The 72089-nt window shown below is 32.8% G+C and overlaps 1 pseudogene; it reads left to right on the plus strand.

The window, feature by feature from the left end:
- The first annotated feature begins 36501 nt into the window (after nt 1–36501).
- LOC101327765 (ferritin heavy chain pseudogene) lies at nt 36502–37107 on the plus strand (annotated as a pseudogene).
- The last annotated feature ends 34982 nt before the right edge of the window (nt 37108–72089 follow it).

The following is a 72089-nucleotide window of genomic DNA, read 5'->3' on the forward strand; positions in this document are numbered from 1 at the left end:
TAGAAAAATGGTACAGATGAACTGGTTTGCAGGGCAGAAACTGAGACACAGATGTAGAGAACAAACGTATGGACACCAAGGGGGGAAAGCATCAGGGGGTGGGGAGGGTGGTATGATGAATTGGGAGACTGGGTTTGAAATGTATACACTGATTTGTATAAAATGGATGACTAATAAGAACCTGCTGTATAAAAAAATAAAATTAAATTTAAAAAATGTTATGATTACATAGTAAGGATATCTCCTAAATTCAAAACAAAATACATTCTAAGAACTTTGATATTGAGCTTAACATTGAAAATTCCTATAAATGCAAATTAAATAGTTATCACAATGTATTAAATCTTAGACTAAAAAAATTCTGAGTTTTTTAACCATAGGGATAGGAAACATGAACACAGATCATTAGAATTTGCCCCTGAGACCCTCATACTCTTCTAACTGAGATCACAGTTTTGCCAATTTGCTGCCCCAGCTGTAGCTGCCTAAGCCCCAAAATGCCTTTGTAGAAAGTTTAGATCTCCAGGCTCAAAGAGCAGAGTGAAGGAACAAAATTAGGCTAAAATTTCTTCAGTACCTACCATATTTCAGAAAGAACATCTAGAATTCTGGAAGGATTTTAAATGACTAAGTTCATTAAAAGATAATGAAATGGAGAGTCCTTTGAAATATATTTTATCAATTTATCCTTACTTAATTTTTCTACCCCTCTAACAATGGAAGCTGTGATTATCTGTCACAGTTTTTATTAATTTGATAAAGAAAATTCTTCTGTAACTTGAAAGTCAAAAAAAATGAAAGAGGATACCAAGGAACATTGCACTTTAAAAAATAAATAAATGATGAATGAAAGCCATTCTTTTTGTTGAGATTGCAAAGTTAATTCTATTGTCTATTAAGTTTTGAATTATATATATTACATCAATTATTTCAAATTATATATATATATATATATATAACACATATTTTCATGTAAATAAATTCCTATCAATTTTTAGTATCAGGGAATAAATATCTCTTATATAAACTTGATTTTATTTAAATAAAATAAATATGTACTTCCCTCTTTGTTTACTAATCAATAAAACCAAAATTAAATATAGTACTTAAGGTAGAAACTTAAGGTAGTTCACAAGTATCTTGTTCTTATATTGACACACCCACAACATATGAAAATATTTTTTAAGTGTATTATTATATAATATGTTCAGTCCTTATGGTAATGATTAAATTTAAAACAAAAGTTGTACATATACAACTAACTTTTTCAAGATTTATTTTCTTTTTATTGTTCTCATTTTTTGAATATTTCTATGTGTTTCAAGACTGAGATGATTTTTGTGTATTGAAAGTAGCTGAGCTTCAAGGTGAACCCTCAGTGTTAATGTGAGTCCTATCATCCTTCATCCTTAAATATTGTACTATTCCAGTTCTCTCTCTTTCTCATTATATCTCACTCATAAAGTTTTTGTAACAGTGTTTTTGTACAAGAGTCTATTCTAGTAGTCATAGTATTTTAGATCTTATACTTATTTTTTATATGAGAATACAAACTCAGAGAAATCATATGATTTGTAAAGTGTCAGGACTTTCACATGTGTTTATCATGCCAGAGTTCTGGGTTTCTTTTCTGATATATGAGTGACGGTGGGTTTCATAGAAAAATAGTTCCAAATAGTTGAAGTTTATGAGCCAAAATTTTACCTCTCATAAATACTGTACAAAGTTGTGAGAAGCAGGTCAGAATGTTAGCAATGCTGTATAAAAAAGATTGTGACTACATCCAAACTAAGGACCACAACACAATATTTTGGGGGCTTTTAGAAACATTCTAAAATAATATCACTGTGTCAATATTTCAGTATGTTTTACCAAAGAGGAATATTTTTAATAATTATAGCTCTTATAACCAAATCAGTTTCTCAGTAACTCACTGAGTAGTTTTGCTTCCAGCCAAAATGCAGTAAGTGGTACAGGATTCACCATCCTATTGGAAACAGCCAAAAATTTAAGACAAAAAAGGAGAATGATCATTGAGAGGTGAAAAGGAAATGAGGTGAGTACTATGATCTCTCCAACCAACTGCTCTGAGAGAATTTCCAGATATAGAAACAGGAAACTCATATGAACCTGGGAAGAATCTCTGAGATGAAACATGGAGTGGAGATTCTAGTGAAAGCAAAGAGTTTGCAGAACAAAGTAGAGGAGAATAAAGTTCTGTGCAGATAGAGAAATCTAGATAAATATAAAGGACTTCTCTCAACTATTTGACAGAGTACTGATTGTTGAATATATGAGAGAAAAGTACCCAAGGACAGGTAATTAAATGTTTGAGAGTATTAAAGGTAAGAGTGTCCAGTGCTTAACAGGACTGAGAATATGGCCTGTTCCCATTAGAAAGACTAGAAAGCCTCATAATTCATGGCACGGTGAACGAAGTACACAAAAGGAGCTTGTGCCAAAATGCTAGGTTAAACGCTACTTTGGTACTGTCCCCCAAAGCAAGAATCAAAAACATTAAAAAGTTTTCAGGAAATTTAACTACATCTCAGAACAGAACAAAACCCATGAAAATCTATAGAGAAAAAAAAATCCAGGAAAGAAAAAGGTAAATTCACAAAGTACAACATCTGATAAAAGATTGCCAGGGAAGCAAAGAATTAAAAAAAAATTTGACCGTTATTGAGAAGGAAAATCAACCAAGTAAAACTCACCCAGAATTTAACCAGATGTTCAACAGATAAGGACATTAAAATAGTTATTGAAATTCATTCTATATATTCAAAAACTTTGTATAAAGACATGGAAAAATGTTTTAAAAGGTCTAAGTTAAACATCCAAAGATTAAAATTATAATGTCTTTGATGAAAAATATACTAGATGCGATTAACAGTAGATTAGACATTCTAGAAGAAAAACTTATTGAACGTAAAGATAGGGCACTACAAATTTTACAAATGAAGACAGAAAAGGAGTAAAATTAAAAATCATTAATGGGCCATGGAAAAACATTAAATGACTTAGGGGTCTAATATATTTGTAACTGGAGAACCTAAAGGAGAGAAAGAGGGTCACAGAAAAAAAAAATTGAAAAAAAATATGGCCAAAATTATTACCAATTGATGGAAACTATAAACCTATAGATCAAAGAAATGCAGCAAAATTAGAGTGCAAGCAACATGATGAAAACTACACCAGTGTGCATTATAACCAAATCACCTAAAACATGACAAACATAACATTACAAGAGCATCCAAAGAAAAAAAGCATAGTATATTCAAGAAAACCAAAGATAAGGATGCCACAGAATCCTTACACTGGAAACTATGTAAGCCAGAAGACTGCAGTGCAACATCATTAAAGAACAGAAAAAAAGAAAAACAATGTCAATCATGAACCCTATGCCCAATGAAATCTTCCAAAAATGAAGACAAAAATAAAACCTTTTTCAGACATACAAAAGTTGAAAAATTCATTACCATCAAATTCATACTTCAAGAAGTGTTGAACAAAATCTTTCAGGCAGAAAGAAAAATGACAGCAGATAGAAATATGGATCAACTCAGAAGAATGAAGAGTACCAGAAATAGTAAATACGTGAGTAAATAAATGTTTTATTTAATTGGCTTTTAAAAATAACTTCCTTTAAAAAGGTAATAATTTACTGTGGAGTTTATAACATATGAGTAAGTAAAATACATGAAAACATTATTACAATGGTTGGAAGAGAGAAATGGAATCACCAATATAATACTGTAAGATGCCTATACTAAAGGTGAAACAGGATAATATGACTTGAAAACAACTTGTGAATAGTTAAAAATATATATTGTAAATCCTAAAGTAGAACTAACATAACAAAACAATTATAGCTAATAAATCAACAAAGGAGCCAAAACTGAATCATAAAAACACAAAAGATGGCAGGAATAAAAGAGAACCGGTGGGATATATGTTTTCAAAAAGAGCAAGATGATAAACCTAAACCTGATCATATCAATGATCACATTAATTTAAATGAACTAAAAATATCAATTAAGAGTCAAATATTGTCAGTTTGGATTAGAAAACAAGACCTAATCATATGTTTCTCATGAAAAACATACTTCAATATAAAGAAACAAATAGGTTAAAAGTAAAATGTTGAGAAAAGATATTTGTTGTTAACAATAGTCAAAGGAAGCTGGAAAGCTGGAGTGGTTATATTATAAATTAGGTAAAGTTGATTTCAGAGCAAAGATTATTTCCAGGGATACAAAAGTTTATTTTATAATGACAAAAAAGGTCAATTCTTCAAGAGGATATATAAACCCTAAAACTCATGAACCTCATAACAGATTCAAAATCAAAAACTGATAGAACTCGAAGAAAAATAGATAAATACACAATTTTGTTGATGATGTCAATACCCCTCTATCGATTGGTAAGACAGATAGAAAATCAGCAAGGATAAAAGAGCTGAAAAACACTATGAAGCAAAATGATATAGTTGACATCTTAGAATACACCACTAAACTACTATAGAAGATATTCTAAGTGCACACAAAACATTTTCCAAGGTAGAAAATACTACAGGCATAAAAATACTCAATAGTTTCAAAATGATTTAAAATACTCAAAGATTTTCTGTAACTTCAGTGTAATTCAAGTAGTAATCAATAACAGAGAGCTATATAAAAATCACCAAGCATCTAAAAACTATACAACACACTTTAAAATAAACCATGGTTCAAAAAAGATAAAGGATATTACAAAGTTTTTTTTTAACTGAATGAAAATAAAAGATATCAAAATTTACAGGATGCCACTAAAGCAACACTTAAGAGGATATTTATCACGTTAAAAATCCATTCTAGTAAAGAAGAAAGGTCTCCGATTAACAACCTTTGCTTCAATCTTAGAAACTAGAAAAGGAAGGGCAAATTAAGCCCAAAATAAGTGGAAGGAAATAAAAATGATAGCACAAGTCATTAAAATAGACATGGAAAAGAGAAAATAAGTAAAGTCAATATCAGGTTCTTTAAGAAGATCAATAAAATGATACACTTGTAGCAAGACTGATGAGGAAAAAATAGATAAGAGAAACTGTTAATTACATGAATAGAAAAGATGATATCAAAGTACTAAGAAGGTAATATTAAAACAGCGTTCTACCACTAAATTTGATGATTTATAAGGAAACGACTAATTCCTTGAAAGACATGAATTACCAAAGACTGTTCATGAAGAAATAATACACTGAAGAGTTGATTTTTACTAAGGGAAATGCTTTTTATAAACTTTCCTTCAAAGAGAACTTTAAGCCCATATTGCTACACTGGTGAATTATACCAAACATATATGGAGAACTATTACATCCTAAAATTTATCCAGAAATTGAAGAGGAGGAAAATATTACTCCCCAACAATTCTTTAGAGACATCAGCTGCCTCATACTAAGCCAAACAAATATGAAACAAAACATTTAAAAGATAAAATATGGAGTTTATTCCAGGAATAAAGGTGGGCTAAACATTAGAAAATATCAATTAAATCCATCATATGAACACACAAAAGAATAAAAACCATATGATGATCTCAATAGACAGAAAAAGAGCAAGTGACAAAATCGAACATCTAAGAAAATGGACAAACAAAACTCTCAGCAAACTAGAAATAGAAGGAAAATTCCTCAACCTAAATAAGTCCATCTACAAAAACGCTACAACTAACATACTATTCAAGAGAAAGATTGAATGTTTTAGCCCTAAAGTTCAAGAACAACACTACCAAAAGCAAATGGCTATTAACTCTTAATACTTCTATTAAACACTGTATGGGAGGTTCCAGCCAGTGCAATATGGTCAAAAATAAATTAAAGGCATCAAATTGCACAGAAAGTAAAACTGCCTTTATTCACAGATGACATCATCATCTATGTAGAAAATCTAATGGAATCTACACAAAAGCTACTACCAATAAGTATGCTTACCAAAGTTGTGAGATAGCAGCCATACAAGTATCAACTATATTCCTATGAACTAGGAATAAGCAATTGGAAATTTAAATTAAAAATATAATTTATAACAATCAAATATGTGAAACCATTAGGAGGAAATTTGATAAAAGATTTATGTAAGACCTATACAGTAAAAACCACACAACTCTGCTGAGATAAATTAGAAGTGATAGAAATAAATGGAGCCATTTGTCTTGTTAAGAAGCTGGAAGACTTAATAATTTTAAATTGTTAATTTTCCCCCAATTGGTCTATGAATTCAATGCAAATACAACAAAAAAACAGCCAACTGTTTATAGTAATTGTCAAGCTGATTCTAAAACTAGTATGAAAATGAAAAGGAAATACAAGACTCACAACAACCTAAAACAAGAAAAAAGTTGGAAGGCTAACACCTGAATTAAAAAACAATGTGTGTGTGTGTGTGTGTGTGTGTGTGTGTGTATACACACACACACACACACACACACACACACGAAAGTGCATTACTCAAGTCAGTGTGTTATGGGCATCAAAACAGACAAAGAGATCAATAGAGTAGAACAGAGTCCAGAAATAGACACACACATATGTGGACAACTAATTTTTGACAAAAATGAAAAGCACTTCAATGGAAAAAAGGATAGTCTTTTTAAATAAATCTGTACTGAAACAACTGGATATTCATATGGAAAATAACAGACTTTGATCCATATTTCATATACTATACGTATACACCTCAAAAAATGTCATAGATCTAAACCTAAACTATAAAACTTCAAGAAGAAAAGATAGGAGATATATTTGGGAACTTAGGTTAGGGAAAGACTTAGATACAACACCAAAAGCACAATCCTTTTAAAAAAAGTATTAGACATAATAAAGATTAAAACATTCGGCTGTTTGAAACACACTATTAGAGAATGAAAAGAAAAGTCATACAGTGGGATAAAATATGTACAATGCATATATCTCATTAAAGAAGTTGTTATCTAGAATGTATAAAGAACTCAAAATTCCAAATAAGAAAACAACCTAATTAAAGTGAGCAAGTATTTGAACCAACACTTCACCAAAATAGATATACAGATAGCATAAACTCATAGGAAATAACACTCAACTTCATTAGTTATTAGGGGTATGCAAATTAAAAGCAAAATAAGACACTACTACACAATGATAAAAATAGCCAAAATTTAAAATCTGAATGTATCACTGCTACTGGAAATGCAAAATGGTACAATTTGAAGAAGATTGGCAATTTCTCTAAAAAGTTAAATATACACCTACCATATGATCAGCCACTTGACTTTTATGTATTTTCCAAAAGAACAGAAAGAATACATCCATGGAAAGACATACACACAACATGTGTGCATAACAGCTTTATTAATAATGATTCCAAACTGGAAACAATCCAAATGTTCATCAATAGGTGAACATATAGGTAGCAAATTCTGGTATATCCATGCAGTGGCAAACTACTGGGCAATACTAATATACACAGTATGGATTAACCTCAAAATCATTCTGTTGAGTTAAAGAAGCCAGACAAAAGAATATACACTGTATTATTCCATTTATATAAAACACTAGAAAATACAAACAATCTTAAAGTACAGAAAGTGGATCAGCAGATGCCTGTGAATGTGGAGAGTTGGGGTATAAAGTAGCAGGGAGGGAGGGATTACAAAAAGCATGAGGAAGCTTGGAGAAATTATGGATATGTTCATTATCTTGATTGTGGTGATGGTTTCACAGTTGTAAACATATACTAAAACCTATCAACTTCTATACTTTAAATATTTGCAATGTATTGTATGTAAAGTATACTTCAATAGAACTGCTAAAAATAATACATTGAAAAAATTACTTGCCATCTTCATGGGAAGCAAAGAGCTGGATAATCCCAAAGAAAACCAGTTGCGTGAGACTGTTTCATAACCTGTAAATCTGATTTGATTTTCTAAGCAACTACCTCCAAGTAGCTACTGAAAAACTAGACCTTGCTCAATGCACCTGTAGAGAACCTCCTCTAGTGAGCTAATTTAACTTTATGAACACAAACCTATAATAACATGTTCACTGAAGGACTATTCTAATCCTAGCACTGGAATTCCAGCTGAGTGTACCCTATAAGGTTAAACTTTAAATAAAGGTGGTAGACCAAATTATTCACATAGTAGAATTAGAAAGCACTAAGGCATTTTGCACTTAAAATACAGCATTGTCAGATGAGAGGTAACAACAGGTAAATTTACTGATGAAACTTTCTAATCAAGTAAAGAAAGGGACAATTAATATTTTTAATGATACACCTGAATTTATTTAAAGAAACATCAGCATGTGGAAGCTAGTAGAATGTATTTCAAGCTAGTAGAATGTGATTAAACAACTTTGAAGTCAACATAAAAGTACTCAGCCAAATTCATGACTTTGAGCAAGTTAATTAACCTCTGTGAAACTTGGCTCTGTCTACAAAATGACATAAATATGATAAATATGTTATGAGGAGCAAGTGATATATATCTATAAAATTTTTAATAAATAGCCTTCCACTTAGTTAACATTTAATAAAAGGTTGGTATAAATTATCATTACTCTTTTCCTGATAACATTTATTTTAAAGATTGGGAGACTTTGCAAAGTTCCACTTATATATAGAGTTGTCAAAAAGAAATATGAAAGAATCTGAAAAGAGTATATACATATATATAAATATATAAAACTGAATCACTTTGGTATACACCTGAAACTAACACAATATTTTAAATCAACTATAGTTAAATTTAAAAAAGAAATATGATTGTGCTATTTTTTATTTTTATACAAAGATGATAAAACATAAATCCAATTTATATAATTTAAAAATAATATTAAAAAAATCTTCTTTTATTGTTATTCCTATAGAATAGGAATAGAATAGATTTTCCTATAGAAACTCAGGAATTCAGTTCATTGTGTGTTAACAGGCTTCTGAACTACATAGGTCATTTTATAAATTACATCCATCCTCTTCATCTAATATCATTATTCATTTACATATTTATTATCTATTAAGCTTGAGGCTAAAATTTTTAGGACAACAGCTCAGTGTATAATAAAAGCAAAAATAAAAAAAAAGGAAACTTGCTATGAATAGAACAGTTTGCAAGTTGGGTATTTTCTTTTTAATCCTCAAATGTCCACACTTATCTCCTGAAGGTAAAAATCACCTTTATTTATTTAAAAACAGAACTCCCTGTAGTTATTTTGTAGACTTAGAAATATTTCTTATTTTAAATTCATTTAAAATATTGTATCAATTTTTTGAGAGTTTAACTTTTGTCTGTGCTTTAAAATTTTACATCTCTTTCGGGGATTATAAAATATAATATGGACCATTGTTAATAAGTGTATTTTAAGCATGCATTTTATTTTTTATACAAGTTAAAACATGCATGGAAAATAGAACCAATAATTTTTAATACAGTTAAGAGTCAAGTCATTCTTTATATCAATTTTTCTTTACCAGAAATACTTTGTTATCCACTGATTTTGAAGCATTATTTTTACCATATGCCTCTCAGACACATTAATTTACAACATTTCTGAGAGGAATCTCTGATTGTGATGAAATCCCCTCTTAGATATTTACCTATTCATGGTGATGGAAAAATTATCTTTTGATAAATACTCAAGTAAATATTAAGAAAGTAAGGAATAAAACTGACCTGATTATAATCAAGAATATGTGGTGTGAAAAGAATTCCTAAATTTATATTTAGTTAGCAAATGACACCCTAGTTTTTAATTTAAAAAATTTTGGTAAATGTGTTTATTACTTATACAGGGGAGTTCAAAGCAATTGTTAATAGCATAAACAAGCTGCATGGTGTGTCAGTTACTACTAATATTACCTTCATTTTGCATTCTAAAAACCGTAAAAGACTAACAGAAAGATAATTCTATATACACTGCCTTTCATCTTCATTATTCATTTCATAAAATAGCATTAGGGTAATTATACAACAGTCGACTATACTATTAGAGACAGCAAACAACCTTTAGAAAGAAAGTGAACAACTTCATATATGTGCAAAGCTACACTGGTTTATTTCAATTGTTGCTTCTCCAAACATAAAAGTTTGAACTTAAAAGTCATTCATGTCTCATCCTAATTCGTTGTCCAATGACATTAAAATATATTATATGCTCCTCCAGGAAAAGAAGGTAATGGTAGTAAGCGTAATTTGAAAAAGAAGTCATTCTCGACAGTAAAAGTAGAAATACACTTAAATATAAATGCTCAATTCAATAAATTGTGTCAACAGTATAAATATGTGGCAATAATAAACTTCATTACTAATATCAGTATTGTACTTTTCCCCCATGTTATCCAGAAAAGGAAAAGGGATTATCTCCACTCCATTTCATTCTCAATAATGTGTCATTTGCTCAATTATATAGGAGATTCAGCACCCTAGAATCTAAGGTCTGTAAAAGGGTTATGCACAGTGAAATTTTCTCACAACATAAACTCCTCTGGAATGTCACTTACTGAATAAGTCTTCCTGGCTCAACTCCAGAAAAATTTATGTTCTTTTTCCCCTTATTTAGACATGAATTTTATATTATCTGGTTATTTTCACTCAAAACTATCATATGCCAAGTTTATTAAATACATTTTCATTGATTGGTATTTGGGACAATATAACTATTTAGTTAAAATTGTTCAATATAACTAATTAATAGTGGAAAATTCCTTATTTCTTCATTTTATTTTGCTGTCATAAGTATACAGGTATTTCCTATTGTGAACTGATCAGCTCTTAGTAGTGCTTATCAAAATCTGATTTCCCAGGAAACCAGCATCACAATCAATTAAGACTAAAAATGTTATTTCTCAGATTCTCACATCAAAGTAAATTAATAAGAATCTCTAGTATTAGAATATAAAAATGTATATTTTTAACAGAATCTGTACTAAAGCTTAATATCTATTTTAGAGGAAAATTGTTTTTATTCATATCTAAATATTACAATATGCTATTACACATATTACCTTTATCTGGACAATTTTAGCCACGGACCTAGTCATGGAAAAGCATATTATTATATATGGGCAAGATTAGGGAATTTGTATTTCTTGAGTACATATTGTTTTTAAGAAGTTTATGTTAGTTAGTCTTAACAATTCTAATGTTATCATCTCTATTTAGCAGAAGAGGTAACTTAGTTTTAGCGAGTAGTTAAACTTGGCAAGGCCAAGGAGCTTGTTACTTGAGCAACCAGAATTCAAATTCGGGGCTCTCAGATTCCAAATTCCATGCTCTTTCCATACTTATATCTACCTTTTTCTTATAAAAATGTTAACCACCTTTGGAATTTCCATTGAGAATCTGGGACAATACATGGACACTTTTGTGTATCTTGAAATGCTGATTAAATGGATCTTTTCCAGTATTTCCTGAAGGATGGGACAAAGGACATTTTCTTTTTTAGCCAGAATTTATTTCATGAATTACTTTTACTTTACTCTATAAAAGTAATAAAGAGTATACTTCTCAATAGAATAAATCATCAACTGACTGAGGACTATCAAATTACACTATTTCATTAATAAAATTTTCTAACCTCTCTTTTTATAAGCGAAAAGTAAGTGACAAATTCACACACACAAATAATTAAGGACTTAATTTAAAATGGAACTCCATGATATACATTTAAACCAATTCTCTACATCACCTATATATACACAAAGGTTTCTCGCACTGGTAATGGTATTACTCAACACTCTAGATACCAAAACTACTAAGAGAAAACTCCAATAATTTGAAATTCTTTGTTTCTATCCAAGGCAGAATAGTAAACTAGTGCATTCTGGAAAGATTTTCAACTGCAAGGATTTAAAAAATTAGGTTAAATATGTATTGTAAGAACATTGAGGCTATATTATAAATTGGGGACTGAATAGTTTACAGTTCACAATTTACTGGGCTAATAGTATAGCTAATATATAGTTATATATATTTCACATAAACCATTAGAATTTTGAACTGTTGGAATAAGAAAAATTACCACAGTTCACATAAAGATGGGGTTATTCTCATTGTTTTTAAAAAATGCCATGAGAGTTTTATCTGGATATTCTCCAAGGACCATAGAGTAAGAAACCTTGGTTTTACTTTCCTTTCAAAATGTGAACACCTTCCATGGAAAGTCATTTCTCTTAGCTGCTGTGTCAGCATTTGACAACTCCTAATTTGGGACTTGAATTTGTAAACTGAAACACCAAAGAAAATTGTGCAACCATATAGATAAGTTTATATACTTTTAGGGTACTTAGAAAGAAAATATGAGCTTACTTGTTTGGGTTAGTAAGATAAGATAACTCATGTTTTCTAAGTATTGATAGCAAAACCGAACATGTTTTTTCTTGCAGTAAATAGTTGATCCCTGGGGAATGCAAGAATTACAATAAATCTTAAAATGTTGCTCTTTCATATCTTATAAAAACATACTCTTAAAGAAGCTGAAGTATTAATAACCAAAGCCTAAGAAAAATTCAAAGTAAATTTTACATATTTTACTATACATTTATTATTTTATAATATACAAAAGCATACATATAATCTAATATATAATAAATGCATATATCAAGTTTGCAAGCTATGAACTTAGAAAAAGAAACTATATGATTTTCATACTAAACTTTAGATTGTTTAGTAATGATAGAATGACTGGAAATATAAAGTTACTCTCCATAATAAGGAGATTCCTTACAGTAAAAAAATGTCTTGCTGTGATTTAGGATATAGATGCTTAATCACGACAAGGTAATATGGGAAAGTGTGCACTAGATCTGCTGCTTCACAGAAGGCTGAAAGAGAAGAGGGAACACATCTCTTTTCAAGTATATGTTCATTATCTCATAGGCTTTCTATAAACATTTTAATATATTTTTAATGGATACGCAATGACTTAATATCATGATTATATATGATATTTTATAATGTCCTCTTCTAATGTCTGTTGCAATTTATTTAAATAATATTTTTTAAAAGAGTCCAGTATTTAGATGCTGTTAACTAGTAGTTACTTGCAACTGTTACATTATTATAATAAATTCATTTCATTATTGAATATAAATGGAAAACAATACTGTATATTGATCACATGTAGTAATTCCAAGTTAAATGTCAAAATATTATAAAGTTGGAATGGTCCTTGTGCCATCATTTCTAAACAAACTTTTGACCACTGAGGGACTGTAGTTTTTTTCAAATTGCTAATGCAAACTTTTGCCATTATTTGCATTTTTTTCTTCAGCTACAAAGAAATGGAAAACTATCACATTTGAAATTCTTGCCTTACCAACCGAAGTAAATTTTATGTCTACTGTATATGACAAATAATGCTTTCTCTGGTTATTCATCCAAAACATATTGAAGACTTAATGCATGTCATATGCTTAAAAAACAACAACAACAACAAAAAACGTATTCTACTCCACTCAATTGCCCATATAGAGTGAGAGTAGTGGAAGAACAGCAGTAATAACAAAGGTGATGATTAGCTGAGTCTTGGAGGCTCACTTATTAAGGTGTCTCCCTACAGTAAGACATTTGGCAATACAGGTGAAGGTATAACAAGGAATAAAATTTGATAGGCAGGCAGAAGTTTAAAGCCACACTCTACCAGTCTGCTACCCAAGACATATGTGATTGCATAAGGGATGAGACTGATGAAAAAAAGAAATGCAGCAGTGAATGCAGCAATCAGATTATCCAGGGAATCTGGAAGCGAAACATCAAAATCGTAGTCAGTTTATGGAGATTTCATTGGTCATTCATGGTAGACTGGGAGCCAGGAGAGTCATATTTGACTCATATGCCTGTTGATCAGAGAAATCAAGTCTTCATAATTAGGAATAAAGATGCCAGAGAAAGTAAGCAATAAAATGAGAGGGGGAGAGCAAGATTATATTATATATATTTATATATTAAGTATAAAAAACAGCATTGAGAACCAGAGAAATGGCAACATAGATAGATTTCAGCTTTGTTGTTGTCTTTGAAGAAGGAAAAATGAGGCTATGAGCCAAAGAGTGAAGCACCAAGCACAGGAGCTTGGACGAATTGGTGAATAGGAAAAGTGGTCAAGATGATGGAGAAGGAAGACTCTGAGCTCACCTCCTCTCATGGGCACACCAAAATTACAACTATTTATAGAGCAACTATTGATGAGAAAGACTTGAAGACAAGCAGAAAAGCTAGGGCAAACTAAAAAGCTTTGGTACAGCTAAGGAAACAATCAACAGAACAAAAATGCCATCTTGTGAATGGGAGAAGATATTTGCAAACGATATGTCCAACAAGGGGTTAATATCCAAAATATACAAAGAACTCATACAACTCAACATAAAAACAAACAACTCAATTAAAAAATGGGCAGATGACCCAACTAGATATTTTTCCAAAAGAAGACATACTGATAGCCAACAGGCACATGAAAAGATGCCCAACATCACTCATCATCAGGGAAATACAACTCAAAACCACAATGAGATATCACCTTACACATGTCAGAATGTCTACTGTCAGAAATACAACAAGTAACAAGTGTTGGCAAGGATGTGGAGAAAAGAGAACCCTCATGCACTGTTGGTGGGAATGTAAATTGGTGCAGCCACTAAGGAAAACAGTATGGTGATGGCTCAAAAAATTAAAAATACAACTACCATGCAATCCAGCAATTCCACTCCTGGGTATTTATTCAGAGAAAATATAAACATTAATTCAAAAAGATATATGCATCCCTATGTTAATTGCAGCATTATTTACAAGAGCCCAGATATGGAAGCAGCCTACATGCCTATTGATAGATGAATGGATAAAAATGTGGTATGTATAACATGTACAATGAAATATTTGTCATAAAAAGGATGAAATTTAGCCATTTGCAATAACAAGGTGGATCTAGATGGTATTACGTTAAGTGAAATAAGTCAGATAGAGAAAGACAACCACTGTGTCATTTCACTTATACATGGAATATAAAAACAAAACAAATGAAACATGCATAACTAAATAAAAACAGACATAGACACAGAGAACAAACAGGCAGCTGCCATAGGGAATGGATTGGTAGAGGAGAGGAATATGTGAGGGAAGGATAAACTTTCAGTTACAAAATAAATGAGTCACAGGTATAAAGGTACAGTGAGGGGGATATAGTTAATAATTATGTAATATCTTCATATGGTGATAGATAACAACTAGACCTATCATGGTTTAGGAATTAACATAGTGTTATAGGTCAATTATATTTCAAAAACAAACCCAGAAACAAACTCATAGAAAAAGAGGTCAGAGGAGGGTAAGTTAGATGAAGACAGTCCAAAGGTACAAAGTTTCAGTTATAAGATGAATAGGAAAAAAATAACAGTATTTCTTATTTAAGATTGAATATTACAGAGGAGTAGAAAGAAGAATAGAAAGAGAGATAAAAATAGACAAAAAATAAATGTAGAGTACAACAAGAAATAAAGAGGAAAGGAGAACAGTGCATATATAGATAACCATGCATTTGAGTTTTATAAGCAAGTATATCATGAGAAAAAGAGAATTGCTATCTGATCCTAAAAACAATCATTGAAGCAAACAATAAAAATTTAAAATAAACTATAGAAAAAGTAATATAATTAATGGATCATTAAACATATTTAAATTCAGTTTAAAACTTTAATTTTTTTAATATTTAAAAAACTTTTACTAGCAAACTGACTTTGGTAATTAGAATAATCCAAGGAACATCTATGAGTTAGTGTTTGTAATTAACACAGCTCACTTTCCTCAAACATCTTCTTCATTCCTTAATAAAGCAGATTAACAAAATGTCAGGGTACATATACTGAATTTACGCATAACTATCGATATTTATTTAGGTGTGTTTTAAAATCAGCCTGAGTCTCCATTGTTTCATTTGTGAAACAGTGATATAAATACTAAACTCTAAGTGTTACTGTAAGAATCAAATAGATAATATGTAATTGTCTAATATATTTTAGGAACCCAATTAACATCATTTCCCTTTTCTCCTTCATGTTTGCCCTCTGATAATATTGTTTTAAGATAATTTCTAAGTAAATATGATCATTAATTTTTATATAAGTGAAACTTTTTTCAAAATATTTCCTGGGATTGATTTTTAGATATTCTAGGGAAATTTATAGGACTCATTTGAGACTGAAAGAAGACAGGTCTCTTGGAGATTCTCCGTAGAAGTACAATTTATTTCTCACATTTATTTGCATAGTAACAATCTATGTCCAGTTTCACTACACAATGATTCACTGAAACCATAGATAGAGGGTTTATCTCCATTTACTTCACTGTAATTATGCAAATACTGCCTAGGACTTTTATGTGATAAAATTAATATTTGATACATCTTCACCTGGGAGTCTGATACTATAATGGAACATTATTATTATTATTAAATGTTGCTTACCTATGCACTCACCTAATGCAAATGAAATCACATAGAATAGTTAAGGCCACATACATTTTAAAATAATACACTTCTGTATTTTGGACCATCTAATTCTTATGTTGAAGTATATATGTCCCAGTATCGTTGAAAAACCTTAAAAATAAAATCCTGTACTCACTGTGTAGCTGGGATTTTCTAATCACTGTTTAGAGAAACTGAGGATCTGATACAAATAATTATCCAAAACAGGCATTTGTGTAAACAGAGTGTCTGCTATCAAGGGGTTTCTTCTTTTATCTAGCATATTAGGAGTTAAAAATAAGGATTCAAGGGAAAAAATTCCCTGATTCATATAAAAATACTTTCCAGTAGGGGGGGGAAAGTAAAATTTAAAAGACAGTAATTAATGAAAAGTCAAGCTTTGTGCTTATTTTTGAAAGCAAACGTTAAAAATTAACATTTTTCTCAAGAAGAAAAATATTTTTAAAATTAACAACATAAGACTTGGTTAACATTTCTATGTCACTTAAAAATTAAGACATAATAGGACTTCCGTGGTGGCGCAGTGGTTGAGAGTCCGCCTGCCGATGCAGAGCACTCGGGTTCATGCCCAGGTCCGGGAAGATCCCACATGCCGCGGAGCGGCTGGGCCCGTGAGCCATGGCCGCTGAGCCTGCGCGTCCGGAGCCTGTGCTCCGCAACGGGAAAGGCCGCAACAGTGAGAGACCCGCGTACCGCAAAACAAAGAAACAAACAAACAAACAAAAACAGCAACCTGAGGAGATCAAGATGGCAGAGTAGCAGGATGTAGGGGAACTCACCTCCCACCACGAACACATCAAAATACATCTATCTGTGGAATAATTTTCACTGAAAAATAACTGGAAACTGGCAGAAAGACTACAACCAAGGTTATAAGAAATATCCACAGGAAATTGGGTAAGAAGGGAAGTCAAGCCATCAGGTCTGGACTTGTGACCCTATGAGAGGGCTCAGAGGAAAAGGGAGATTCCCCGGGCAGAGATCCTCTCTGAGGGCTGAGCAGTTTGAACTACATATTGGCTATGCCAGCCCTAAGGTCTGACACAGGGAAGATGAGCCCCCTTGGCTGGCTGGAGGGCTGGTGCAACTAACAGGAGTGCTGTGGGAAGCCGGTACTCTGTACATGAGGATTACGTGTATGCTTGCCTCCTGCAGAAACAGGTCAGAAAGGGTGGATTGAAAAGTGCTGGAGTGGCTGTGTGGTCTCCCACTCCCCAGCCTGAGACAAGCAAATGCTCCATTTCTGCTTGCTTTTCGACACAGCTCCACACTGGAGTGAAGGCTTGGCTGAAAGACACTGAGGTGGCTAGGACCTGAAGAGGCATTTGAGAAGTGGGGAGGCAGCCATTACTGGAGCTTACACAGGCAGCTCATCACAAGCATCTCTGACCTCTATCTATGGCTAGACCAGCAAGGCCTGTGCCATGATACATGCCAAAAGCCTACACAAGCTCTACATGCCCTGCTGTGAAGCCCCACACCAGGGTAGGGTAGCAGAGGCTCAAGGGGAGAGCTCAGTTCTGAGGGACAAAAGAGGCTCAGAACCAAAGTGGTGTCTGAGCAGGGCAGGGGCAGTCATTACTAGCACTTACACAGGCAGCATGTCAGAAGCAGTCTAGGCCTTTGACCCAGGCTGGACCACCACAGCCTTTGCACTGACCCATGCTGAGTGCCCATGTCAACCCCTATTGCTGCAGCATTGCTCCCCTCTGAGGTGAGGGTGCCAGTGCTGGGAGGGGTGAGAGCACACATTAAAGTTAATGGAAGCAGCTCAGTCTTGACTCTCAGGACTTCTGCTCCACTAACCTGGGACATACCGTACCCCCCTGATAGGGCAGTGACAGCCACTGGGCAGAGGGGAAGCCTTGCCTCACCCCTGACTCCAGACCTAGCCCTTCCATTTCCAGCCCCACCTTCTACTAAGGTGATAGCTGCCAGCATACCCGGAGCAAAGACATGACTTGGGTTCAGGTCAAATCTAGCTTTCCCACCAAAGCCATTGGGCACACACAGACTGCATAGGGACGCTTCCACAAAAGAACATCCTTTTCAAGGTCACCACAGGTAACTCTTTCACCTAATTTCATAGAGACAGAGAAAGTTCAGCAAAATGAAAGGATAGAGGAATTCGTCTCACAAGAGAAAACTTCTGAAAAAAAATGAAACAGAAATAAACAATTTACCAAATAAAGAATTCAAAGCATTAGTAATAAAGAATGCTAACTGAATTAGGGAAAAGAATAGATGAAAAGAGTGATAATTTTAACAAGGAACTATAATATATAAAAATAAACAGTCAGACCTGAAGAATACAAAAACTGAAATGAAAAAAACAAAAAACAGTGAAACGAAAGAACAGCAGACCAGGTGATAGAGAATAACACATAAGCAATCTGGAAGATAGGATAATGGAAATCATACAATTAAAACAGCCAAAGAAAAACAAATTTAAAAAAATGAGAACAGTATAGGGTACCTCTGGGACAACATCAAGTGTACCAACATTTGCATTATAGGGGCCCCAGAAAAAGAAAAGAGAAAGAAGGGGTTCAAAAATGTATTTGATGAAATTATGGCTGACAATTTCCCAAACCCAGAGAAGGAAACAGATATCCAGGTACAGGAAGCACAGAAGGTCCCAAACAAGATGAACCCAAACAGACCCACAAGACATATCATAATTAAATTGCAAAATTTAGAGGTGAAGAGAGGATTCTAAATGTAGCAAGAGAAAAACAAAGAATCATACATAATGGGATTCCCATAAGGCAATCAGCTGATTTTTCTGCAGAAGCTTTGCAGGCCAGAAGGGAGTGGCATGCTGTATTCAAAGTGCTCAAAGGAAAAACCTGTAATGTAGGATACTCTACCCAGCAAGATTATAGTCTAGAATTTAAGGAGAGATAAAGAATTTCTTCGACAAGCAAAAACTAAGAGTTCATCAATACTAAACATATCTTACTCAGTACTTTGTAATAACCTATAAGAGTAAAAAGAATCTGAAAAAGATTATATATATATATAATCGGAATCACTGTTCTGTACACCTGAAACTAACATAACATTGTAAATCAGTTATGCTTCAATTAAAAAAAAATACCAAACATACCCTAAAAGAAATGTTAAAGGGTCTTCTCTAAGTGAAAAATAAAAGGCCATAAGAAGAAGTAAAAGTCTGTAGGAAAGGAAAAATTCCAGTATAGTAAAGGCAAATATGTAACAAAAGCTGAGGATCAACCACTTAAATAAACTATTACAAAGATTAAAAAACAAAATATTATAAAATCAATAGGACTACAATAACCAGTAAAAGACTAAACATGAAGATGTAAAATATGACATAAAAAATTATATATGACAAGAATGAATTCATATTCTGCAAAAGAATGTTTTCATCCCATTAAAAAGAAAACCATTAGAGAGTTGGGATAGTATTGCTTATTCCATATTTTATGCTATTAATATTGTATAGAATTCAATACTGCTGCTTCATCTGTACCATTTTTCTAGATTCCACATATATGTGTTAATATATGATATTTGTTTTTCTCTTTCTGACTTACTTCACTTTGTATGACAGTCTCTAGGTCCATTCACATCTCTACAAATGACTCAATTTCATTCCTTTTTATGGCTGAATAATGGGGTGGGATGAATTGGGAGATTGGGATGGACATATATACACTAATATGTATAAAATAGATAACTAATGAGAACCTGTTATACAGCACAGGGAACTCCACTTCACTGTACAGTAGAAAGTAACACAACATTGTAAAACACTATACCCCAATTTAAAAAAAAAGAATTCAATAATGCCATTTGATTAACTAATTTTGTTATAATATTTAAATTGCTGTTTTAACAACTATACTTCCATTCCAATAAAGAATTCTCAGCCATTTAAACTTTGATCTATTTTGCTTATTGGGTGATAATGCAAGTGAAATGATAAACTGAAAATTTAACAAATAACTTATTTATAGACATAAAATGTTAAACAAAATGAACCATTCATGATAGTAAAGAAGAAATCACCCAGTCATTATATCTCATATACAATGTTTAAGAAGTTGTTAAATAAGCAAAACATGTTTTGACCAACATAATCCTTCGTTTAAAAATTTCAAAAATATATGAGCAGAATTGTTTTACTTACTATATTCTTTTGGAATACCATCAGACTATCTGAGAACCACTGTATGAAACATCAGCGGTGGTCCATAAAAATATGTTGGTGTTCCCTTTACTATGTAAGGCCAGATGAATTTATTCCTTTGTCAAAGCATATAATACTTTGGGGTATGCTTTCAGTTAACCTCTCTTTTGTTGGTTTTCTCTACTACCATAGAAATCCAAGCCTCAGTGTTTAGGAAAATGTCATGAATGCTCATTAATAACCACATATCTTGTGTTCAATGGAACAGCTGGAAGCTGTTTGATAGATGGAAGGAAGGTAGAAACCAAGAAAAGGATCTCCAATATGGTAGACACTCCATTCAATCCAAACTAGTTCTCAGTAGTTTATTAGACCAGTGCTTCTCAAATTTTAATGAACATAAGATAACCTCCCAAAATGTAAATTCTGTGCAATAGGTCTGGGATGGGGCCTGAGATTCATATTTCTAACTAACATTTACACACTGGAAATATCAGTACAAACTGATAAAATTGTATTTATGTGTACATTTTTCTGTGTTGTTCATTGGTATGATAGGCATTTTTTCCCTCTCATTCCCCAGATCTTTCCCTGATATGCTCACTAGCTATTCTTTATCACAGGTTTCCCGAAGTATAAGATTCTTAAATTTTTGCCTCATGTCCCTGACCCTGATAAAATCCCTAATGTAGTAAGTGTGATTAGGCAAAAGTAATTTTACATATTATTTTTATTATTTCTAAATTTTATTATTTTTCTATTGTGTGTTATAATTTCTGATAGGCTGTACAATTTTTTCTTTCTGGTCTATTTTAGAATTAAATTTATGAAATACTGAAATTATGGTGGATGAAAAAATTTTACACAAGCTAAATAATTTTATTATAGATAAATGTATACATATTCCTATAATGATGAAATTTCATAAATAGTTCTATTGATTGTTGGAATATTAATGGCAATTTTGAATACTGTTGCATTAAATGTAAATAGGAACCATTTATAGAGATTATAACACAAAAACCTTTTTAACAAATCTTAAGGAAAAAACCTTCAAACAATGAATTTGACTCTGAAGATCTTAAATAGCACATTTATCAAACAAATCAAGGGATCAAGAAAACTTTTATAATATTCATGTATTATAAAGATAAGAATTTTGTTCAGTATTTTCATTTAAAATTCTCATTTTTAGAAGGAATTTAAGAATGTGTATTCATGGCTAAGATTTGATATTGACATGTAACTAATAATATCCCTGTAAAGCCCTAAGTCAAAGTCATTACCCTTCTATGAATTGCAACCTTATTCCACTTCTATCACATTTCATTTAATCTCTTTATCATTTACTCACAAGTGCAAACTTAAAAAAGTGTTTTCGCTGTTCCCTGGAATATCCAAGGTCTAATAGGAGCAGTAAATCAAGTGATAAAGTGTTACCAAATGTCATACGCTTTTCTTTGAATCACCATTAAAAGTCTCTAAACAGCCAATGCTTCTGCATACACTAAGGGTTTTGACTAATAATATTACTTCCATTTTATCTACATATGTATATATGTATCTATCTGTTTACCTACTTACCTATACCAATACAACTGTATCCATCACTGGCATAGCTATCAAGTGGTTAAGGATCAGATTTTGTAGAGCATGGTAGATAACAGCTCTGATATTTTACTTCACAATTGATAAGATGCCATCACGTGAATTTGGTGAAGGGAGCAACAAACTGACTTACATGCCAAAAGGGCCAACAGTCCTGTTGTAGAAAAGAAGTGGAAGCAGAGAGATCAGTTAGGAAGTTTTTATAGTAACTGGGACAAAAAGTGATGGTGGCTTGGACCAATGTGGTGGCAGTGGAAGTGCTGGAAATGGTGTTTGGCAAACATCTCAAAGTTGGAGGTGGCCAGAATTTCTGATATACTGGGTATGTGATGTAAGACAAAGAAAGGAATCCAAAACTTTTTTGCCTAAAAAACTTGAGTTTATGGAGTACTAATTATTTCAATGAGGAACATGGGAGGAAAAAACTGATTTAAGATGATGTTTCCATTAAAGATAAGTACAAAAACTGAAAATACCTTAGAATTTGTATTTCTTTTCTTTTTTTTTTTAATAGAGATTTTAATGCTGGCAATTTTTTTTTTTTTTTTACAAAGGTGTGGGAAGTACATGTTCTTATGGTGGAAGGTTAGTGTAGTGCTTATTAATATTGTTCACAAATTATCTCCAGATTCCTGACAATTTTGGAGATAGGTGTGGCCGAGTGACATTCTTAAGCTAAAAAAATGTGAAAAGAAGCTCTTTATCTCTGCCAACAGCAGCTAACAATGTTCCAATTGTGGATGCTCTATACCTTTGCATCTCTGGTTTAGATTGACATGAAACAGAATCCCCAGATTATCCCAGTGGTGGACATGTAGTGTGAGCAATAAATATACCAGTGAGATGTTGGAGTTCTTTGTTATGACAGTTTAAACAATCACTTCCTGACCCATAATTTTTAACTACTGAAAGACTAGTTGGCAGTTTAGAATGGCTTGGTTTTTCCCTTCTTCCTGTATTCAGATCCTTTGCCTGTGTCTTCCATTAGAGGAATGCAATGGGGAAGTCAGCTGGCAAAATGGATTAGGAAACGTAATTTACATTTTCTAACTTGAAGGTAAAAATGAGGTATGGAAGGATGGGTGTTGTACTAACAGACAAGACACTATTTGGCACTGTCCACTATGTTGGTTATTCAGTCAAAGAGAATAACCATGCTTCTTCCTAATAGGATGTAACTATCCTTCATGCACAGGAAGATATTTCACTCTTCCAAACAAGGAAGACCAAAGTTTTCAGTCACTGCATCTATCTCTGAGTAATATCAATTTATCTTCCAGTTTATTTTCCACTGATAAGGATGTAATCACTTTTTTAAAGCAATTATGTTAGCTAACTAATCCCAAAAGATCTGTTTCCTCAGAGCCCTTCTGGCTCAAATATTATATCAGTCAGTCTTCAATCATAAAAACAAACTACTCAAGAAATACAAACGGAGGTAATTTAGAGAATTTCGTTTTCAATAGTTTGAAGCACTGAAGGAACAAAAAGGGATAGGTGAGGTTAGCAAATAATGAACAATTGCAGGAAGACACTATTACTGTTAGAGCTGGAGAAGCACAGGGAGAATGGTGTCACTCCAAGCCTGGGATTGTTCTCCCAGTTGAAGCTTCTGCTTGCTGTGTTTGAACTGGTTAAGCAGGAAGCCAGGAGCTCACTCACATTCCTTGTTTTTGCAAATGCTACTACTGCCTTAAGTACTGTTACCACATTCCTGTCGCTGTCTCCACTGTTGCTGTTATTACTGCTTCTCAAGTTTTTTTCACTACCACCATCCCCACTAGCACAGCTGGGACAACCATTGTTAGAGACACTCAGAAGCCATAAAAGTATTTTATAATTTTACCAGCTTCCAATCTCCTGCCACAGTCTTATATTAGCAGAACCTAACAGAAAGCCACTGGAAAGAGAGTCTGTGAAATATAGTTTGTATCACACCAGGCAGGAATGGTGACTGGTTTAGACAGATTCCTAGGATACTAACAGATATCAGATAGTAGGCTACAGAAGAGTGAAGAAAATAGCTTGAGGCAGGCCACATTTTATATGCTGGGTGGATATAAATGTCTAAAATTCAAGGGAAAGTTCTGGAATGGAAATAATTATTTCTCTATAGGTCATATGATCACCCAAAGAATAACCGTAAAAAGAGAAGAAAATTTGTGACAGGACACAATCTGAGGTTACTCTTCAAAATGCATAGCAGCAAGAAGAAAAGTTCTATCAAAGGAGATTCAGAAGGACTGAGAAGAAAACAAAGATACTGCTATTGCAAATTTAATAAAAACGATGCTTCAAAAATCAGGAAGCAATCATGTCAAATGCTGCTGATCTTCAGAAAAAATTAGGGCTGAGAACTAACCCATAGTTTGGACAATATGGAGGAATTAGTAACATTGACGGTAGCTTCTGCTGGCAAATGCTGGGGACAATTAGATGAGATTTAAGGAGAACAGGAGGAAAGGAAGCCATGACTCTGAATATGTACAGTAGTTAAGCCATCTCATTTGAAATGAGAGAAGTATATTAAAAAAGCGGTAAAAGCTGGAGGAGAATGAAGATCAAGGGAAAGCTGTTCTTTTACCTTTATTTTTAAAGTGGGAGATAATACGAAATATTTGTCTGCTCATAGGAATGATACAGTGTAGAGAAGAAACTGTTTTAGAAGGCAGAGATGAGAAGACTTTTTTCCAAAATAAATATACAGATGGCCAATAGACACATGAAATAATGCTCAATATCACTAATCATCAGTGAAATGCAAATCAAAACCACAATGAGATATCACCTCACACCTGTAGAATGGCTATCATCAAAAAGACAAAAACAAACAAGTGTTGGCAAGGATGTGGAGAAAAGGGAACCTCCTGCACTGTTGGTGGGAATATAAATTAGTGCAGCCACCATGGAGAACAGTATGACGTTTCCTCAGAAAATTAAAAATAAAAACTACCCTACAATACAGCAATTCCACTCCTGGTATTTATCTGAAGAAAATGAAAACAGTAATTTGCAAAGATATATGCACCCCTTTATTTGTTTCAATGTTATTTACAAAAGCCAAGATATGGAAGCAACCTTAGTGTCCATGGATAGATGATGGATAAAAAATATGTGGTAAATATATACAATAGAAAACTACTCAACTGTATAAAAAGGAATGAAATCCTGCTATCTGCGGTAACATGGATGGATCTTGAAGCTATTAGGCTAAGTGAAATAAGTCAGACATAGATAGAAAAATACTGTATAATTTCACCTATATGCATAATCCAAAAAAACAAATGAACAAAAAAAGTAATGAACAAAAAATGAACAAAAAGAAATGAACAAAAAAACTAAAAAATACAGAGAAAAATTGGTAATTGCCAGAGGGAAGGGGAATGGGAGGTGGGAAAAATGTAATGTTTGTTCATTACAAAAATGTAATGTTTGTTCAAAATTACAAAAATGTAATGTTTGTTCAAAATTACAAAAAATGTAATGTTTGTTCAAAATTACATTTGAAAAATGTAATGTTTGTTCATTACAAAAATGTAATGTTTGTTCATTACAAAAAAGTAATGAACAAAAAATGAACAAAAAAATGAACAAAAAAACTAAAAAATACAGAGAACAAATTGGTAATTGCCAGAGGGAAGGGGAATGGGAGGTGGGAAAAATGTTTTAAGAGGGTCAAGAGGTAAACTTCCAGTTATAAAATGTCATGGAGATATAATTTACAGAATGGTGACTATAGTTAAAAACATTATATTGCATCTTTGAAAGATGTTAAGAGTTCTTAAAAGTTCTCATCATAAGAAACTTTGTATCTTTGTATGGTGGCAGATATTTATTGTGATGATTTTGTGATATTGTGATATAAACTTGCAGTATATACAGATATCAAATCAAAATGTTGTGCACCTGAAACTAGTATAATGTTACATCAATTATACCTCAATAAAAAATAAAAGATATTTAAAAAAGAAGCGAGAAAATAAAACTGTAGAAGGAAGTTCCTTGATTTAGTGATATGGGATAGAATCCAATACATAGGGAGAAAGGTTTGCCTTATATAGGAATAATGACATTTTATATATGTAGCAGAAACTAGCTGAAAATATGTATATTTGGTACTGGGAAGATGTAGAAGTTATCTTCTGTTTAACACTTTGTTCTTATTTAAGGGAGAAATGTGAAAGAGAAAAGAATACCCTGATATTCTGAACCAGCTAACACTAACAGCAAGTATTTAGTGTTATTAGAAGCTGGCCTCACAGTCACAGTTAGGTCAAGATGTTCTCTTATTGAACATAAGTAATCTCACAGAATAATATTAGAAAAGGTCACACTGGTGGTGGACATTTTCTATATCCTGATTGTGGTGGAAGTTATACAACTGTATTCAATTACCAAAGTTTAAACTTTACACTTAAAAGAAGTAGATTTTATTGTATGTAAATTATACCTTGATAAAGAAAAAAAAAGTCAGTGAAATTAAAAAGGAATTGAGTCTTTAGGTATATTTCTGAGAACATAAATCAAGATAATTACCACTGAGTGTAGGATCAGGTGAGCATTTCAAAACAAAATCAATTCTTACTCCAAAATAATACCTCACCCTCATTCCACTTCAATATAGAGTACTGAGTTGTCTTAGTTGTACAACTCTAATCTCAGAACTTAGATAAAACTGTATGCATATCTATGCAGTAAGGTCCAATTAATGTCAAAAGCATAATTTCTTGAAAAAATCAAAATTTATATTACATGGGTATTTACAATTGAGATTACTAAAAAAAAGTGGATGTTAGCTCAAAATTGGATAAACTTTTACTTGTGGTGATGTTACCAAGGAAATGCCACCCCTGATAGTCATACTGTCAATTTTTTTCAAAAGCCAAGTTTTCAGAGTAAATTTATTATCTCATATGTACAGTTATCTATAATTATTCTAAACTATTTAAGGACATGTGTGGGTGGGAATATCACTCTAGGACTATGATGAAGTGAGACTAAAACAAAAACAAACAAATACCACCTCATAATCTTGTTTAAGCACAGACAAATTTTGATAACTGTACAAATTACAAAAATACCAAATATCCCTAGAGATTGTTGGCTTCAGGGCACTGACGGAGAAAGATTACCAGTTGAGAAGAAGGTGGATTTTGGAAGTTTAAGGAGATAAAAAATAACCTGCAAAATAGTCACCTAGGAGAATAGGATTATTAATTAACTTCAGTTCTAGAAAGAATAAGTTTTAAATATTGCAGGTAGTGCCCTAAGGATAAGGTAATTGAAATGGAGATTTGGAATGTGTTGCATTTATTATAATGACAAGTTTTAGGGTATCATATTAGGAGTGTAAGATGGAGGAAAAAATCAATAAAAGTGAAGATAAGGAACCAAATTGACAGGATGCTGGATGGATTATTCAAATGTAATGCAATTTTGAAGAATGTTGACCAGGACAGTGATAGAGTAGGTGTCAGTAAAGCAGATACTAAAATTATCCATGAACAAGGAGAACTGACCAGAAAGACTGCACAAAGAGTAATAATAGGGGTACGGTCTGATCATGTGAACTTCAGTGGAGCTGAGAGAGTGTGTGCGTGTATGTGTGTAGTGTGAGGGGATAGAGGTCTGATAGTCTGAAAGCAGCCGTTAAGAGTAAAAAGAATCACCTACTCTAAAGCGGAAAGATTAGCCATCTCACGGGCATAGTGGAATTAGTGACCTCAGAAGAGAGCCAAGGTCATATTAGAAAAAGAAGTTAAAGGAATGATTCAGAGAAAGTTGAGGATTTAAGACATACTTTGATGACAGTCCAGGAGTTCCAGAGGCACATTGAAAGGATTTGTGGATTGGGAATGAGATGGGATATAAGTCAGATTTGGGGATATGTGAAATAATCAGAGGGTTAGAATCTAGTTATTTGAGAATACTAAGACAGAATTCTATCTCTGGTGATGCTAGAAATATGTCATGATAAAACAAGTCCAGATGACCCCTACAGGGAAGCAGATGACCAGTTCTCACTCAAACAAAAAAACACTTATTGGAACTGGTGTCCCAGAATTTTGGGAGAGTGTGGTAAAAATGTAGGAGAAAGAACAAAATTTTGATGTTATAAGGAGCATGTCTCAAATCCCTTTTAGGAGGTAACTATGTACATGAACAAATTATTCAGATTATTTGGCAAAAACACTAGGAAACTCCTTCCTGCATCAGGAAACTGCTGAAACAAGGGAGATCTGAAAAGATTCAGGGTACAGACACTTTGATAGACATTTGAAGACAAGAATTTTTTTTCTGTACAAAATGCACCTTACAGAAAAATGTGTTAATACTAATTCACACAATACAAACATAATACCAGGAATTAGAAATACTAAAAATCTACATTGCATAAAACTTCTAAAAATAAATGCCTTATAGTCTATTCAAAAACTGTTTAAACTGATTTTATGTGTACTTCCATTAGATTAGCTTTGAAACTTGAAATAGCGAATATAATAAAATCATCATCTCAGCACTGGACTTTCCCGAATTCATGTTAAGATTTTCTTTTTTTTTACATTCATAAGTTACAGACAACTTTTAAAACATTGCCCCTACCAAAAGCATTTCAAGGAAACCAGGATTAAATGCTTAAAGCCTACATTAATTAAAATAATCCAGGAAGTTTTCACTTGTTAGAACAGAACATTTAGTAAAGCAATTTCAACAACTATCACACATTTACTCCCTTTGTGCGTGTGTGTTTATGTGCGTGCACACAGACGTGAGGGGTATGTGTGCACACACTCACTTGCATGAATGTGAATAATGTATGGACATAATGATGTTTATTAAAGCCATAAAACATAGTTTTTCAGCTTCAGGATAGCAATTCATACTTCTTTCATGTTATATTTAAGATACATTTCTTAGAAGGTAAGCGCTTCTTCATAGTAGCTGATGTACCTTAATAATATTGATACAGAGGAGGGAGGTTACATTGAGGCAGAAATAGATTGTGACACGCTTTATAATATTTGAAATGATCACTGTTATCCAGTACCATATGCTTTTTTCCCCCTCTTCTGCAGTAATTTCCCTTCATTTTTTATATAATAGTGTACCATGAAGTGACTTCCAGGAACATGTCACTGATTAAATCAATGTGGAATGACACAGCACTATCATTCCCATAGTGTTGAAGCACTTCTGGAAATGATTAAAAGGCAGGGCATTCCCTACTGACTGTTGAGGTGAGATGTATACTTTGGAGAAGACAGTCCTATTGAGCAGGTGTCAATTATAAAAGTGTTTGAAAATAGCAACTTTTCTTTTTTTTGAGGATATTTCAAATACGTGGCTGTTATATCTGATATGATTTTATCATAGGTCTGTAATTTCCTCTACAAATCTCAAATGAAAAGCTCTGAGACAGCATCAGACCAAATTGATATATTTACTATCTGATGTATCTAATGATTTTTAATAAAAATGTATTTTGATTTGAGGAAATTAATTTTATACTGTTAACAACACCAAATGTCAGATGAGCAAAGCTAAAAAAAAAAAATCGTTATCTGCCTTGAGATTATTGTTAACCCACTTTAATTATATTTTCTACAAACTTTTTTCTTTACATTACCTTATATTTAAAGACCTATTGAGCTTCTCTTGATGGGGCAAGTTAATATTGAGTTACATTTATTTTAAAATACATTGATAATGTACCCAGAATAAAACTGTTATGTTGCTTTATATGTTAAAAGTTTTCTTTCGTTTCTTTCAATCAGAAAGAAAAATACAAAGAAACAACAAAAGACCCCAACTGCAGCCATGTGTTCATAAGCAAATTTCATAAAACTTTAATTCTTGCTATTTGAGTAGCTTTGTGGGGACAATTTTGAGAGGAAAAGGAGATTTTGTCTGAATGGGACATGTGGTTTACAACCATTTTACTAAAATAAGTACTGGGTATGCATTTCAATTTCATAATTGAAATATGCAGCAAAGTTCCAAAAGTTGATTACTCACTATTCAGATATGCTCTAACATTTTATTTTCAGTTGGAACTATTCAACCAATTCCAGTGATGTCACATAGATTCAAGGTGTAAGGGTTAGTCTGTGATTGCATTTTATTCAGCAAGTGAAAGATTAAGATACACATAGGAATTTTAACTGGATAGCTAACACTGAAGTGTATAATTATTTTTTGTATACTTTATTTTAGAATAGTCTCAACCTCCAATAAACAATGAGATACTATGTCGGGAATAAAGAAATATGCATTATAACCATAATATGTGTCTAGTGGAAGAGTGTTTAAAAAAAAAAAAATCCTTACTTCCCAGAGGCATCTGGTAAATTTCTAGTCTCACTAACAAATTTATTCCCTGTCATCCCTGAACCAGTGTGTGTGTTCCCAGTCCTACAGAAGTCCATGTCAAGAGAGAATGGACTGCCATTACGAGTTCCACACTTTTAGTTAGGGGTTGTCAATCTCCCATTAGTATTTGGGCTTACAGTTGAAAGGGATGAATACCAGATCATGCATTCCAAAACTATCATTTATTTATTTATTTATTTTTTGCGTTATGTGGGCCTCTCACTGTTGTGGCCTCTTCCGTTGCAGAGCATAGGCTCTGGACGCACAGGCTCAGCGGCCATGGCTCACGGGCCCAGCCGCTCCGCGGCATGTGGGATCTTCCCGGACCGGGGCACGAACCCGTGTCCCCTATATCAGCAGGCGGACTTTCCACCACTGCGCCACCAGGGGAGCCCACTATCATTTATTTTTAAAAAATGAATAAACTAAAAATCAAGGAAATTCAATGACAATTAGTCTGATGAGTCTGAAGTGCATTAAGTTATGTAAAACACTTTGGTACAAGTCAAGAGCATCGTATGCCTCCCTCATCTCAGAATCATTGTTACTAAAGTCCATAACCAGTCCCCACATGGAATTTAATGACTCAGTATTTACTGTCTTGTGGAAGGCTAGATATTCCCCCAAAATTATACTAATATCTCTTAAGACCTTAAAATTTTTTAATTTAAAAACAAGTTATTAGAAAAAATTTTAAATTAGTAATATATTGGCATGCATATAAGGCTTAAATCTATCAGTGGGAGACAAGTTAAGGGCAAGACAAACCTGAATACAGTTTATCTCAGGCCTTCTTTGTTACCTGTCGGTGGTCATCTTCCCCTTTCTTTTCCTACCCCACAGATTAGATCTTGTGAACCCAGTACCCTATAGACTTGCCATCAATTTTTTTTTCAGTCATAGATATTAGCAGGTTAAATTAACCTTACATAAAATTCAAATAACTGAATAAAATGTCTGTAAATTCATTTCCTAATATATATGAACTGAAGACATTTGGAATGGAAGATACAGTATTTTCTAATCTAAGTATATATAAAGAAAAGCTGTCATAAGATCTAAGCACCTAAGACTGTATCTGGCAAAGTTACAAAATTTGTAATAAAAAAGAAGCAAAGAGTGGGAGAGTATTTTTAAGTCTTCAGCATATGGAGTTAGTTCAAAACTGGAAATGGCATAGAATGATTATGAATTACCATTGGATATGATTCAAAATGTAAGCTAATAATAGGCATGTATTAGTTCACCTGCCTAGAAAATTAACTGAGCTATGAAATAAAATGAAGACATTAATGGGACATTTTAATTAGTGATATTATTATGTATACTTAGGACAAATTGTTTGGATAGGGAACTTAATTATCCACTGGAGGATCAAGCAGTAGATGATAAAGCTATATGTTATTATTGCCAGAAACATATTTGCATATTTGCCAAATTTAGCACTTTCTCCAATGTTTCAAAGCCTATCCTACATTTTAGATTTTGATTCATGCTCTTTTCTTTTTCAATGATTTTAACTATTCGAAGTTTCAAATAAAAATCCTTGGAAATTAAATATATAAGACTTGAAAATTATCATATGTTTTTTTCAAACCAAAAATATTTAGTTGATCTCATTTTACATCTTTAGTCTAAGAAAAAATTCTCACATGGTGTAGGCCAAATTCTGAACTGCCTTCTCCACCACCCATGCTTATCTTTTTAAAAACTGTCATCATACATCTTTAGCAAATAGTAGGATAAAACTCCTTTTAATGTACTATAATTTTAACAAAAATGCTGGTTTTGTAAAATTAAAATGCCGGTAAGGAAGACATTAATGATGCTTATGAGCCTTTTTATGTCAATTATTACCAGGGTTTTGCACATTCTAATTCATTAATAAATGGGAAAAAAGGGAAGTCATGTTTTATTACCTACCATTACCCTAATAAAATGAGATTTTCTTTCAATGAGAGTATTAAGGGATATTGCCAATTTCCATTTTTCCAGAAAATCCATTTTTACAAAGTGACCTTGGTTTTTTGACCCATTCTGAAAGAAATTTTGCTGTAGTTTTCATATTCATCTTCCTTATGCTTTCCTTATTTAACTCCAGTAGCAGCCATGAATTTAGGTAGAGCTCCTTTCTTCACCTGTCAAATACACTGGAACTATGATCTATTATTGTTTGAATACATCATCATACATCATCTTTTCAAAGTACTTAACTGCTAATACAATTATCCCTGGATTTTATAATGTTCTATTTTACCTGCATAGATTCAACAAATATTTGTCTGGTACCACCCACTGTCCTAGTCACTGGCATCTTAAAAATTTCTATTCTCTTTGAATACACTGTCTTAATCTATATCTCTAAGGTTTTATTTTCCTCTCTCTCAATTTACCATTAATTTGCACTCTTTGTGAAATTACACCTTCAGCATCTGTACCCTACCCAATTTTCTCATATTACTTCCCATTAGGTTTTCTCATCTGGATTTTTCTGCTCTATTATTATCTTTAGATATCTACTCTAATAGTTCTCATTGAAACAAATCTGCACCAAAAAAACCCCTCTTCTTTTACTTATACAGTTCTTAGGACCCCAAAACCAAACCATGGTGATTTTTAAATTTCCACATTTTACAGACAACTTAACTTAACTTGAACCAGTTCACTTAGCCATAAGTATCTATTATTTTAACATCAATTTCCATTGAATTTCCTTGTGGGAAGTAATTATTCCCAATCTCAGTCTTTATAATTGTAGATGGGTGACCACACCTCTGGATGTTCCTGGCCACAATAAATGATTTAAAGTTGATTATAAAGTTGATTATTTTCTCTGATTCAGACCAAATCAGAGAAACTCAAATCCCAACACCTGGGTTGAAACTATAGTGAATGAAGCACTCTCTTTCATCTAGGTTTGCCTAATCAGTAGAATCAAGCCATTTTGTCTCACCCAGGAGTAACCTCCTTAAAATGAAGCCAACATGGAGAAAATCAGCACTGAGTTACAAATATACCTCTCATGTAATCTTGAGTACATGAGATAATTTATGCTTGGAAACAGCTCTACTACTGAAATGTTCTGTTATGAAAGCCAGAGATTGCTTTACTTATTTATTTGATTTTGATTTGGGTTTATATCAGTTATAAACAAGAGTCCTAAGTTACATTATTGACTTTGTAATCCTCCATGCATATTTTTAATAAACTTTCTTTGTTTTTCTCATAAACCTATAACAATCCAGATAAAAAGCAAGCATTCACAGACCCTGACCATTGCTTAGAATTTCTACTAATCATTTATTTTCTACCCCAAGACTCATTCCCTCCAATAGTTGTCCCATATTCCTCTCCTTGCAGGGTCTCTAATCTCTTCCTGACCTATTCCTTAGCTAACTATTTCATAAGTCAGTGACAACTGTAACTACCATCTACCACTCCCTTCACATCTGATTACCTTTGCCTTCTTGTTTTGAATGTTAACAAAAGACTTGGCTCTTGAGCAGCCACCTTGCAGACATGGGAGAAAAGTCAAGGGAATCAAAGAAATATTGTCTTTGACATCTTTAAACCATTAAACCAATGCTAGCAGCCCTCAAACTCCAGCCCTCAAACTTGTTATATAAAAATATACTCACTTATTTAAGTCATTTATAGTCAAGAATCTGTTACTGTAGCAAAAGCTGCTTACCAATGCAGATGTTTTCCAAATAATGACTGAGAAACATATTTATTTGCTACAACTAATTTAGGAACAATAGGGTGTTTTTCAGACAGTCCATCAGTCAGCGTCCATTAATTGAGCAAATAAACCCACAAACTTTGGCTAAGCTAATCCAGGTGCATTAAAAAAAAAAAAAAGAAATGGAAGAATGGTTTTCAAAATATATTCTATCTTATTGCTATGCATTTATAGTCTGGAGTTACACATTTGGCTGAAAACTAAGGAAGGAAATAAAAATAAAATTGTGTGAGAAGAAGGAGGAGAAGGAAAGAAAAGAAGGAATATTGCAATATACAAAAAATATGTGAGGAGGATAAGGTGTGAAATTTTAGCTAGTGAAAGCAAAGGCTCAAATGATAGATGGTAGACAAACTCTGGACACCTATTCAAGATCTATAAGTGTAACTTCACAAAACATTTGCCAGAGCAGTATAGTAATATGAGACAATAATGGACTTTCAATTCTGGAAAACCTTGATTTAAATGCTAGTTTCACCTCCAACCCTATCTCTGCAACCTACAGTTAATTTACTTAAGTTTTCTCTTTCTAATTCTTATCATTTGTAAACTTGTGAAAACAATACTACATCTGGACTAAAATTAGAAAGTAAGTCAAATGATCCATATTCATTACATAAATGTTTAGTTTTGTTTCACAGCATTCTTCCAAGTTGATTTATCGTATTCTCATTGACTTTCATTTTTATTTTAATTAAAAAAGAACAATAAAAATGTGGGAGTAGGATTCAATGAAATAAAAAAACAAGCATACCATAAAGAAAATCAACAAAGGCACTTTAGTTATTCTTAAAAGCTAATTTATAAACCAAAAAACAAAATTAATCAAGCAAAAAAGAGAAAAGATGCATGAAAACTACTAATTTTATGGGCATTAATAAAAAGGAAAATAAAAATAATTATGATAAACTTTACACCAAATATTTTGTATTTCAGATGAATTTAACAATATTTTAGGAAAACACAATTTACCAAAACTGACAGAATATTATTATATTTAATAAATATATCAGAATGTGTACCAAAATTTACTCAATGAGATTGCCAGGTCAAGTTGGTGTCACCTACATAATTTCCAGACAGTTAAGGAAGAAATAATACTGATTATACACAAACTACTCAGCAAAGTTTTCTATGTGTACAATATAACTTAGTTACTGGACAATGATATTACAAAATAAGAAAATTATAGGCTAACCTTTCACATAAATATAGATGTAAAATTTCAAAACAAAATATTAACATATCAAATCTATCTTTATCTATCTACCCACCTATCATCTATCTACTTAACTAAAATAAATATATCTCAACATAATTTGCTTCCAAGAAACACAATACAGAAACATCAAGCAATGTAATTCACCATATTAATAAGGTAGAAAATCATACATATGGTATCTATTGAAAAGTGTATATGTAGTTGCAAAAATATCATTTAATATAATTCACAAACATTCAAAGATGCTAAGAAAATTTGGAAGATTTATCTTAATCTCATAAAGAATGTTCACTTAAAAAACAAACAAAAACAAGAGCAAAAACAGATTCAGTAAAGAATAAAGTACTGAAATCTTTCTGAAATCCAGAATAAAAAAGGTATACTCAATAAAACACACCAAGATTGTGTTGGATATATTGTCAGTAAAACAACGCAAGAAAAAAATAATAATTTGCTATTTATAAATGACAATTTTGTAAATAAAAAAGCTTGGTGTATACAAGTATTTATATGTATGCCTATCTATATACTTATCTTGTTAGCTATCTAGATATATTTATACTTCTATATAACTACAAAAATTTTGGGTATAAAATGATACTATTTTTAATAGCATACAAAAATAAAATATCAAGCTAAGAAAACATGATGTACAGAATAATGTTTTATAGTTATTCTAAGTTAAGAAATATTAAAAAGAGAACTAGACAGTCTTCGTGGAGAGTAGCCATGGTTTCCTGCTTCAACAGTGCTTGGACGGAACCCGGTGCTCTTCCCCCGCTCTGGCCAGACGCTCAGAACCAGCCCTCGCCACCACCTCACAGTGCCCTCTGACCGCCCTAAGGTCCCTGCCGCCGTTACAGCGCCATGCAGCCACTGCCACCACTTCACCTCAGCCGCCCGCCATGACGACCGTGTCCCCCTCGCAGGTGTGCCAGAACTACCACCAGGACTCAGAGAACACCATCAACCGCCAGATCAACCTGGAGCTCTACACCTCCTACGTCTACCTGTCCATGTCGTACTATTTTGACCACGATGATGTGGCTTTGAAGAACTTTGCCAAATACTTTCTTCACCAATCTTGTGAGGAGAGGGAACATGCTGAGAAACTGATGAAGCTGCAGAACCAACGGGGTGGCTGAATCTTCCTTCAGGATATCAAGAAACCAGACTGTGATGACTGGAAGAATGGGCTGAATGCAATGGAATGTGCACTACACTTGGACAAAAGTGTGAATCAGTCACTACTGGAACTGCACAAACTGGCCACTGAGAAAAATGACCCCCATTTGTGTGACTTCATTGAGACTCATTATCTGAATGAGTAGATGAAATCCATTAAAGAATTGGGTGACCATGTAACCAACTTGCACACAATGGGGCCCCTGAATCTGGCATGGCACAGTATCTCTTTGATAAGCACACACTGGGAAATAGTGATAATGAGAGCTAAGCCTTAGGCTGGCTTCCGTAGCCACAGGGGTGACCTCCCTTGTCACCAAGGCAGTGCATGCATGTTTGGGTTAACTTTACCTTTTCTGTAAGTTGTACCAAAACATCTACAAGTCCTTTCCTTAGTACCATTCCTTCAAATAAAGTAATTTGGTACCCCCCCAAAAAAAAGAGAACTAGATAAATGGAGGGATAGGGAATGTTAATGGATTGAAAGACTCAATATTATAAAGATATTAATTCTGTATAGAGTTGTCTCATTATAATCAAAATAACATGTTGTTTATAAGAAAGATTCTGACAAGCTGGTTTTAAAGATATGGCAATTCTAAAAATGCTGGGTTTTAGAATACGTTCAAACTTAAGTTGTTAGCAACTTAAAATAGATTGCTATAAAGTAAGTTATTTTATGAAAGCCTCTTGTTAACCACAAAGCAAAAATCTAGAGAGGACACACAAAAGATGGAGTCTATGAATACCAATTGAGAAAATAATCAAATCACAAAGAAAGAGAAAAAAGAAACAGGAATTATAAAACAACACAAAACAACAAAATGACAATAGTAACATACCTATCAATAAACTTCAATGTAAATGGACTAAATTCTCCAATCAAAAGACTAGACTCATCTGTTTGCTGCCTACAAGAAATTCACTTCAGATATAAGGACAAACATAGACTGACAGTGAAGGGATAGAAAAGGATATTCCATACAAACAGAAACCAAAAGAAAGTTGGGGTAGATATACCAGACAAAATAAAGTTTAAGACAAAGACTCTCATAAGAGACAAAGATCATCACATAATGATAAAGGGGTCAAACAAGAGAATATAACATTGTTTAAGTATTGATGCATTCAGTATAGAAATACCTAGACATACAAAGTATGAACATATGTAAAGGATGAAGTAGACAGCAATACAATAATAGTAGGGGGCTTTTATTCCCCATTAACATCAGTGGATAGAGGACCTATACAGAAAATCAGTAAGGAAACATTGACTTTAAACAATGTGGTAGTACAGGTGGATTTAACAGAAATATATATATAACATTCTACCAAAATGCAACAGAATACATATTCTACTCAAGCACATATGAAGTATTCCCAGGACTGATCATATGTTAGGTCAGAAAAGAAGTCTTAATACACTTAAGAAATGAAATTATATCAATCATTTTTTTTGACCACCCACTGTATAAAATAAAGAAAACTGGAAAATTCATAAATATATGGAGATTGAACTGCATGCTATCATACACACAATGACTCAAAGAAACTAAAAGAGAAATACAAAATTACCTTGAGACAAATGAAAATGGAAATACAACCTACCTAACCTTATGGGATGTAGCAAGAGCAGTTTGAAGAGGAAAGTTCATAGGGATAAATGTCTGCATCAAGAAACAAAGATCTAAAATAAACAACCTAACTTTACATATCAAGGAAATAGAGAAAGAACAACAAATGAACTCTAAAATTGGTAGAAGTAAGTAAAATATGAAGATCAGAATGGAATCAATGAAATACAGACTAAAACATTAATAGAAAAGATCAATGAAACTAAGATCTGGTTCTTTAAAAAATAAACAAAATTAACAAATCTTTAGCTAGATAGACAAAGAAAAAAGAGAGGACTCAAACAAATCAGAAATGAAAGAGGAGATGTTACAACTGATACCACAGAAATACAAAGGAATATAAGAGACTACTATGAAAATTTATCCACCAACAAATTAGATAACCTAGAAGAAATGTATAAATTCCTAGAAACATTCAACTTACCAAAACTGAAACATGAAGAGAATATTTGAACAGACCAATCACTAGTAAGGAGGTAATCAGTAATCAAAAAACCTCCCAACAAGAACAACAACAGGGCTTCCCTGGTGGCGCAGTGGTTGAGAGTCTGCCTGCCGATGCAGGGTACACGGGTTCGTGTCCCGGTCCGGGAAGATCCCACATGCCATGGAGGGCCTGGGCCCATGAGCCATGGCTGCTGAGCCTGTGCGTCCGGAGCCTGTACTCCGCAACGGGAGAGGCCACAGCAGTGAGAGGCCCGCATACCGCAAAAACAACAACAACAACAACAAAAAGTCCACGACTAGATGACTTTACTGGTGAATTCTACCAAATATTCAAAGAAGAATTAATACCAATCCTTCTCAAACTCTTCCAAAAATAAATTAGGAAACACTTCCAAGCTCACTTTATGAGGTCATGATTACCCTGATACCAAAACCAGACACAAGATAAGAAAATCACAGGCCAAAATCCTTGCTGAACATAGATGCAAAAATCCTCAACACCATATTGGCAAACTGAATTCAAAACTACATTAAAAGGATTATACACCATGATCAAGAAGAATTTATTCCATGGATGCAAGGATGGTTCAATGTCCACAAATCAATGTGATATACAATGTTAACAAAATTAAGGATAAAAAAATCATATTATCTCAAAAGACTCAGAAAAAACATGTGACAACATTCAACATCTGAAGTGAGTTTACTGTTGGCAGCATACAGATGGGTCTATGTATTTTGATTGAATTTAGTCCATTTACATTAAAGTTTATCGACAGGTACATAATTATTGCTATTTTTTAATTGTTTCTGGTTGCTTCATAATTTCTCTGTTCCTTTCTTCTTGCTCTCTTCCTTTGTAATATGATAGTTTACTGAAGTGTTATGCTTATACTCCTATATCTTTCATGCTTCTGCTATAGGTTATTGCTTTGTGATTACATGAGGCATACATAAAATAAAATAACAGTAACATGTGAAAGAATGAAACTGGACTACTATCTTACACCATACACAAAAATAACTCAAATGGATTAAATAATTGAGTCTAAGACCTGAAATGATAAAACTCCTAGAAGAAAATACATTTCTAATAAGGGGTTAATATCCAAAATATATTAAGCCATACAAGTCAATAGCACAAAAATAATCTGAGTAAAAATGGGAAGACAAACTTAAAGGACATTTTTCCAAAGAAGTCATAGAGATAGCCAACAGGTATATGAAAAAGTGCTCGACATCACTATTCATCAGGAAAATACAAATCAAAATTGCAATGAGATATCACTTCATGTCTATTATCAAAAATATGAGGTAACAAGTATTGGTGAAGATATGGAGAAAAGAGAACCCTTTGCACTCTTGGTGGGAATGTACATTGGTGCAGCCACTATGAAAAACAGTATGGAAGTTCCTCAAAAAAACTAAAAGTAGGGCTTCCCTGGTGGCGCAGTGGTTGAGAGTCCACCTGCCATTGCAGGGGACACAGGTTCGTGCCCCGGTCTGGGAAGATCCCACATGCCGCGGAGTGGCTAGTCCCGTGAGCCATGGCCGTTGAGCCTGTGCTTCTGGAGCCTGTGCTCCACAATGGGAGAGGCCACAACAGTGAGAGGCCTGCGTACCGCAAAGAAAAAGAAAAAAAAAAAACCTAAGAGTAGAACTACCATATGATCCAGCAACTTCACTTCTGGGTTTTATCCAAAGAAAATAAAAATACTAAATTGAAAAGATATATGCACCCACATGTTCATTGCAGCATTATTTACAATTACCAAAACATGGAAGAAACCTAAGTGTCCACTGATGGATGAATATATTAAAAAATTTGGTATCTTTATATATCCCACACACAGGAATATTATTCAGTGATTTAAATAAATCTTGTGATTTGTGACAAAATGAAAGGAACTTGGGGGCATTATGGTGAGTTAAGTCATAGAAAAAGACAAATTCTAAGTGATTCCACTTACTTGTGGAATGTACAGAACAAACAAAAAATGTTCTCACAGATACAGAGAACAGATTGATGGTTGCCAGGGTTGGGGGGTGAGGGTGTGGGAGAGTGGGGATGGGCAAAATGAATAAAAATGGTTAAAAGACAAAACTTCCAGTTGTAAAATAAATGTCATGGGAATATAATGTATACCATGTAACTATAGTTAATACTGTATTAGATATTTGAAAGACCTTAGTTCTTATTACAAGAAAAAAATTTATAACTATTCATGATGATGGATGTTAATTAGATTTTTGTGATTATGTGACAATATACACAAATATTGTATCATTTTGTTGTACACCTGAAACTAACAATGTTACATGTCAATTATATGTCAACTTAAAAAGTATACATGGCAATGCAATAATATAGGAAAAATCTAGACAATATTGATTTTAAAAAGAGCTGGAAACTTTCACTACCTACTGATCTATTATAAAGTTACATTAATTAAGATACTGTGAATGAAAATAAAACAGAATAATGGAATACAGTAAAGAGTGCAGAAACAGTCCCACAGATATATTTCAGTGGACTTATTAAACAGTGACCCTATAGTGCTTTTCAGAACAGGTAGGCTTTACAATAAAGAGTTCTGCGAAAATTTGGTATCCATATGGGAAACTTTGCCTTTATTTCATACTACACAAAAATGAATTCCAGATGAAGTGATATGCATTTCAAAAGTAAAACAATACATCTTCTACATGAAAACATAGAAGAGTATCTTTACAATCTTGGAAGGCAAGAGATTTCTTCAACAGGTCACAAAAATTATGAAGTATAAAAAAGATTAGATGGCAAGGTCTTCTAGTAATCTGCTCAAGGCAGATATTCCTAGCATGATCTTACTGCCTTCTAATCATGTTTTCCACCCAGAAACCATCAATAAACCAGTTGTCCCTTGGGGTTACCAGGTGAGTTTTGGACTTGAAGTAGCACATCATCAACTCCAATACCCTTATCTTAGCTAAGAGTTAAATCCATGCATCCAAATATCCCCAGAAATAAGGGTGGAGAATTCCAAACCCAGCTGTAAATTACTTCCATAAGTCTACCATTGATTCTTGGTCAAACTTATTAAATTATAAATTGCAGTATGTTTCCTTCTCTTCCATTTTTTGCACTATTTAAAGGACATGAAAGCAAAAAAAAACCTGCCAGGATATTATTTGTATCATTAAATTATGTTTGCTGTTTTTAAAAAAATAGCTTTAATTTCACCAAATATTCCAGCACAAACTTCATAATTATGCCCAAACAATAAATCTTTTGGTTCCTTTTATTCCTAAATTTGAACTTAAAGAAAGGCATCAATAGACTTTTCCCTCAACTACAGCCATAGCAACACGGGAAGTTCCCTATGAACAGCAATTAGAATTTTTAAAAATGCTTGACTTGGTCTATGGGTACATGAACAAGCACCAAGCACAGCTCTGGCACAGCAGTTCTAATCAAGTGCAGCCCTTAAAAAAAAAACAGAAAACAAATAAACAAACAAAAAAACAGCATTAGGGGGAAATCCCCCAGTTGGTAAGCCTCAAGTGGTACACTTGATCAACCCCTTTCAGTTGAGGAAAAAGTGGTGCGAGATAAGGATATATCATACCTTTGGGCAGTGGCAAATAGTATCAAACAGAGATAAAGATTTGAATATCAGAAACAATGATTTATAGGGAAGAGCAATGAAGATGGACCCTATGGAGTGTTGGCATGCTCTAAGAAATGGCCTTTTTTTCCTCTTTTCTGTTACTTCTTCATAAACTAGACTCCTAAACTTAGAGAGTTTATCATATGCTATTCTGATATTTAAGTTTTGGCAGATACTATCTATAGTAGTTTGAATGGTGGCCCCCCAAAAGAAATGCCCACATCCTCATCCCTGAAACCTGTTAATATTACCTTATTTGTAAAAAGGGTCTTTGCAGATAATTTCGCTAAGGATCTTGAGATGAAATCTTCCTGGATGAACCCTAAACTCAATTAAAAGTACCCTTTTAAGAGAAGGGCGAGGAAAAGACTCAGACAGAAGAGAAGGTCCTGTGAAGAGAGTGGCAGAGATTGGATTAATGCAGCCACAAACTAATGAATGTGACAGCCACCAAAATTTAAATGAGGCAAGGAATGGGGTCTCCTCTTGAACTTTGAGAAGTATCATAGCCCTGATGACACCTTGGTTTCTGGCCTCCAAAACTGGGAGGAAAAAATAAATTTTTGTCTTAAGCCACTCAGTTTTTTGATAATTTATTATAGCAGCCACAGGAAACGAATACCGTATTATTAATTTTTTAATTATGATGAAAGTAAATTTTTTCTAAAATTTAAATAAATATAAACAAATTTAGAATTTAATCAATCAAAGTACTGTGAGTTCTGATGGTATCTTTTCATTTAATATAATGTAGTTATGCTTTATGAACCCTTTTCAAAAGAAGTTACATTTTTCCTCCCTCTTTTCCTTGATTTAATTCTAAAAGGTTTAAATACCAGGCAATTTCTTGGAGAAAATTTACTGCAAAAACTTCAATTTATCTGGTCAGAATTAATAAAATAAGAATGTCAAATAGAAGAGAAAGATAACATCCATTGCAACTTTGGTCCCCAATAAATGTTGTTGAACCATAATTTGTGTATATTTTCACTGTGACAGTGAGTTTTTATAGCACTGTCTAAAGTGTTAAATAAGTCCATGATTCACTTGTTCACTAAACCATTGTTCATATGCCAAAAAAAGATGAGAAGTAGCCAAAACAGATGGCAGCTATAATAGTTCCTCTGCTTAAAATAAATTATATACAGGAAAAGAGCATTTATTGGTATTCCCGCAATTCAGACCAACAGGATAGGCACATTTGGAAAGCACTTTGGGTGAGGTCATTTAAGTGTCGAATTGAAAATATTATGATGTCTTGGAGAGCTGAGAGATACTTATATTTTCTCAGTTACATAACAGTGATTCTAAATTATTGCTCATTAACCCTGTGTTGCAATAACTATGAATTACAAAGGAATGGTTGTTCTTTTTAAAATAAATAAGGAGATACTGTTATGAGCAAGGATCAATGTACATCAAATAATGCATTTCAATACGCATTATAAGTAAATACTGTCTGTAAGGTCTTTGCTAAAATTCTATCCAAGCTTCTGTATTCCTTCTTTATCTTTGGGTGATAGCATTTGCTCTGACTTTTCCTCAAAACGTACTCCTAAATTTTTCTTTCATACCAAGGAAAATATGCTAATGATAGCTTAAACTATTCTATGCCATTGGCTATACTAGTTAAATATTTTACTTATTAGGAATTGATTAAATAATTACGAAGTTGGAAAGGATCTTCAGAACATTTAAAGGTCTCCATAAAACAGCAGTGTACTCACACTGCCCTCTGGGTAACTGGATAACAGGGCATCTCTTCCTTTTATGATTATGATTCAAATTTAACATTTGGCTTTACAATTCCTTTCTTGGCAATTGGCCTAAGAATAGTCAATCTGAGTAATCAAGTGGATAAGTACTCAAGTTCATATATTTAGTTTCCTCAAAAGGAGTTTCAATACTACTTCATGATTGTAATAGTGGTAATAATTGCTTCATTCTGGAAGGATTATATTGAGTAAGAAATGTTTTATATATCAGAAAAATACTTGTTTCTTAGAGGATATAGAAAAATATATGTCATCCTTAGTTTGTTTACATGTGCAGTTATGAGAAAATCTTAAGACTGTCCAAGATAATTACCATAATTCAGTATTGCTAACACAATATTTTACAAGGAAAATAAAATGAATTTTTCTGTGTTTGACACAAATGCACATTTAATATCATTAGCTACTGAAGATTTTTAAAAGTGTTTCAGCAAAGCCTAAAGCTATATTCTAAGCATGTTAAAAGATATGAATTATAAAGTAAGGCATATTACAGGTGTGAAATAGTGTTCTTTAATCATTTAGTTATTTTTATGGAACTAAATGGACAATCTACTAGAGTATGCTTTTCTTAACCAAATATTAAGCAAGATATGATAGTAAGCTAGACATGAGAGTTCATTAATTCTTTCAGGAATTTACGACACCATTAGAGTCCTGTCAAACACTACAGTAATGTGAACAGTGATCAACAACAAAAGGACATGTGATAAATCTTTCATAGTCAATTATTTATGAGTCAAAGACATTCTAATGATTAGATTTTACTAATTAGGGTGTACACAATTCTTTAAAAGACATTGAGGTTTAGCAAATTTGATTTCAAGTAGAGTAGAATTCAGTTTCAATTGCCTCCTGCACACCAGGGGTTGTTTCCTGGACAGACAGCTTTTTCCTGCCAACTTCTAGTCCCAGCAGTGTCCTGACACGAGATGATCCAAAGTTTAGATACTTGAAAAGAATTTGATGGGTGGGATCTTTATATTAAAGAGATTATGCCATGCACCTGTGTTCAACTAATCTATAACAAAGGAGGCAAGACTGTATTATACAATGGAGAAAAGACAGTCTATTCAGTAAGTGGTGCTGGGAAAAGTAGATAGCTACCCTTAAAAGAATGAAATTGGAACACTCACTAATACCATACACAAAAAAATAAAATCAAAATGGATTAAAGGCCTAAATATAAGATGAGATACTATAAGACTCTTAGAGGGAAACATAGGCAGAACATTCTCTGACATAAATAGCAGCAAGATCTTTTTTGACCCACCTCCTTGAGTAATGAAAATAACAAAAATAAACAAATGCTACCTAGTTAAACTTAAAAGCTTTTGCACAGCAAGGGAAATCATAAACAAAACAAAAAGACAGCCCACAGAATGGGAGAAAATATTTGCAACCGAAGCAACTGACAAGGGATTAATCTCCAAACTATACAAACAGTTCATGTAGCTCAGTATCAAAAAAAAAAAAAAAAAAATCCAATTGAAAAATGGGCAGAAGATCTAAGTAGATACTTCTCCAAAGAAGACATACAGATGACCAGGAGGCACATGAAAAATGCTCAACATCACTAATTATCAGAGAAATGCTAATCAAAACTACAGTGAGGTATCACCTCACACCAGTCAGAATGGCCATCATCAAAAAATACCTACAAATAAGTGCTGGAGAGGATGTGGAGAAAAGGGAACCCTCCTACACTGTTGGTGGGAATGTAAATTGGTACAGCCACTATGGAGAACAGTATGGAGGGGTTCCTTAAAAAACTATAAATAGAGCTACCATATGATCCAGCAATCCCACTCCTGGGCATATATCTAAAAATCATGAAAACTCTAATTTGAAAAGATACACGCACACCGATGTTCATTGCAGCACTATTAAAAAATAACCAAGACATGGAAGCATCTTAAGTGTCCATCGACAGAGGAATGGATAAAGAAGATGGGGTATGTGTGTGTGTGTGTATATATATATATATATATATATATATATACACACCTATATATGTGTATTATATATGTATAATATACATATATAATACACATATATATATATATACACACACAAAGGAATACTACTCCATTATAAAAAGAATGAAATAATGCCATTTGCAGCAACATGAATGGACCTAGAGATTGTCATACTGAATGAAGTAAGTTGGACAGAGAAGGACAAATATTATATGATATTGCTTATATGTAGAATCTAAAAAAACGGGTACAAATGAACTTATTTACAAAACAGAAATAGAGTCACAGATGAAGAAAACAATCTTATGGTTACCAGGGAGGCAAGGGGAGGAGGGATATTTTGGGGGATTGGGGATTGACATATATACACTACTATATATAAAATAGATAACTAATAAGGAACTATTGTATAGCACAAGGAACTCTCCTCAATACTCTGTAATGACCTATATGGGAAAATAATCTAAAAAAGACTGGATATATGTTTACGTATAACTGATTCACTTTGCTGTTTAGCAGAAAGTAGCACAACACTGTAAATCAACTATACTCCAATAAAAATTAAAATATCTAAAACGAAATAAAGAGATTATGATTGATCATGGCTTTGAGTGCCATATTTAATTCTTTGGAAAATATTCATCTACTTCTATGTTCTTAAGAATGGAAAATTGCTTTTCTTTCCTGCAAAGTAACATTAATTACTACTCTCCTTCCTATTCTTAGATAGATATCCATGTTGCCCAAGTCCATTTATAATTTTATAACACCAGTCACTTTCTGAAATGTGTTAGAAAATTAACAAACAAAACTTCAAAATTGAATTTTCCAAGGAAAATATGATGGTAAGGAATTACAGAATTTTAAAAAATATTACCTGTTAATTCTAGAAAAATAATTTTCAACCTTGGCTATATATTAAGCTTAACCTATAATCTTTACAAGATCTTGGTTTTTAAACATATAGATATTTTTATTATCTGTATTTTAGAATACAGATAATAAAAACAATAAAATCATTTTTCATATGATTTATGAAAGTCATATGTTAACTCTTTTGCAACACTTTTTTTGAGTCACATTTGCCTCTAAATTTCATGTTAATTCGGTTGAAGTTTATTTTTATTCTTGAATCATATTTTTTTGTGTGTAAATATATGACAGTATAACCATCCATTGTCTGTTGAATACATTTTTGGATTGATCTCTGTTCCAGTGTTTTGTTATTACAAGTTATGTTTCTGAGCACATTTTTGTACACATCCCTGGTATATATATCTGAAAGTTGGATAACCGGCAGTTTGTGCGTGTTCAACCAGATAATGTGAGAGTGTACATTAAAAGAGGCTGTTTAACTTCCTATAGTAATTGTTTCTGGTGCTCTAATTCCTCAACAACACTCAAAATGATCAAACATTTTACCTATTTTTGCAATTCTAGTGGGTATAATATAGTTATTCTCTACAGTCTTAATTTTCATTCCCTGATGAGTTATGAAAGTGTACTTCTTTCCATATGCTTAAATGTATTTACTACTGTTCATGTTTAGTGGCAAATTCGGGAGTGTATGTTTTGCTAACATGCCTCACAGACATTTTATCATCTCTAAACTAAAATAAAATTGATGGTGGAAAATGTATGTATCTTGTTTTCCTTTACTGAATTATTGAGGTATAATTTATACAATTAAATGCATCCACTATTATTATAATTTGATGAGTTTGATTATATGTACACATTTGTATAACTACCAATATAATTAAAACAATTTTAATAAGCCTAAGAAAGCTCCTTTGTGACCTTTCCAATTAAATCCTTGCCCATCACAGGTTATAAGCACCAACATAGACCATATGCTGTGACATAACACAAATTTCAATTATGCAGAGTATATGTTCTAACTATATGAAATTAAATTAGAAATAAATATAAAGGTATCAGAAAAATCCACAAATACTTGAAAATTGAGTAACAAATCTAATATCTTATGGACAAATAGAAATTATCAGAAATATAAAATACTTTGAAGCATATGTCCTTGAAAAGATGTATATCCTGTTTTGTTGTTGGGGGCATTGATCTACAAGTGTCAAATAGGGTAAGTTGGTCACTAATGTTGTAGTCTTCCTAACCCATCATGATTTTCTATGTACTGCTCAATTTCTAGGAGAGAAGTGTTTTCTGTTCTTTTCTGTCAAATTTTCTGTCATGTGTTATAAAACTGTTGGTTGATTCACAGATATTTAAAACAGTTATATCTTCTTGATGAACCAAATCCAATTATCATAAACTTTCCCTAGTAACATTCCTTGTTCTGAAGTCCAGTTTGTATGATATTATAGTTAAAGCTTTCATATGCTTAATGCTTTCAGGGTGCATATATTTATTTCCTTCTATATTAAACTATCTATATATGTAATTTATTTTTTTAATTAATTTTTTTTTTTTGAGGACCACAAATAGTCCTGGCTTCCTTTTTTATGTAGTATGACAATCTTTGTCTTTTACTTGTAGGGTTAATGGTTAATTGGATCATTTGTAATTAATACAAGTTTGGACTTGATAGGATTTAAGTCTATTATATTTCTGTATGCTTTCTATTTTTCCTTTGTTCTCTTAAATTTTTTGAATAAGTTAAATGTTATCATTACTTATTTTTTGTGATCAGTTTTATAATGCATTTTTCATAAAATTCTTCTTTGACATATATTACTTTACACATAATATTAGAAACTTACAATAGTGTTCTATGTACTTACCTTTACAGTATTGTCAAGATTTGATTTACTACACATTAGAAATCTCACTGTATATCATTAATATTTTTTCTTTTGACAGTCAATTAGGTTTTATGAAATAAAACAATAGAAATATATAATTTACATTTACCATATATTTATGATCCCTATCAGTCTTCATTTTATCTCTTCATGTACCCTAATTTCTACCTGCAACTCTGCTGGGTGTCTCTGTTTCATATTCATTTTTTTAAAATTAATTAATTTATTATTTATGTTTGGCTGCACTGGGTCTTTGTTGCTGTCCGTGGGCTTCCTCTACTTGTGGAGAGTGGGGGCTACTCTTCATTGCAGTGTGCAGGCTTCTCATTGCAGTGGCTTCTCTTGTTGTGGAGCATGGGATCTAGGTCTGTGGGCTTCAGTAGTTGTGGCTCACAGGCTCCACAGCACAGGCTCAGTAGTTGTGGCGCACAGGTTTAGTTGCTCTGTGGCATGTGGGATCTTCCTGGACCAGGGATCAAACCCATGTCCCCTGCATTGGCAGGTGGATTCTTAACCACTGCACCACTAGGGAAGTCTCTCACATTCATTTTTGAAAAGTATCTTTTCTGGGTATAGAATTTTAAGTTCATGCCCTCCCTTCCACCCACAACACCTTAATACTTTAAAGAAGTTATTGTCTTTATGCTTGCATAGTTTCAGAGAAATCAGCTGTTTTTGCCTATCTGTGTTCCTCATTGTTGCACTTTTAAGATTTTCTTTGTCACATGTTTAAACCCATTTGATTATGGTGTATCTTAGTTTCATCTTTTTCCTTCTTTTGAGTAGCTCCTATAATATTCTTGAATTTTTAGTATTTTAACTTGTAATCAAACATGGAAAACATTTTGTCACTATTTATTTTTTTCTATAGTTCCTTCCTCTGGGACTCTGATTACACACAGTAGACAGCTTGAATTGTTCTGTATGCAGTGAGTTTGTTAAAGATTTTTTTCTCTCAATGCTTTCATTAGGAAAGATTCTATTATTACGTATTCATTTTAGAAATATTTGCTACTGTAGTGCAAAATCTGTTAATCCTATCCAGTGAATTTATAATTTGATATATTTAAATTAATAGCTTGAGATTTCAGTTGGTTATATCTTATACCTTAATTTTCTGTCTTATGTTTAATCTTTCCTTCAAATAATTGAATATTTTATAGTTTCTATTTTAAGGTCCTTGTCTGATAATTCTATAACTTCTGTCATTTCTGGGTCTGCTTTTATTAATTGAGTTTTGCCTTTTTTAGGTCACATATTCCTGCTCCTTGGAAAATCTAGTAATTTTTATTATATGCTAGACAATGTGTTGCCAGACATTATGAATATTGTGTTGTTCATTGTCTCTATTTTGTGGTTATTCTTTAAAGATTATTGGACTTCATTCCAGCAAGAAGTTGAGTTGGTCCCTACAATTCCTTATTCCATCATTTCATTAATAATTCAAATTTTCAACTAAGGCATGACTTCTCTGAAACCTCCAGTGAATACCTAATGTGTTCAACAAGGACTTTTCACTCTAGATAGTCAGAATTTACTAGCTATCTGATGTGTGTGAGTTTTGGAAATTGCTCACCTAAAAATCTGCCATCCTTTTAAGGTCTGTACTGTGAAGTTTCACCATAGCATGACTAACCTAGTACTTAGGGAAGATTCAAACAACTGCTATATAGAATCCTTGGGATTTCTTCTTCTGCATAACTCCTACCTCTCATGAGAAATGACTCAAAACTTCCAGCTTCCTCAGCCTTCACCATCTCCAAAATCCAATTTCCCTAAACCAGCCAGACTTTCAGGCTTATTATTTCTTTTACTCCTTCTTATCATAGTCACAAATTATCTCCATGCAGAATTCCAGGGTTATTGTAGGGTACATCTTGTTTGTTTCACTTCTGACAGGGATCACAGTTCTTCAATGCTCAGCTTGAAAACTGTTGTTTTCTTTTACCCAAGTTTTACAGTAGTATATGGGGGAGGATTAATTTATTTCTTGTTGCTTCATTAATAGCCAGTGGTGGAAGTCTGTGTGCATTAGTCTCAATTTACATCCTAAAGTAGATGATGGAAGTATGCAACTCATTAAAATAAAAAATGGGTGGTTTTTAGCATTAAAGAAACCATAATCATGAGTCTCTACAACAGATCTAAATACCACAAGACCACTGCTACACAGATTATTTATTAATTAGCATAAATACTGTTGATTTTATTTTCCATCTTGAAATAACTGGTTTTCACAAAATATATATTTTACAGATATATTTACCTTTGTCTGTAATTTTTTCAAGTGGCTGGTAGGCCAACAGCTTAACATTTTGAGTCTCATTCTATGCCCAGTCTTCTTTTCATTACTACATTCTCCAGTGGAACATAAAAGATTTTATAGCATTCTTAAACTACAAGTTTTGTCAGTCATGCTGTTGATATATTTTTGCTTCTTATTTCAATGTACCTTTCTTGCAGAGTGCTTAAATGCAGATAGATGGTATGTCATTGACCATATGTAGTATAAACTGTTCTTGTGACTATTTGCCAGTAAACATATAGTTATGTGGGGGAATCACATATTGGACATATTTGATTATAAGCAAGGAAACACCTCAGAAGTGCCTCTAAAGGTAGTTTCTTGTAAAAATAAACTGAAAACTATTAATAGCCAAATTGATTAAACAACACCTTTACAATAAACATATAGATATAACTATCCATCAGATATATATTTTATTTATATACATATACATAATTTAATAATTAGAAATATGATGGCTATATCCCATCACTACAGTTCCCATTTTTCTGGAGAGGCATACACATTTCTATTTTTAAAACTTCTACAAGTTATTTGACACAGAGCAAGACTGAATATAATAATCTTTTCAAGGACCTAACAAATAACATAATTTGATTCCTTTTTTTAAATAAAGGAAAGATGAACCAAAAGGATTTTTTAAAGTACTCATCCAGGTATTGTCAAATTTATCTCCTAAGAGACTCTAATCCATTTCCTTTTTTCCTACACAATGCTATCTTTATCCTTAGAATTTATAGATTCATTACTGAGGAAACTGATTAGGTTTAATGTTTGACAGAGTACAATTCTGTTTCTGCATGAATTTAGTTTCCTTTTTGAATACAGTGTTGGTGTCATAAACTTTTTAACAGTTATTATTTTAAGTGCAGACTAAGAGTAACAGCAAGAACAAAGAAAAAAACACTCTAGGTTTTAAATGTCATTTTTGAGATACAATTTTAGTTATATCTTGCTACTTATTCTCAATTTACATAACAAGGATACATGAATTTATTTTGTGACCCATTGTCATGTAAATGTATGAAGAGTTCATAAATTTAAATGTTTTTCAGACAACTGTTTGACCTGTTGTAGAAAGTTATTCCTCATGGGGAAAATATCTACTTCATATTTGATAGCATGACACTTTTTTGCATCTTATTGTCAAACTTTGGAAAAGAAAACAGTAGACCATGATGGTGAGAATAGAATGCTAACAAACTGGTAGAACTCTAATTCAAGTTTGAGAAGTGATTTGAATTGGACATGTCATTCAAAGCTCTAGTTTTCTGAAATGTGATTTTAGAAAATAAATTTGCTGAATAAAAATAAACCTAAATTCTAAAAAACAAAAGATGCCACAAAACTTTAGTGCTTTTTAAAATTTTAACCTGTTAATTCAGATTCTTAGAAATATATTTACTATCTGCTTGTCAATTTTAAATCAATAGAAAGACTATCATAATATAAAAACTTCATTTTAAATCCTGAAAACATGAAGAATATTCAGAAGGTATTAACAAACAGATGGTCATTCTGGACATTTTAGACAACATTATTGACTGAGACTTTTGCTTCAAGGTTCAGAGAAAAAAATTTAATGGGTTTGAGGATATAAATATCAGAAAGACTGTTGATAAAAATTCAGTTTGGGTGTCTGGATGTGTCTGTTGGTAGTGTCCTTGGGCAGGTGGGTTCTGGACATTACCAACAGACATGCCCAGAAACCTAAACTGAGCTGATGGGTGAAGATGGCCTCTACCAAAGCAAACCTGTGAAGTCTGGAAGAGGAACCCGATTACTCAGGTGAGCAGATAGGGAATCAAGGATCACAAAGAACCAGGTAAATATGACATCAACAAAGGAAAATAATAAAGCTCTAATAACTCATCCTAAAGAAATGGAGACCTATGAACTTTGTCTTCAGACAAAGAATTCAGAGTAATCACCTTAGAGAAGTTCAGTGAACACCAAGAATACAGAGGCAGGTAACTAAACAAAATTAGGGGAAAAAATGCATGAACAAAACTAGAAGTTCAACATCGCAATAGAAATTATCAAAAAACAAACAAAGAAACATCCTAGAGTTACAAATTACAATAATTGAACTGAAGAATTCAACAGAGACTTTCAAAAGCAGACCCAATCATGCAGAAGAAAGAATCAGGGACCTGGAAGACAGGACATTAGATATTATCCAAGAGGATCATAAAGAAAATTAAGAATGAAAAAGAACAAAGAAACCCTAGGGGACTTATAGGACACAATGAAAAGAAATCAGAAGAAGATAAAGAGACAGAATGTATATTTAAAACAATAATGGTTGAAAACCTCCTGAACAAAGAGAGAAATAAACATCCAGATCCATGAGGCAAAAAGGACATGAAACAGGTTGAACTTGAATGGTGCTATACCAAGAAACATTAAAATTAAATTTTCAAAAGACAAAGAAATAATTTTAAAAGCAGCAAGATAAAAGAGAAGAGTCATGACATAGGAAGCCTCATAAGATCACTGACAGATTTCTCAACAGAAACTTTTCAAGCAAGAAAAGAATGGTATGACATTTTCAAAATATTAAAGAAAAAAATTGTCACCTCTATTCTAGGTAAAACTGTCCTTCATAAAAGGAGCGATAAAGACTTTCCCAAACAAACAAAGCTGAGGTCGTTCATTACCACTAGACCACCTAACAAGAAATGCAAAAGAGAGTTCTTTTAGTGGAAGTAAAAGGACACTAACATCTTAAAAACATTAAAAGGTAGTGTAAAACTCACTGATAATGGTAAATCAGTCAAAGTTAGATTCTATACTTTGGTGATAGTGGTACATAATTCATTTACAACTCTAAAATTCAAAAAGAAAGGAATGCATAAAAATAGCCATAGCTACAATAATCTGTTATTGGCTATACAATACAAAAATATGTAACTTGTTAGAGCAACAACCCAAATGTGAGTGGAAGGAGAAGTAAAATGCAAAATTTAGAAATTCTATTAAACTTAAGTTGTTATCAGCTTAAAATATTATAATTTTAAGATATTTTATATAAGCACCACAGTAACTACAATAGAAAACACTGTAGCAATTACACAAAAGAACACGGTAAAGAGGTCAAAGTGTACTGATGCCAAAACACATCAAAACATGAAAAAAGACAGCAGGATAAGAGACAAGGAACAGTGGATCTACAAAACAACCAGAAAACAATGAACAAAATGTCAATAGTCAGTTCTTACTTATCAATAATTTCTTTAAATGTAAATAGATCAAATAATACAATCAACAGTATAGAATGCTTGAAGAAATAAAAAAAAAAACAAGATCCAGCAATACACTGACTACAGGAGAGTCACTTTATCCTTAAAGACACAAATAGACCAAGAGTAAAAAAATAGAAAAAGACATTTTAAGTAAGTGGTAACCACAAAAAAAAAAAAAAAAAAAAGCATGGGTAGCTATACTCACATCAGGTAATATAGAATTGGATAAAAAATGGTAAGGGCTTCCCTGGTGGTGCAGTGATTGAGAGTCTGCCTGCCGATGCAGGGGACGCGGGTTTGTGCCCTGGTCTGGGAGGATCCCGCGTGCTGCGGAGCGGCTGGGCCCGTGAGCCATGGCCACTGAGCCTGCGCGTCCAGAGCCTGTGCTCCACAATGGGAGAGGCCACAGTGGTGAGAGGCCCATGTACCGCAAAAAAAAAAAAAAAAAGGTAAAAAAGAAACAAAGTCATTATATGATGATAAAGAGGTCAATTCACCAGGACAACATTAAAATTATAAATATTTATGCAGCCAATATTGGAGCACCTAAATTTATAAAGCAAAATTATCATAGCTAAAAGGAAAAATAAACAGCAATATGATAATAGTTGGGGACTTTAATACCCCACTGTCAACAATGGATAGATTGATCCAGACAGGAATATCAATAAGGAAAGAGCAGATATAAACAACACTATAGACCAAAATGACTTAACAGACATACACAGAACATCCTATCTAAGAACAGCAGAATACACATTTTTCTCAAGTGCACAGGCAGCATTTTCTAGGTCAGACTGTTACACCACAAAACAAGAATTAGTAAATTCAAGAAGGCTGAAACTAAAAAATGAATAACAGAAACCTCAATTAAATACAGTTGGAGACCAGAAGGGGGTGCTTCATGCTCTGCAATGAAAGCAGAGCCCAAAAGGAAGAAGACACCTCTTCTCTCCTGGCAAGGACACAGTCAATCAAGAGTCATGAACTCTTTGTTTACTACAGCCCTCCTAACTTCATTTTATCCTCTGTAAGTGGTCTCCTTTCCTTGCTGTGCCAGAAATTTGCAAGTGGCTCTCCATGGTAGCAGATCTCAAATTGCAATTATCTACTGATCCCCCAAAAAACATCTTTGTTGGGAAAATATGTGGCAGTCTATTGTTTAGGTCAACAAAATCATACCAAGTATTTTCTCTGACCACAATAACATAAAACTAGAAATCAGTAACAGAAAAATTGGAAAATTCATGAATACATGAAAATTAAACAACAGATTCTTGAACAACCAATGGATTGATGAAGAAATTAAAGGGCAAATTAAAATACTCCCTTGAGACAAATGAAAATAGAAACACAACATACAAGAATTTATGGAATGCAGCAAAAAGGTGTTCTAAGCGGGAGGTTCATAGCAAGAAAGGCCAATATCAAGCAAGAAAGTGCCAAATAAACAACCAAAATCTATCCTTTAAGGAACTGAAAAAAGAAACTGAGTTAAAAAGGTTGTAAAAATAAATTACTAAAAAGCTTCAGCACAGCCAAATAAACCAATAAATGAAAGGACAACCTATGAAATGGGAAAAAAATATTTGCAAACCATGTATCTGTTAAATGTTTAATATTCAAAATATATAAAGAACTCATACAACTTACTGGCACATAAAACCCAGATAATCCAATTAATATGAAAAAATTTGAACACACAGTTTTACAAAGAAAATATACAAATGGCCAACAAATGCATAAAAATATGCTCAGCACCACTAGCCATTGGGGAAATGCAAATTAAAACCACAATGAGTTATCACTTCATGCTTCTTAGAATGGTCAACAACAGAAAGACCCAAAAAGCAAATACTGGTATGGATACGGAGAAAAGGGAACCCTTGTGCACTGCTGGTGGGCTTGTAAATTGATACAGCCACAATGGGACACAATATGCAGGTACTTCAAAAAACTAAAAATAGAATTACCATATGATTCAGCAATTCCTCTTCTGGGGAATTTTCTGAACAAAAACACTAATCCAGAATGATATACGTACCCTCGTGTTCACTGCAGCATTATTTACAATAGCCAAGATATGGAAAAAACCTCACTGCACATTGATGGATGAATGCATAAAAGTGGTATACACACACACACAAATATATACATACACACACACACATATATATACGTATACATATACACATATACAAAGGAATATTATTTAGTCATAAAAACCTAGGAAATCCCACCATTTGTTAGAACACGGATGAACCTTGAAAGCATTATGCTAAGAGAAATACATCAGAGAAGAACAAATACTGTATGATCTTACTTTTATGTGGAATCTAAAAACAAAAACCACCCACCAAACTCATAGAAAAAGAAAGCAGATTTGTGGTTACTATAGGTGGGGGTTGGAGGGAGAGGGGAATTGGAAGAAGGTGGTCAAAATGTAGAAACTTCCAGTTATAAGTACTAGGGATGTAATGTAAAACATGATTAGTATAATTAACACTGTTGTATGATATACCATAGAGTTGTTAAGAGTATAGATCCCAACAGCTCTCATTTTCAGGAGAATATTTTTTAAATTCTATCTATAGGAGATAATGGATGTTAACTAAAACTGTTGTGGTAATTATTGCACAACATATGTAAATTAATCTATCATGTTGTACACCCTAAACTTATACAGTGATAGATATCAATTATTTCTCAATAAACCTGGTAAAAAAAAGAAATTCAGGGAGACATTAAGCCATAAAACCTGTTTTGTGTTATTAGAAGTATTGATGAAGAGTTTAAAAATAATTAAATACATTTTAATTATTTAAATATTTAAATATTTAATTATATATTTATATATAATATTTATATATAATTATATATTTATATATAATTATATATTTAATATGATGAAATACTACTTAGCCATGAGGAAGAGTGACATTTTGCAATTTGTAACAACGTGGATGACTTGGAGGGTACTATGCTTAGTGAAGCAAGACAGAGAAGGACAAATACTGTATGGTATCACTTATATGTGGAATCTAAAAAATAAAATACACTAGTGAATATAAAACAACAATAAAAAAAACCAGACTCACAGATATTGAGAACAAATTAGTAGTTACCAGTAGAGAGGGGGAGAAGGAAGGGAGCAAAATAGGGGTAGGGAATTAAGAAGTACAAACTACTATGTGTAAAACAATTAAGTTACAAAGATATGTAATACAACACAAGGAATAAAGTCAATATTTTATAATAACTATAAGAGGAATATAACCTTTAAAAATTGTGAATCACTATATTGCACACCTGAAACTAATATAATATTGTACATTAACAATACCTCAGCTTAAAAAAAATGAAAGAAAATAAATAGTAGCATCCACCTTAAGAAAACATTGGGGCTTCCCTGGTGGCACAGTGGTTGTGAGTCTGCCTGCCGATGCAGGGGACATGGGTTCGTGCCCCGGTCTGGGAAGATCCCACATGCCGTGGAGCGACTGGGCCCATGAGCCATGGCCGCTGAGCCAGCGCATCCAGAGCCTGTGCTCCACAACGGGAGAGGCCACAACAGTGAGGGGCCCATGTACAGAAAAAAAAAAAAAGAGAACATTGGATCAAATAAACTTAATAAATGTATACAGAACATTGCATCCAATAGCAAGAGAATATACCTTCTTCTCAAGTGCATATTGAATATTTTCCATGATATTGTAGATCATATAATAGGCCAAAAACCAAGTCTTAATAAATTTAAGAACACTAAAATTATATCAAGCATTTTTTCCAACCACAATAATATGAAACAAGAAATCAATTATTTACAAGAACAAAACTGGAAAATTCACAAGTATGTGGAGATTCAACAACATGCTACTGAACAACCTATGGGTCAAAGAATAAACAAAAGAGAAATAAAAATGTGCCTTGAGACAAATGAAAATAGAAATACAACCTATCAAAACTTATGGGATGCAGCAAGAGGAGTTTGAAGAAGAAAGGTCTTAATGATAAATATCTACATCAAAAAACAAGATTTAAAACAAACAACCTAACTTTACACATCCAGGTACTAAAAAAAGAAGAACAAATGAAGTCCAAAGTTAGTAGAAGGAAGTAAATAACAAAGCTCTCAGGGGAATCAGTGAAATTGCAACTAAAATGTCCAGAGAAAAGATCAATGAATCAAAGAGCTGGTTCTTTAAAAAAAAATAAAGAAAACTGACAAAAATTTAGCTAGACCCACCAAGAAAAAAGAGAGGAAAAGCAGAAATCAAGAGGAGGTGTCAAAACTGATATTACAGAAATACAAAGAAATTTAAGAGACTACTATGAAAAATTTATCTGTCAACAAATTAGACAATCTAGAAAAAATGGATAAATTCCTAGAAACATACTACCTACAAAGACTTGAAAAAATAGAAGAAGAAGAAATGGGGTATATGAGCCAAGTACTTACTAGTAAATAGGCTGAGTAATCAAATCCTCCTAATAACAACAAAAAAGTCTAGGATCAGACAGCTTTACTGATGAATTCTACCAAATATTTAAAGAAGAATTAATACCAATCCTTCTTAAGCTCTTCCAAAAAAAATAGAAGATGAGGAAACACTTTCAAACTTAGTTTACAAAGAGAGCATTCCTCTGACACTAAAACCAGCCAGAATACCACAAGAAAAGAAAATTACAGGCCAATATTCTTGATGCAAAAATTGATGTTGGTCTATTGGGAACATACTTCAACATAGTAAGGCCATATATGACAAGTCCAAATCCAACATCATATTCCATGTTGAAAAGCAGACAACTTTTCCTCCAAGATCAGGAACAAGATAAGGAGGCCCGCTCACAGCACTTTTGCTCAGCATAGTATTGGCAGCCTTATTTAGAGCAATTATTCAAGAATAAGAAATAGAAGTCTTCCAAATTGGAAAGGGAGAAGTGCAACTCTTTAATATTATCAGACGACATGATATTCTATCTAGAAAACCCTAAGATTCCACCACAAAAAAACTATTAGAACAAGTAAATTCAGTACACTTGCAGGAATAAAAAATCAATATACAAAAATCTGTTGCATTTCTCTACAGTAATAATAAACAATAAGAGAGATGAATGAAACAATCCCATTCACAATAGCATGAAAAATAAAGTATCTCTGAATAAATTTAACCAAGGAGGTAAAAGACTTGTACACTGAAACCTTTAAGACATTGATGAAAGAAACTGAAGAGGACACAAATAAATGGAAACATATTCCAAGCTCCTGGATTGGAAGACTTAATATTGTTAAAATGTCCATGCTACCTAAAGCAATCTACAGCTTTAATGTAATCCCTATCAAAATTCTGCTGGCATTTTTCACAGAAATAGAAAAATCATAAATTTTTTTTTTTTTTTTTTGTGGTACATGGGCCTCTCACTCTGGTGGCCTCTCCTGTTGCGGAGCACAGGCTCCAGACATGCAGGCTCAGCGGCCATGGCTCACGGGCCCAGCTGCTCCGCGGCATGTGGAATCTTCCTGGACTGGGGCACAAACCCGTGTCCCCTGCATTGGCAGGCAGACTCTCAACCACTGCGCCATCAGGGAAGCCCCATAAAATTTTATAGAACCACAAAAGACCTCAAATTGCCAAAGCAATTTTGAGAAAGAAAAACAAAACTAGAGAAATCATGCTCCCTGACTTCAAAGTATATACAATTCTACAGTAATCAAAACAGCATGGTATTGAAATAAAAACAGACACATAGATTAATGGAACAGAATAGAATCCCAGAAATAAGCCCACATATATACGTTCCATTAATTTATGATAATGGAGCTAAGAATATACAATGTGGAAAGGGCAGTTATTTCAAAAAATGGTGTTGGGGAAACTGCACAGTCACATGCAAACAAATGAAACTGGAACACTGTCTTATATCACACACAAATATTAAGTCAAAACTGATTAAAGACTTGAATGTAAGACCTGAAACCATAAAACACCTAGAAAACATAGGTGGAATGCTCCTTGACAATGGTCTTCACAATAATTTTTTGTATGACACCAAGAGCAAAAGCAACAACAACAAAATCAAACAAGTTGGACTATATCAAACTAAAAAGCTTCTGCAGAACAAACGAAACCATCTACAAATGAAAAGGCAACCTACTGAATGTGAGAAAATATTTGCAAATCACATTTCTGATAAAGGGTTAATATTCAAAATATACCAAGAACTTATACAACTCAATAAAAGAAAAACAATCTGATTTAAAAATAGATACAGGATCTGAGTAGACATTTTTTCCAAAGAAGACATACTTCATTTCCAAAGAAGATGGTAAGCAGGTACTTGTAAAGGTGCTCAACATAACTACTCATTCAAATCAAAACCATGAGATACCACTTCACAACTGTTAGAATGGCTATTAAAAACAACAACAAAAAATAGTGTTGGTGAGGATGTGGAAAGAAAGGAAACCTTGTGCACTGCTGGTGGGAATTCAGACACACAGGTGCTCACACTAAGAACAGGGGTTTGGGAGTTGTCAAGCACTCAGGACCATGGTAGTACCCATGTGGCTGTACATTTACTGTTAGCACTATGTGAAGAGATCTTTGCATAAAAAAGATCTAGAGTGACAACACTTTGACCATTAAAACGCAATTCTCTTCCTTTGCACCTCTAAGTTTATAAGTTAGTGTGAAGAATCTGTTAGGTCAGAGCAATTTCTTTATAGCCTCTATTCTTCTGAAAGTAGATCTAAAAGCATTTCCTTTTGAAAATTTTGAACATATAGGGCTATGTAGATACAGAACATGCAGTAATGACTATTTTCTTTTCATTGATGAGAATTTTTTGGTATTCAAAGAATTTTTCAAATATATGCTATACACTCTGTAAGGAAATTATTCTCCTCTCAAAATGACCATTAACAATAGATTTTTGAGTGCTCAAAATTATCTAGACACTGTATTAATTGCACCTTTCCCATATATCCATCAGATTCCTGTAAAATATCAGTGGATTACAGCTCAAAGAACTATAAGGCTCATAACCTATTTAAGAAGTAAACCCTAGGGAAACCCAAAGACAACAGGGGAGATAAAAACATGGACACAATAGAACATTTTAGCCTTTGACACCTATAGCTATAAATATGAGTGATGGCAAGGCATGGGGGGAGGAAATTATTGTACAATCCATGTTATTGGCTCCTTTTATTTTAGTCAGTGACCCTGGGCTGTGGGAATATGTATACACTAAAATTGATAAAGATTTTAATCCTTTCATTCTATTCCATTCTTTACCTACTCCATTACAGCTCCTTGAGCTGTCATTATTGAAACCAAGAGATAAAATATTATAGCAAATTAAAAAAAAATTATTTGTCTCTTGGGACTTTAATTCATGTGGCTAATAATGCAGTACAACAGTGATTGAGAGTTTGAGTCCCATAGTCACATTTTTCTGCTTTTAAATCTTGACTCTACTACTTATTAGCGGCATGACATTCAGCAAGTTTTCTTATCTACTAAATGAGGATAATGGTTGTAATAACATTAATAATAACTTCAGAGTTTTTGTAGCAATTAACTCACTAAAACAACTAATGCAAGATCAGTGGTTGCCAGGGATTCAGGGAGAGGGAGGGAGAAATGAATACGTAGAGCACAAGTGATATTTAGGTAATGAAACTATTCTATATGATATACTATAATAATATATATATACACAACATTTTGCATTTGTTCAAGACCTGTGCAACACAAGGAGTGGACCCTAAAGTAAACTATGGACTTTAATAAGGCAAACCATGTATGGAGGGGTATATGGGAACTCTATTTTCTGTCCAATTTTTCTATAAACCTAAAATTTCTCCAAAAATATAGTTTATTTTTTTAAAAAATGAATTATGAGTGTAGGTTCCTATGGGGGCAATATTTATATGAGAAGATAGAGGTTGGGATAAGGTTATTGTATTATCCCACCTATTGAAAAGAAATATCACCTAACTCAGAAGTTTCATAGTTTTCTCTCATTTTTCTCTTGTGGTAGTTCATTCTGAACTTTAACTTGGTATAATTATAGAAATGTTTGGGTAAAAAACATTTTAAGAAGCATTTTAGATGAAGACTATGATCTTAACTCATTCATTAAAATTAATGAAGTAATCTCCAATCCAAGATGGTTTCCAGGGAGAATTCTACAAACACTTAAGGAATAATTTCTACTAATTCTACTCAATAATTTCTACTAATTCTACTCTATCTCTTACAGAAAACTGAGGAGAAAATAGTTCCCAATTCATTTTGTGAAGCTAGTATTACCCTGTTACCCAAACCAGACAAAGTACAAAAATAGAAAACTACAGGTCAATCTCTCTCATGAATATAGACACAAATATCCTTAACGAAATAATAGCATAGAGAATCCAGCAATATCTATAAAGAACTGTAGGGGCTTCCCTGGTGGCACAGTGGTTGAGAGTCCGCCTGCCGATGCATGGGACACGGGTTCGTGCCCCGGTCCAGGAGGATTCCACATGCCACGGAGCGGCTGGGCCCGTGAGCCATGGCCGCTGAGCCTGCGCATCCGGAGCCTGTGCTTCGCAACGGGAGAGGCCACAGCAGTGAGAGGCCCGCATACGGCAAAAAAAAAAAAAAAAAAAAAAAGATCATTTGCTAAATTCAATACCAATTTGTGATTAAACTCTCAGAAAAATAGAAGGAAACATCCCCAATTTGATAAGTAACATCTATAAAATATATACAGCTATAATCATAACTAATGATGAGAGACTAAATGCTTTACCTATGAGATTAGAACCATGGCAAATATGTCTGCTCTCACCATTGCTATCATACACATACCAATTGCATTTCTATATACTAACAATGAATACAAAGACATTAAAATGAAACTTACAATAATATTTACATTCCAAAAAATGTAATTCTTGGGTGCAAATCAAAGAACCCTGTATAGCACTACTATGCTGAAAACTATAAAACAGTGGTGAAAGAAATCAAAGTAGTCCTAAATAAATGAGTGACATAACATATTCATCCCTTAGACAATTTAACATAGTAAAGACATCCTTTCTTTTCAAATTGATTTAAGGTAATTTTAATGTAATTTAAGGTAATTTTAATCAAAATCCCCAAAATATTTTTTATAACTAGATGAGATTATTCCGAAATTTATATGGAACGACACAAGCCCTAGAATAGCTAAAACAGTTCTGAAGAAGAGTAAAGTGGGCGCAATCACTCTACTTAATTTCAAGACATAAGATATATATCACTCATTAAGATTATGTGATATTATGAAGGAGTAGAAACATAGAAAAGAACAGTGGACCCAGAATTAAACCCACAAAGATATGACCAACTATTATTTGACAAAGGTACAAAAATAATTCAATGGAGGAAGCTAATATTTTTTCAAAAAATGGTACTGAAAAAGAAAAGATGGTACTGAAGCAACTGGATATCCATAAGCAAAAATACAAATCCCAATGTAAACCTCACAGCCTATTCAAAAATTAACTGAAAATGATTTAAATGTAAAACTGTGAAACTTTTAGAAGATAATACAGGCAAAAATCTTTGGAACTAGAGCATGGTGAATAATTCTTACACATGATACCAAAAGCGCAATCCATAAAATGACAAATTGATAAACTAAACATCATGATGAAAACTTTTCTCTCTCTGAAATATGCTATTAAGAGAAAAGCTACAGACTGGGAAAAAAGATTTGCCAACTAAATGACAAAGGACTCATAATATATATATAAAATATTAGAAAAACAATTAGAAAATTGGCAAAATACAGGAGGAGACATTTCACTGAAGAGGATATATTAGTAGAAAATAAGCATGTGAAAATAGGTTTGACATCTCTAGTCATTAGGGAAATACAAATTAAGACCATGATGAAATATCACTATGCACCCATTAGAAGAGCTGAAATTAAAAAAATAAGTAGTGACAATACCAAATATTGGCAATGGTGTAAACGGTGTAAAGAAGAGGGATCCCTTATAGATCATGGTAAGTGGTGAATATGTTTAATGATACAGCCACTTTGGAAAACAGTTTGGCAATACCTTTAAAAACTAAAAGGACACAACATAAATGCCAGCTATTGCAATTGTAGACTAGAGAAGTGATGGCTTATGTCCACACAGGAATATTTACTTGATTGTTTATAACAGTTTGATTTGTAATAGCCCCAAACTGGAAGCAATCAAAATATCTCTCAATAGGCTAACGGTTACCAGTTGTACATCCATACCATGGAACACTACTCAACAATGAAAAGGATAAACCATTGCTACACATAACAGCTTGGGTGAACATCAACAGCATTTTTCTGAGTGGAAAAAAAAATCTCAGAAGTTTTCATACTATATGTTTCTATTTATATAACATTCCCAAATGACATAATTATAGAGGTGGAAGACAGATTAATAATGATTACCAGGAGTTAGGTATATGGAAAAGTTGGTGTGACACTATAGGGAGAACTCGGATCATGGACGAGTGCTGTATTTTGATTGCAAAGGTGTTACAGGAAGCTATGCATTGTAATAAAAGACATGTAACCCACGTTCTATCAATTTCACTTTTCTGGTTCCAATATTGCACTCTAAATATGTATGATGTAACTTTGGGGGAAATTGGGTAAAGAGTTCAAGGGAACCTCTTTGTACTATCTTTGCAACTTCCAGTGTAAGTATATCTATGATTTCAAAATATAAGGTTTTGTAAAATAGTGCTGAAAACATAACCATGATACATTGTACAGTTGACTCTCAAAAACACGGGTTTGAATAGCCAGGATTCACTAATACACAGATTTTTTTTTTCAATAGACACATATTACTGGATGAGTAATCCATGATTGGTTGAATCTGCAGACGTAAAACACAGATAGGAAGGGCCGACAGTAAAGTTATAGGTGAATTTTTTTTTTTTTTTTTTTTTTTTTGGCGGTATGCGGGCCTCTCACCGCTGTGGCCTCTCCCGTTGCGGAGCGCAGGCTCCGGATGCGCAGGCTCAGCGGCCATGGTTCACGGGCCCAGCCGCTCCGCGGCATGTGGGATCCTCCCAGACCGGGTCACGAACCCGTGTCCCCTGCATCAGCAGGTGGACTCTCAACCACTGCGCCACCAGGGAAGCCCTATAGTGAATTTTCAACTACCTGATGTTGTTCCAGGGTCAACTACAATACTCATATGTATTTGCAAGAGTATTACATTTAATAACAATTTACCTCACTAGTTTCATATCCTGACATACCAAAATTAAAGTCAATATGTTAAGTCCAAAATTAATGAATGAGAAGGTAGCAGTAGAGGTGCTTAGTATTTCACAACATGTAGAAGTGTAAATCTCATTGAAAATAACTAAATTACCAAAATGGTGCTTCTGAGGGTAGGTATAGGAGAAAATGTGGAGGACAGGAACAAAAAAAACTGATTCTTAAAAAATTAAATTGTTCATTATTTAACATTTTTAAAATGAGTGTGTTAATCTTTTTAAAAAGGAAAAAGAAGAAAGTAAGGACACGCCTAGTATAAGTAATTGGAAAAAGTGAACAAGTTTCCTGATTTAAAATAGAAATACCTATATAAAAGGCAAATACAAAATCGTAATTTAAAACAACTTTCAGCTGGTGGCTTCTTTCATTAGTTTTTACTTTGAACATTTTTATGTATATTACACTTATTCTTGCATTTTCTTATACATCTTCAATCTTCAATCAAATCAATTCTCAGTGTATATTTTGACCTTGCAAGTCAAAATAATAATTACTCATTTTAAATGACTTACTTCTCCGTAGCTCTGGGTTCTGAAGAAAGCTTCTTGGGATCTCTATCATGTTTTACCTTTGTTGTTTTTGTTTTGTTTTTTGTTTGTCTTCCTCACAATGAGGATGTTGATCATTTGGAAGTGAATAGGGCTGTCTCCTTATGTACACAGGAATAGTGAAAAGGAGAGGATTAATGGATTAATACTAAAGTATCAATAGTCTCAATATCTCATATTATTGAAAGGTTATGATACTTGTTTTTCATACAGCCATATCATCCTGGCCTGATGTCGTAGATTTGTCTGTTTAAATATTATTTACTTAAAATACATTTATTGATTTCTTTATATATATATACAAACAAACTATCTTAGGCACTGAGGACCCAGGAGTAATAAAGTAGTCACATTTCATTGGCACATGCCACATGACAAAATGGAATAATCAGAAATAATCTCCAAAACAACCATGTGAAATGGAAATGAGTTACATGGATATTTAAGATAACATTATCTCTATTAAAAGTTGTTACTACTAAATTATTCATGGAAATATTTTCTCAGAGTAATTTTAAATTGCTTTGAGTGAGACAATATATATGCCAATATATTTCTACATTCTACAAAGATGTTCTAATTATACAATGGGTACAACAAGGACCAGAAATTAACCAGGAGCTCACCCAGTGGATGAGTTTTTATTTACAGAGTGACTATTTATTTATTCTCCTCTTAATATCTCTAAGTCCCTCATTAATTTTCCTTAAGCTTCCAATTTGAAGCAGAGTTGCAATACCCTAAGTTCATCTCCACTAAGAGTTTAATATAGTATACTATGCCCCAAGGCTATATTCTAGGACTATTAAGCACATTATTTCAATATTGCTAAAGCACATAATGAACTGTGTTAAACACTAATCAAATATTTAAATAAATGTATTTCACTGGATGATGCTATTGCTAAGAACTTTGTTTAGTTTGTGAATCCATTGATTAAATCCACTAATTATTTTAATTGAGCTATTTGATGGCTTCTTTACTCACCAAATATTTGTTAAAAAACATTTGGGAATCATAAAACAATTTTCTACCACTTTAAATGCAATCTCCTCAGATAAAGATGTTTTCTGATTATAAAGTTTAAAACTTCAGAAGTACAGACATTTGTATTGACAATTTATATATTTTGTGAAATATGTAAGACCTAAAAAACAACATGCTCTAAAATATTCAGTTATAGTCCTTACACATATTGGTTTCTAGAAAAAGCAAAAAATGTTACATTTTGATTGCAACAGCCACAACTCTAGCTGCTGGATGAAAAAGAAATTTTATATACATTTTTACCTGGCCTCTGGAAAGTTGTACTGATATATATTGAATTCTTTATAATAAACGATTAGAGAAGAAGAAGTAGGTACCCCCAAAAGACTGACTTTTATATGTTTAGTGTTGAATTAAGGAATTGAGTACATAACTGATTTGTTAACTAGTTCCTTAAAATATTATTTTTAAAATCCATTTTACATATATTTCTTAAGGATTTCAATTGTTTCAGGCACTGGGATAGATCTTAAGAATAAAGACCTTTATCTTCCACTCCAGATTTCAAATGAGAGAAATGTGAACTGTTTTGCATTCTCTTTTGCTTATCATGCAAAATATATTTATAGTTATTATATTTTAAAATTATTATGTGAGGAATAATAAGATTTCCCTCTGAGAATTATACTTGAGAGAAAGGAGCATGAAAAACATGCAATTAATCATCTCAATAAAACATTTTTTGTATTTATTTTTTATATATTTATTTTTCCTTCATGTAAGGAGTGTGAATATTTGGCATTATGTCACAAATGTGAAATGCTTGCTGTCTCTACTAAATTCTAAATGATTTCTGATCTCTAAACTTGGTAGCAACATTATTTAAATTTACAAATGAAAAATATGAAATCTTATTAATAAAATGCTATATCTGATGATAACATGATATATTTTATATACATTATATATATAATATATATCTTAGGTTTCAGCAAGTTTTTGATACTTGAAATTTTTTCAAGGATTGCTACTTCTTTTAGTGTCTTAACTGTAAAATTGGGGTGATTATTTTCATCACTGAATGGAAATATTTTCACTTTTAATACATTTAAAATTTTAAAATCAAACATGAATTATTCTCTTTGAAGACATTATACTAAGAATTTGGACAGATCTTAGAGACAAAATAAATAATACAAATGCCAGAAAATTGACAAGAAGAAAGTATAAGCTCATATAAATATACACAAGTGAATAAGATAAATCTCAGGATGAGTGAAAAAAGAATTAGCAGGATTCAATAGATTAAATGATGTTCATCAGCAAAATCTCCCAAATAAAGAGAGTAATGGAGTTCAGTGCTGGATCAGATATTGAGGAGTGCATATTAAGTGGTATTATTTTAAGTTAGATATAATTTCACAAAATATATGTTAAAAATACATTCTAGTCTTTCTTTACAGGAACCTTTGAACTAATGTAGAAATTCAGGCATCACTCTCCTAATTGAATCCAACAATTAATATCTTTTAGTAATTGAATAAGTAAGTTAAGAGACTTGTCTTTGAATCCAGTAAATATTTAGTGATGAAGTAGGCATATTGTAGGATTATTCAACTCTCAAATCCAGAAAATTATCTTGATTTATAGTCTGTTATTAGTGTCATTACATTTAATTACAATCATTTAGAAAACGAGTTAGTCAGAATTTTTATTTAAAAAAATAAGGGTAAGGTAGCTAAGAGAAAAAATATAAACCAGAGAACTGAACCAAAACGTTCAAAAACACTGTATGATATCATTTATATGTGGAATCTAAAAAATACAACAAAGTAGTAAATATAACAAAAAAGAAGCAGACTCACAGATGTAGAGAACTAATGGTTTTCAGTGGGGCGTGGGAGAGAGGAGAAATATAGGCATGGGAGGAGTGGGAGTCACAAACTATTGGGTATAAGATGGGCTCAAGAATGTATTGTACAACGCAGGGAATACAGCCAATATTTTGTAATAACCGTAAATGTAAAGTAACCTTTAAAATTGTATAAAAAATAAAGACAAAGAAATGGTCAAAAAAAGTTCAAAAGGATGAAATAAAATGTGAGATTATTATCGGAACTTGTTACTAGGGCCAGTATTCAATTGAGTAGCTTTGTTCCTTTGGAAGGCAGAGGTCTGTCTGATTTCATTTGCCTATGGTCTCAATCACCCATGGAAAATAAGAAAAATCTCATTAGAAGCCTTATTTGAAGAGAAACTCTCAAAAGATGTTTATCCCCAAATCACAGTGTTTTTTCTAGTCTTCTCTTTGAAAACCTAATACCTAACTCTTAACTTCGATATAGGGGAACATAGAGTATACTTGCTTGTCAGTCTAAGGGCATTCTATTTGGATATGGGGTCTCATTATTATCGTTAAATCGTTAATCACTGTAGGACTAGACCTCTGTTAATAGAAGCAGTCCTCAATAAACTTGATTTTTGATGGTGGGTCTAGTAGTTAATTTTTCTGTCCTATCAGACTGGCAGGAGTATATTCCACCTATGCCACGTTTATGGGGCTATTCAAAACAGATATAAAGAATAATATGGCCCTTACCTTTAAGGAATTGAATTCAAAATTACAGAGAATTAAAATATTAAGTGGTAAACATTATAATAGAGGGAGTGCCAAGAGAGGAGGTCAGTTACTAGTTAAAAGCAAAGCTCTAAAATTAAAACAAAAAGGAAGAATATCTGAAAATTGTTCTCCAATCAAACCCTTTTAAAAAAACTTCTCTCCAAGAAAAACCAGTGTAACCTAATATAAGAAATTCATTTAGCAAAAACTAAAAACTTCTAAAATAGTCTGCTTGCACTTTAATCAAATTGAACACAGAAATGAAGTGGCAAAATGTGCCAGCACACCTGGTCATTACCCCCTATGGCTTAGACACTTTCTGAAAGGTTGGCATTGATGTGTCAAAGTAAGTAGCAGGTGGTCTCAAAGTCTTAGTTCCCCCTGGTGATGGATGTCAGGTGGTTCTTAATTTTTCCAAAGAAGGTGCCCTAAGCAAATTAGCAAGCAAAACCTACAAACCTTTTTGACCACCTTTATGCAAAAGAAAGGCAAGAGAACACTTTCACTCATTATAAGATGACGTATCAACCCATTAAAAGTGCTTCAGCTTGTCACTGGCAGGTCAAGGGATAGTACCTAGGAACTCTACAACTTCTAACCTACTTTACTATGCTATGTTAAAGTTTGGCTTTGGATTTCTTTCTATTCAATGTATCAAAAATTGCTATACATGCTTTACAAATATGAACTCACTTTAACCACTTAACTACTTTATGAGTTAGGTGTGGCTATTATTTCCATTTACAGGTCAGGTTATTCTAGCATAGAGGTTAGCTAGCTAGCCCAAGGTCACACAGCTACTAAGTAACAGAGCTGGGATCTGAACCCAGGCACATTTACTGGTTGTAGTGTTTTTTACACACAGTGCATTTTCCCAATTTATTTCATCTCTTAACAATTGGACAACTTTACATTATACACCTTAATCATAGATAAGCTAAGTATAGACCTTGGATAGATATGCAAACTGAATATTGGTCTCCTTTTTCTCACACCTAATGATCATAATATATTGATTTAATGTTAAATAAGGGTATCCTGATGAACTGGTTCAGAACCTTCCATTCATTATAGGTTTAAACCTAAAACTCTATACCAGTATAGGTGTACAGGTGGCAGTGAAGTTGATGTAGAATTTGATCTTCTACTAATGCCATGTTCAATTTCTAAATATGAAATATAGGATAGTTTTAATAAAATTTCCCTGTCTTTGAAAATTTAACACATAAAAAAATTCTTAAGCTTCACAATCTATCCTTATGAATACCATGGAAGTTTCCCAATGGAATTTAATAATATCTCACTTGGAATACTTGTATTCTGATGCTGTAAGGTTATGGTTATTTTCATTACTCTTACTATATGTACTTTTAGTTATGTACACTTCTGCCTTTTTTTTTTAACATCTTTATTGGAGCACAATTGATTTACAAACAAAATGAAACAGTTATACATATACATATGTCCCCATATCTCTTCCCTCTTGCATCTCCCTCCCTCCCACACTCCCTATCCCACCCCTCTAGGTAGTCACGAAGCACACAGCTGATCTCCCTGTGCTATGCGGCTGCTTCCCCCTATCTTCTGCCTTTTTATATCATGTTTTAACTGTATTGCTCAACTGCAGTCTGGTCTTCATCAAGCCAATTCTGGTAACACTTGTACATATTATCTGAGGCAACAATGGCAGCTTAATCATAGAGAATGGTCCTAAAACACCTATTGTCAAAGTCACTGATACCTATTTCAAATCTATCACTGCATTTTTATTTTTATAAAATTCAAATGTATCAGTCAAGAAACACTGATTTAAATTTTCCTAAACTTGAAGACACCAAATTATTTCGTTGTGCTCTTTGTTCTGTATCACCTAAAATACTACGCTTAATAATTTGTTAGCCTGTTAAAACAAATGAATAGAATGTTCTTGTTGTTTAATGTATCTAATGTATCTGACTTATTAAGTAACAAGGCAGTATATGCATAAATCAAATACATATTTTGAAAAAAACCTCT

This window comes from Tursiops truncatus, chromosome 3, assembly GCF_011762595.2.
Source record: "Tursiops truncatus isolate mTurTru1 chromosome 3, mTurTru1.mat.Y, whole genome shotgun sequence".
Classification (NCBI taxonomy): Eukaryota; Metazoa; Chordata; class Mammalia; order Artiodactyla; family Delphinidae; genus Tursiops; species Tursiops truncatus.